The sequence below is a fragment of the Trachinotus anak genome, unplaced genomic scaffold, assembly GCF_046630095.1.
Source record: "Trachinotus anak isolate AG129_WGS33_773 ecotype Australia unplaced genomic scaffold, CSIRO_AGI_Tana_v1 ptg000018l, whole genome shotgun sequence".
Classification (NCBI taxonomy): domain Eukaryota; kingdom Metazoa; phylum Chordata; class Actinopteri; order Carangiformes; family Carangidae; genus Trachinotus; species Trachinotus anak.
Genome location: NW_027273869.1, coordinates 177,712 through 249,800, shown reverse-complemented (window position 1 = coordinate 249,800; position 72,089 = coordinate 177,712).

Genomic DNA, 72,089 nt, shown 5'->3' with positions numbered 1-72,089 from the left:
GCATACACTCTTACACAAAAAACACAGGGGAAAAACACTTACAAGTCAATAATAGGGCCAGGACCTCAGGAGCTCAACTTATACTTAAACGTATACTTTTGTCTGTGGAGGGAGGTTTCCTGCTGAAGTGTTGGCTCGTTAAACTGTCTGTTCCTGATGAGAGGAGCTGCTGTGATTGGCTTTATCGAAGCGTCCCGTAGATCCACTTTGCTGCAGAAACATATGCTTGAGCAAGAATCAGTGAAAGTGAAAATCATTTGATCATTATGTTGGGCGTCATTTTGGTATTGACATGATTCTAGAGGCGGAAGGAGCGTGCGTAAAAGCCACAATTACTGCCATGAGGCAGTTACAATGATCTATGATGTTCAATTGACTGGGGAAAAACAATGATTGCCACAGCCGAGAGAAACCAAAAGACTAATAATACAATCACAAATAAAAACAACTACATAAACCACAAGGAAACAAAACAGCAGTGGCAGTCAATGTCTCTCCTGCCTCATTATTGCGCAGTCACCACACGGCTGGCTCAACACATGGCAAAGGGAATCGCTGTAACACTGGACCTGAAACAGAATAAAGCACACAGCAGCAAAGCCTCGACTTCAAAGCAAAATGAGCGGGATCCTCCTTTGATACGTCCCTGGCTTGGTGACGTCACATTCGATATGACTACTTCAACCCTCGGAAGATTTTAAATAGGAGCCGTTTCTGCCATAGGTCTCATTCCACACTCCCAGAGAGGACACGCGTCTGTGACGTTTGTCGCTTTTCAGCGTTGCCGGTCTCAGACGTGGTCCGGACCAGAGCGTTCATGAGTCCTCTGTGGGAGCTTGTGGTGGGCAGCCCTTGAGGAGCACCGGGACACTTCCCAGTTGCCTCAGTGTTGCTTGTTTCATTCCTGCAAACTTCAGAAACTGAAAAGTGTCACAAACATCACACAAGCGTTGATTCTGACCACGATTCAATCACACTGAGTCATTTTCAGTTGTTTCATTCCTGCAGACCCCACAAACTGAAAAGCTTGACAAAAAACACAGAAGTGCTGATTCTGACCAGTATTCACTGACACCGAGTGGTTTTCAGTTAATTCAGTTAAAAGTGAAAATCATTTGATCATTATTTTGGGCGTCATTTTGGTATTGACATGATTCTAGAGGCGGAAGGAGCGTGCGTAAAATCCACAATTACTGCCATGAGGCAGTTACAATGATCTATGATGTTCAATTGACTGGGGAAAAACAATGATTGCCACAGCCGAGAGAAACCAAAAGACTAATAATACAATCACAAATAAAAACAACTACATAAACCACAAGGAAACAAAACAGCAGTGGCAGTCAATGTCTCTCCTGCCTCATTATTGCGCAGTCACCACACGGCTGGCTCAACACATGGCAAAGGGAATCGCTGTAACACTGGACCTGAAACAGAATAAAGCACACAGCAGCAAAGCCTCGACTTCAAAGCAAAATGAGCGGGATCCTCCTTTGATACGTCCCTGGCTTGGTGACGTCACATTCGATATGACTACTTCACCCTCGGAAGATTTTAAATAGGAGCCGTTTCTGCCATAGGTCTCATTCCACACTCCCAGAGAGGACACGCGTCTGTGACGTTTGTCGCTTTTCAGCGTTGCCGGTCTCAGACGTGGTCCGGACCAGAGCGTTCATGAGTCCTCTGTGGGAGCTTGTGGTGGGCAGCCCTTGAGGAGGACCGGGACACTTCCCAGTTGCCTCAGTGTTGAGTGTTGCCTTGGCCTGCGCCGCGACACGGGCCTGCTCCCTGTTGGTGTCCCATCCAACTCACACGACAGCCTGCGGGTCCTCGGAACGCAAAGCTCCTCGCAAAAACAGAGCATACACTCTTACACAAAAAACACAGGGGAAAAACACTTACAAGTCAATAATACGGCCAGGACCTCAGGAGCTCAACTTATACTTAAACGTATACTTTTGTCTGTGGAGGGAGGTTTCCTGCTGAAGTGTTGGCTCGTTAAACTGTCTGTTCCTGATGAAAGGAGCTGCTGTGATTGGCTTTATCGAAGCGTCCCGTAGATCCACTTTGCTGCTGAAACATATGCTTGAGCAAGAATCAGGGAAAGTGAAAATCATTTGATCATTACATGAAATCATTATGTTGGGCGTCATTTTGGTATTGACATGATTCTAGAGGCGGAAGGAGCGTGCGTAAAAGCCACAATTACTGCCATGTGGCAGTTACAATGATCTATGGTGTTCAATTGACTGGGGAAAAACAATGATTGCCACAGCCGAGAGAAACCAAAAGACTAATAATACAATCACAAATAAAAACAACTACATAAACCACAAGGAAACAAAACAGCAGTGGCAGTCAATGTCTCTCCTGCCTCATTATTGCGCAGTCACCACACGGCTGGCTCAACACATGGCAAAGGGAATCGCTGTAACACTGGACCTGAAACAGAATAAAGCACACAGCAGCAAAGCCTCGACTTCAAAGCAAAATGAGCGGGATCCTCCTTTGATACGTCCCTGGCTTGGTGACGTCACATTCGATATGACTACTTCACCCTCGGAAGATTTTAAATAGGAGCCGTTTCTGCCATAGGTCTCATTCCACACTCCCAGAGAGGACACGCGTCTGTGACGTTTGTCGCTTTTCAGCGTTGCCGGTCTCAGACGTGGTCCGGACCAGAGCGTTCATGAGTCCTCTGTGGGAGCTTGTGGTGGGCAGCCCTTGAGGAGCACCGGGACACTTCCCAGTTGCCTCAGTGTTGCTTGTTTCATTCCTGCAAACTTCAGAAACTGAAAAGTGTCACAAACATCACACAAGCGTTGATTCTGACCACGATTCAATCACACTGAGTCATTTTCAGTTGTTTCATTCCTGCAGACCCCACAAACTGAAAAGCTTGACAAAAAACACAGAAGTGCTGATTCTGACCAGTATTCACTGACACTGAGTGGTTTTCAGTTGACTCAGTTAAAAGTGAAAATCATTTGATCATTATGTTGGGCGTCATTTTGGTATTGACGTGATTCTAGAGGCGGAAGGAGCGTGCGTAAAAGCCACAATTACTGCCATGAGGCAGTTACAATGATCTATGATGTTCAATTGACTGGGGAAAAACAATGATTGCCACAGCCGAGAGAAACCAAAAGACTAATAATACAATCACAAATAAAAACAACTACATAAACCACAAGGAAACAAAACAGCAGTGGCAGTCAATGTCTCTCCTGCCTCATTATTGCGCAGTCACCACACGGCTGGCTCAACACATGGCAAAGGGAATCGCTGTAACACTGGACCTGAAACAGAATAAAGCACACAGCAGCAAAGCCTCGACTTCAAAGCAAAATGAGCGGGATCCTCCTTTGATACGTCCCTGGCTTGGTGACGTCACATTCGATATGACTACTTCACCCTCGGAAGATTTTAAATAGGAGCCGTTTCTGCCATAGGTCTCATTCCACACTCCCAGAGAGGACACGCGTCTGTGACGTTTGTCGCTTTTCAGCGTTGCCGGTCTCAGACGTGGTCCGGACCAGAGCGTTCATGAGTCCTCTGTGGGAGCTTGGGACACTTCCCAGTTGCCTCATTGTTGCTTGTTTCATTCCTGCAAACTTCAGAAACTGAAAAGTTTCACAAACATCACACAAGCGTTGATTCTGACCACGATTCAATCACACTGAGTCATTTTCAGTTGTTTCAGGCTTGCAGACCTCACAAACTGAAAAGCTTGACAAAAAACACATAAGTGCTGATTCTGACCAGTATTCACTGACACTGAGTGGTTTTCAGTTGACTTTTTTCTAAAATTTGTGTGTCATTCCTGCAAACCTCAGAAACTGAAAAGCTTCACGATAAACACAATAGTGTTGATTCTGACCACTTTTCACTCACACTGAGTCATTTTCAGTTGACTGTGCTTTAAAATTACTGTTTCATGTCTGCAAACCTCAGAAACTGAAAAGCTTCACAAAAAACACACTGTTATGTTAGAAACCAGAGAACACAAATGCACTCCAGGCCTGAATGGGGCAAAGTAACAAGTGATGATGTTAATGAGCTCTTCTCTGGTGAAAGAGCTCCGGAAACCATGGGTGTTATTTCTGCCATAGGTCTCATTCCACACTCCCAGAGAGGACACGCGTCTGTGACGTTTGTCGCTTTTCAGCGTTGCCGGTCTCAGACGTGGTCCGGACCAGAGCGTTCATGAGTCCTCTGTGGGAGCTTGTGGTGGGCAGCCCTTGAGGAGCACCGGGACACTTCCCAGTTGCCTCAGTGTTGAGTGTTGCCTTGGCCTGCGCCGCGACACGGGCCTGCTCCCTGTTGGTGTCCCATCCAACTCACACGATAGCCTGCGGGTCCTCGGAACGCAAAGCTCCTCGCAAAAACAGAGCATACACTCTTACACAAAAAACACAGGGGAAAAACACTTACAAGTCAATAATACGGCCAGGACCTCAGGAGCTCAACTTATACTTAAACGTATACTTTTGTCTGTGGAGGGAGGTTTCCTGCTGAAGTGTTGGCTCGTTAAACTGTCTGTTCCTGATGAAAGGAGCTGCTGTGATTGGCTTTATCGAAGCGTCCCGTAGATCCACTTTGCTGCTGAAACATATGCTTGAGCAAGAATCAGTGAAAGTGAAAATCATTTGATCATTACATGAAATCATTATGTTGGGCGTCATTTTAGTATTGACATGATTCTAGAGGCGGAAGGAGCGTGCGTAAAAGCCACAATTACTGCCATGAGGCAGTTACAATGATCTATAGTGTTCAATTGACTGGGGAAAAACAATGATTGCCACAGCCGAGAGAAACCAAAAGACTAATAATACAATCACAAATAAAAACAACTACATAAACCACAAGGAAACAAAACAGCAGTGGCAGTCAATGTCTCTCCTGCCTCATTATTGCGCAGTCACCACACGGCTGGCTCAACACATGGCAAAGGGAATCGCTGTAACACTGGACCTGAAACAGAATAAAGCACACAGCAGCAAAGCCTCGACTTCAAAGCAAAATGAGCGGGATCCTCCTTTGATACGTCCCTGGCTTGGTGACGTCACATTCGATATGACTACTTCACCCTCGGAAGATTTTAAATAGGAGCCGTTTCTGCCATAGGTCTCATTCCACACTCCCAGAGAGGACACGCGTCTGTGACGTTTGTCGCTTTTCAGCGTTGCCGGTCTCAGACGTGGTCCGGACCAGAGCGTTCATGAGTCCTCTGTGGGAGCTTGTGGTGGGCAGCCCTTGAGGAGCACCGGGACACTTCCCAGTTGCCTCAGTGTTGCTTGTTTCATTCCTGCAAACTTCAGAAACTGAAAAGTGTCACAAACATCACACAAGCGTTGATTCTGACCACGATTCAATCACACTGAGTCATTTTCAGTTGTTTCATTCCTGCAGACCCCACAAACTGAAAAGCTTGACAAAAAACACAGAAGTGCTGATTCTGACCAGTATTCACTGACACTGAGTGGTTTTCAGTTAATTCAGTTAAAAGTGAAAATCATTTGATCATTATGTTGGGCGTCATTTTGGTATTGACATGATTCTAGAGGCGGAAGGAGCGTGCGTAAAAGCCACAATTACTGCCATGAGGCAGTTACAATGATCTATGATGTTCAATTGACTGGGGAAAAACAATGATTGCCACAGCCGAGAGAAACCAAAAGACTAATAATACAATCACAAATAAAAACAACTACATAAACCACAAGGAAACAAAACAGCAGTGGCAGTCAATGTCTCTCCTGCCTCATTACTGCGCAGTCACCACACGGCTGGCTCAACACATGGCAAAGGGAATCGCTGTAATACTGGACCTGAAACAGAATAAAGCACACAGCAGCAAAGCCTCGACTTCAAAGCAAAATGAGCGGGATCCTCCTTTGATACGTCCCTGGCTTGGTGACGTCACATTCGATATGACTACTTCACCCTCGGAAGATTTTAAATAGGAGCCGTTTCTGCCATAGGTCTCATTCCACACTCCCAGAGAGGACACGCGTCTGTGACGTTTGTCGCTTTTCAGCGTTGCCGGTCTCAGACGTGGTCCGGACCAGAGCGTTCATGAGTCCTCTGTGGGAGCTTGTGGTGGGCAGCCCTTGAGGAGCACCGGGACACTTCCCAGTTGCCTCAGTGTTGAGTGTTGCCTTGGCCTGCGCCGCGACACGGGCCTGCTCCCTGTTGGTGTCCCATCCAACTCACACGACAGCCTGCGGGTCCTCGGAACGCAAAGCTCCTCGCAAAAACAGAGCATACACTCTTACACAAAAAACACAGGGGAAAAACACTTACAAGTCAATAATACGGCCAGGACCTCAGGAGCTCAACTTATACTTAAACGTATACTTTTGTCTGTGGAGGGAGGTTTCCTGCTGAAGTGTTGGCTCGTTAAACTGTCTGTTCCTGATGAAAGGAGCTGCTGTGATTGGCTTTATCGAAGCGTCCCGTAGATCCACTTTGCTGCTGAAACATATGCTTGAGCAAGAATCAGTGAAAGTGAAAATCATTTGATCATTACATGAAATCATTATGTTGGGCGTCATTTTAGTATTGACATGATTCTAGAGGCGGAAGGAGCGTGCGTAAAAGCCACAATTACTGCCATGAGGCAGTTACAATGATCTATAGTGTTCAATTGACTGGGGAAAAACAATGATTGCCACAGCCGAGAGAAACCAAAAGACTAATAATACAATCACAAATAAAAACAACTACATAAACCACAAGGAAACAAAACAGCAGTGGCAGTCAATGTCTCTCCTGCCTCATTATTGCGCAGTCACCACACGGCTGGCTCAACACATGGCAAAGGGAATCGCTGTAACACTGGACCTGAAACAGAATAAAGCACACAGCAGCAAAGCCTCGACTTCAAAGCAAAATGAGCGGGATCCTCCTTTGATACGTCCCTGGCTTGGTGACGTCACATTCGATATGACTACTTCACCCTCGGAAGATTTTAAATAGGAGCCGTTTCTGCCATAGGTCTCATTCCACACTCCCAGAGAGGACACGCGTCTGTGACGTTTGTCGCTTTTCAGCGTTGCCGGTCTCAGACGTGGTCCGGACCAGAGCGTTCATGAGTCCTCTGTGGGAGCTTGTGGTGGGCAGCCCTTGAGGAGCACCGGGACACTTCCCAGTTGCCTCAGTGTTGCTTGTTTCATTCCTGCAAACTTCAGAAACTGAAAAGTGTCACAAACATCACACAAGCGTTGATTCTGACCACGATTCAATCACACTGAGTCATTTTCAGTTGTTTCATTCCTGCAGACCCCACAAACTGAAAAGCTTGACAAAAAACACAGAAGTGCTGATTCTGACCAGTATTCACTGACACTGAGTGGTTTTCAGTTGACTTTTTTCTAAAATTTGTGTGTCATTCCTGCAAACCTCAGAAACTGAAAAGCTTCACGATAAACACAATAGTGTTGATTCTGACCACTTTTCACTCACACTGAGTCATTTTCAGTTGACTGTGCTTTAAAATTACTGTTTCATGTCTGCAAACCTCAGAAACTGAAAAGCTTCACATAAAACACACTGTTATGTTAGAAACCAGAGAACACAAATGCACTCCAGGCCTGAATGGGGCAAAGTAACAAGTGATGATGTTAATGAGCTCTTCTCTGGTGAAAGAGCTCCGGAAACCATGGGTGTTATTTCTGCCATAGGTCTCATTCCACACTCCCAGAGAGGACACGCGTCTGTGACGTTTGTCGCTTTTCAGCGTTGCCGGTCTCAGACGTGGTCCGGACCAGAGCGTTCATGAGTCCTCTGTGGGAGCTTGTGGTGGGCAGCCCTTGAGGAGCACCGGGACACTTCCCAGTTGCCTCAGTGTTGAGTGTTGCCTTGGCCTGCGCCGCGACACGGGCCTGCTCCCTGTTGGTGTCCCATCCAACTCACGCGACAGCCTGCGGGTCCTCGGAACGCAAAGCTCCTCGCAAAAACAGAGCATACACTCTTACACAAAAAACACAGGGGAAAAACACTTACAAGTCAATAATACGGCCAGGACCTCAGGAGCTCAACTTATACTTAAACGTATACTTTTGTCTGTGGAGGGAGGTTTCCTGCTGAAGTGTTGGCTCGTTAAACTGTCTGTTCCTGATGAGAGGAGCTGCTGTGATTGGCTTTATCGAAGCGTCCCGTAGATCCACTTTGCTGCTGAAACATATGCTTGAGCAAGAATCAGTTAAAAGTGAAAATCATTTGATCATTATGTTGGGCGTCATTTTGGTATTGACATGATTCTAGAGGCGGAAGGAGCGTGCGTAAAAGCCACAATTACTGCCATGAGGCAGTTACAATGATCTATGGTGTTCAATTGACTGGGGAAAAACAATGATTGCCACAGCCGAGAGAAACCAAAAGACTAATAATACAATCACAAATAAAAACAACTACATAAACCACAAGGAAACAAAACAGCAGTGGCAGTCAATGTCTCTCCTGCCTCATTATTGCGCAGTCACCACACGGCTGGCTCAACACATGGCAAAGGGAATCGCTGTAACACTGGACCTGAAACAGAATAAAGCACACAGCAGCAAAGCCTCGACTTCAAAGCAAAATGAGCGGGATCCTCCTTTGATACGTCCCTGGCTTGGTGACGTCACATTCGATATGACTACTTCACCCTCGGAAGATTTTAAATAGGAGCCGTTTCTGCCATAGGTCTCATTCCACACTCCCAGAGAGGACACGCGTCTGTGACGTTTGTCGCTTTTCAGCGTTGCCGGTCTCAGACGTGGTCCGGACCAGAGCGTTCATGAGTCCTCTGTGGGAGCTTGTGGTGGGTAGCCCTTGAGGAGCACCGGGACACTTCCCAGTTGCCTCAGTGTTGCTTGTTTCATTCCTGCAAACTTCAGAAACTGAAAAGTGTCACAAACATCACACAAGCGTTGATTCTGACCACGATTCAATCACACTGAGTCATTTTCAGTTGTTTCATTCCTGCAGACCCCACAAACTGAAAAGCTTGACAAAAAACACAGAAGTGCTGATTCTGACCAGTATTCACTGACACTGAGTGGTTTTCAGTTGACTTTTTTCTAAAATTTGTGTGTCATTCCTGCAAACCTCAGAAACTGAAAAGCTTCACGATAAACACAATAGTGTTGATTCTGACCACTTTTCACTCACACTGAGTCATTTTCAGTTGACTGTGCTTTAAAATTACTGTTTCATGCCTGCAAACCTCAGAAACTGAAAAGCTTCACATAAAACACACTGTTATGTTAGAAACCAGAGAACACAAATGCACTCCAGGCCTGAATGGGGCAAAGTAACAAGTGATGATGTTAATGAGCTCTTCTCTGGTGAAAGAGCTCCGGAAACCATGGGTGTTATTTCTGCCATAGGTCTCATTCCACACTCCCAGAGAGGACACGCGTCTGTGACGTTTGTCGCTTTTCAGCGTTGCCGGTCTCAGACGTGGTCCGGACCAGAGCGTTCATGAGTCCTCTGTGGGAGCTTGTGGTGGGCAGCCCTTGAGGAGCACCGGGACACTTCCCAGTTGCCTCAGTGTTGAGTGTTGCCTTGGCCTGCGCCGCGACACGGGCCTGCTCCCTGTTGGTGTCCCATCCAACTCACGCGACAGCCTGCGGGTCCTCGGAACGCAAAGCTCCTCGCAAAAACAGAGCATACACTCTTACACAAAAAACACAGGGGAAAAACACTTACAAGTCAATAATACGGCCAGGACCTCAGGAGCTCAACTTATACTTAAACGTATACTTTTGTCTGTGGAGGGAGGTTTCCTGCTGAAGTGTTGGCTCGTTAAACTGTCTGTTCCTGATGAGAGGAGCTGCTGTGATTGGCTTTATCGAAGCGTCCCGTAGATCCACTTTGCTGCTGAAACATATGCTTGAGCAAGAATCAGTGAAAGTGAAAATCATTTGATCATTATGTTGGGCGTCATTTTGGTATTGACATGATTCTAGAGGCGGAAGGAGCGTGCGTAAAAGCCACAATTACTGCCATGAGGCAGTTACAATGATCTATAGTGTTCAATTGACTGGGGAAAAACAATGATTGCCACAGCCGAGAGAAACCAAAAGACTAATAATACAATCACAAATAAAAACAACTACATAAACCACAAGGAAACAAAACAGCAGTGGCAGTCAATGTCTCTCCTGCCTCATTATTGCGCAGTCACCACACGGCTGGCTCAACACATGGCAAAGGGAATCGCTGTAACACTGGACCTGAAACAGAATAAAGCACACAGCAGCAAAGCCTCGACTTCAAAGCAAAATGAGCGGGATCCTCCTTTGATACGTCCCTGGCTTGGTGACGTCACATTCGATATGACTACTTCAACCCTCGGAAGATTTTAAATAGGAGCCGTTTCTGCCATAGGTCTCATTCCACACTCCCAGAGAGGACACGCGTCTGTGACGTTTGTCGCTTTTCAGCGTTGCCGGTCTCAGACGTGGTCCGGACCAGAGCGTTCATGAGTCCTCTGTGGGAGCTTGTGGTGGGCAGCCCTTGAGGAGCACCGGGACACTTCCCAGTTGCCTCAGTGTTGAGTGTTGCCTTGGCCTGCGCCGCGACACGGGCCTGCTCCCTGTTGGTGTCCCATCCAACTCACGACAGCCTGCGGGTCCTCGGAACGCAAAAGCTCCTCGCAAAAACAGAGCATACACTCTTACACAAAAAATACAGGGGAAAAACACTTACAAGTCAATAATACGGCCAGGACCTCAGGAGCTCAACTTATACTTAAACGTATACTTTTGTCTGTGGAGGGAGGTTTCCTGCTGAAGTGTTGGCTCGTTAAACTGTCTGTTCCTGATGAGAGGAGCTGCTGTGATTGGCTTTATCGAAGCGTCCCGTTGATCCACTTTGCTGCTGAAACATATGCTTGAGCAAGAATCAGTGAAAGTGAAAATCATTTGATCATTACATGAAATCATTATGTTGGGCGTCATTTTGGTATTGACATGATTCTAGAGGCGGAAGGAGCGTGCGTAAAAGCCACAATTACTGCCATGAGGCAGTTACAATGATCTATGATGTTCAATTGACTGGGGAAAAACAATGATTGCCACAGCCGAGAGAAACCAAAAGACTAATAATACAATCACAAATAAAAACAACTACATAAACCACAAGGAAACAAAACAGCAGTGGCAGTCAATGTCTCTCCTGCCTCATTATTGCGCAGTCACCACACGGCTGGCTCAACACATGGCAAAGGGAATCGCTGTAACACTGGACCTGAAACAGAATAAAGCACACAGCAGCAAAGCCTCGACTTCAAAGCAAAATGAGCGGGATCCTCCTTTGATACGTCCCTGGCTTGGTGACGTCACATTCGATATGACTACTTCACCCTCGGAAGATTTTAAATAGGAGCCGTTTCTGCCATAGGTCTCATTCCACACTCCCAGAGAGGACACGCGTCTGTGACGTTTGTCGCTTTTCAGCGTTGCCGGTCTCAGACGTGGTCCGGACCAGAGCGTTCATGAGTCCTCTGTCGGAGCTTGGGACACTTCCCAGTTGCCTCATTGTTGCTTGTTTCATTCCTGCAAACTTCAGAAACTGAAAAGTGTCACAAACATCACACAAGCGTTGATTCTAACCACGGTTCAATCACACTGAGTCATTTTCAGTTGTTTCAGGCCTGCAGACCTCACAAACTGAAAAGCTTGACAAAAAACACACAAGTGCTGATTCTGACCAGTATTCACTCACACTGAGTGGTTTTCAGTTGACTTTTTTCTAAAATTTGTGTGTCATTCCTGCAAACCTCAGAAACTGAAAAGCTTCACGATAAACACAATAGTGTTGATTCTGACCACTTTTCACTCACACTGAGTCATTTTCAGTTGACTGTGCTTTAAAATTACTGTTTCATGCCTGCAAACCTCAGAAACTGAAAAGCTTCACATAAAACACACTGTTATGTTAGAAACCAGAGAACACAAATGCACTTCAGGCCTGAATGGGGCAAAGTAACAAGTGATGATGTTAATGAGCTCTTCTCTGGTGAAAGAGCTCCGGAAACCATGGGTGTTATTTCTGCCATAGGTCTCATTCCACACTCCCAGAGAGGACACGCGTCTGTGACGTTTGTCGCTTTTCAGCGTTGCCGGTCTCAGACGTGGTCCGGACCAGAGCGTTCATGAGTCCTCTGTGGGAGCTTGTGGTGGGCAGCCCTTGAGGAGCACCGGGACACTTCCCAGTTGCCTCAGTGTTGAGTGTTGCCTTGGCCTGCGCCGCGACACGGGCCTGCTCCCTGTTGGTGTCCCATCCAACTCACACGACAGCCTGCGGGTCCTCGGAACGCAAAGCTCCTCGCAAAAACAGAGCATACACTCTTACACAAAAAACACAGGGGAAAAACACTTACAAGTCAATAATACGGCCAGGACCTCAGGAGCTCAACTTATACTTAAACGTATACTTTTGTCTGTGGAGGGAGGTTTCCTGCTGAAGTGTTGGCTCGTTAAACTGTCTGTTCCTGATGAGAGGAGCTGCTGTGATTGGCTTTATCGAAGCGTCCAGTTGATCCACTTTGCTGCTGAAACATATGCTTGAGCAAGAATCAGTGAAAGTGAAAATCATTTGATCATTATGTTGGGCGTCATTTTGGTATTGACATGATTCTAGAGGCGGAAGGAGCGTGCGTAAAAGCCACAATTACTGCCATGAGGCAGTTACAATGATCTATAGTGTTCAATTGACTGGGGAAAAACAATGATTGCCACAGCCGAGAGAAACCAAAAGACTAATAATACAATCACAAATAAAAACAACTACATAAACCACAAGGAAACAAAACAGCAGTGGCAGTCAATGTCTCTCCTGCCTCATTATTGCGCAGTCACCACACGGCTGGCTCAACACATGGCAAAGGGAATCGCTGTAACACTGGACCTGAAACAGAATAAAGCACACAGCAGCAAAGCCTCGACTTCAAAGCAAAATGAGCGGGATCCTCCTTTGATACGTCCCTGGCTTGGTGACGTCACATTCGATATGACTACTTCACCCTCGGAAGATTTTAAATAGGAGCCGTTTCTGCCATAGGTCTCATTCCACACTCCCAGAGAGGACACGCGTCTGTGACGTTTGTCGCTTTTCAGCGTTGCCGGTCTCAGACGTGGTCCGGACCAGAGCGTTCATGAGTCCTCTGTGGGAGCTTGTGGTGGGCAGCCCTTGAGGAGCACCGGGACACTTCCCAGTTGCCTCAGTGTTGAGTGTTTCATTCCTGCAAACTTCAGAAACTGAAAAGTGTCACAAACATCACACAAGCGTTGATTCTGACCACGATTCAATCACACTGAGTCATTTTCAGTTGTTTCATTCCTGCAGACCCCACAAACTGAAAAGCTTGACAAAAAACACAGAAGTGCTGATTCTGACCAGTATTCACTGACACTGAGTGGTTTTCAGTTGACTTTTTTCTAAAATTTGTGTGTCATTCCTGCAAACCTCAGAAACTGAAAAGCTTCACGATAAACACAATAGTGTTGATTCTGACCACTTTTCACTCACACTGAGTCATTTTCAGTTGACTGTGCTTTAAAATTACTGTTTCATGCCTGCAAACCTCAGAAACTGAAAAGCTTCACATAAAACACACTGTTATGTTAGAAACCAGAGAACACAAATGCACTCCAGGCCTGAATGGGGCAAAGTAACAAGTGATGATGTTAATGAGCTCTTCTCTGGTGAAAGAGCTCCGGAAACCATGGGTGTTATTTCTGCCATAGGTCTCATTCCACACTCCCAGAGAGGACACGCGTCTGTGACGTTTGTCGCTTTTCAGCGTTGCCGGTCTCAGACGTGGTCCGGACCAGAGCGTTCATGAGTCCTCTGTGGGAGCTTGTGGTGGGCAGCCCTTGAGGAGCACCGGGACACTTCCCAGTTGCCTCAGTGTTGAGTGTTGCCTTGGCCTGCGCCGCGACACGGGCCTGCTCCCTGTTGGTGTCCCATCCAACTCACGCGACAGCCTGCGGGTCCTCGGAACGCAAAGCTCCTCGCAAAAACAGAGCATACACTCTTACACAAAAAACACAGGGGAAAAACACTTACAAGTCAATAATACGGCCAGGACCTCAGGAGCTCAACTTATACTTAAACGTATACTTTTGTCTGTGGAGGGAGGTTTCCTGCTGAAGTGTTGGCTCGTTAAACTGTCTGTTCCTGATGAGAGGAGCTGCTGTGATTGGCTTTATCGAAGCGTCCCGTAGATCCACTTTGCTGCTGAAACATATGCTTGAGCAAGAATCAGTGAAAGTGAAAATCATTTGATCATTATGTTGGGCGTCATTTTGGTATTGACATGATTCTAGAGGCGGAAGGAGCGTGCGTAAAAGCCACAATTACTGCCATGAGGCAGTTACAATGATCTATAGTGTTCAATTGACTGGGGAAAAACAATGATTGCCACAGCCGAGAGAAACCAAAAGACTAATAATACAATCACAAATAAAAACAACTACATAAACCACAAGGAAACAAAACAGCAGTGGCAGTCAATGTCTCTCCTGCCTCATTATTGCGCAGTCACCACACGGCTGGCTCAACACATGGCAAAGGGAATCGCTGTAACACTGGACCTGAAACAGAATAAAGCACACAGCAGCAAAGCCTCGACTTCAAAGCAAAATGAGCGGGATCCTCCTTTGATACGTCCCTGGCTTGGTGACGTCACATTCGATATGACTACTTCAACCCTCGGAAGATTTTAAATAGGAGCCGTTTCTGCCATAGGTCTCATTCCACACTCCCAGAGAGGACACGCGTCTGTGACGTTTGTCGCTTTTCAGCGTTGCCGGTCTCAGACGTGGTCCGGACCAGAGCGTTCATGAGTCCTCTGTGGGAGCTTGGGACACTTCCCAGTTGCCTCATTGTTGCTTGTTTCATTCCTGCAAACTTCAGAAACTGAAAAGTTTCACAAACATCACACAAGCGTTGATTCGGACCACGATTCAATCACACTGAGTCATTTTCAGTTGTTTCAGGCTTGCAGACCTCACAAACTGAAAAGCTTGACAAAAAACACAGAAGTGCTGATTCTGACCAGTATTCTCTCACACATAGTGGTTTTCAGTTGACTTTTTTCTAAAATTTGTGTGTCATTCCTGCAAACCTCAGAAACTGAAAAGCTTCACGATAAACACAATAGTGTTGATTCTGACCACTTTTCACTCACACTGAGTCATTTTCAGTTGACTGTGCTTTAAAATTACTGTTTCATGCCTGCAAACCTCAGAAACTGAAAAGCTTCACATAAAACACACTGTTATGTTAGAAACCAGAGAACACAAATGCACTCCAGGCCTGAATGGGGCAAAGTAACAAGTGATGATGTTAATGAGCTCTTCTCTGGTGAAAGAGCTCCGGAAACCATGGGTGTTATTTCTGCCATAGGTCTCATTCCACACTCCCAGAGAGGACACGCGTCTGTGACGTTTGTCGCTTTTCAGCGTTGCCGGTCTCAGACGTGGTCCGGACCAGGGCGTTCATGAGTCCTCTGTGGGAGCTTGTGGTGGGCAGCCCTTGAGGAGCACCGGGACACTTCCCAGTTGCCTCAGTGTTGAGTGTTGCCTTGGCCTGCGCCGCGACACGGGCCTGCTCCCTGTTGGTGTCCCATCCAACTCACACGACAGCCTGCGGGTCCTCGGAACGCAAAGCTCCTCGCAAAAACAGAGCATACACTCTTACACAAAAAACACAGGGGAAAAACACTTACAAGTCAATAATACGGCCAGGACCTCAGGAGCTCAACTTATACTTAAACGTATACTTTTGTCTGTGGAGGGAGGTTTCCTGCTGAAGTGTTGGCTCGTTAAACTGTCTGTTCCTGATGAGAGGAGCTGCTGTGATTGGCTTTATCGAAGCGTCCCGTTGATCCACTTTGCTGCTGAAACATATGCTTGAGCAAGAATCAGTGAAAGTGAAAATCATTTGATCATTATGTTGGGCGTCATTTTGGTATTGACATGATTCTAGAGGCGGAAGGAGCGTGCGTAAAAGCCACAATTACTGCCATGAGGCAGTTACAATGATCTATGATGTTCAATTGACTGGGGAAAAACAATGATTGCCACAGCCGAGAGAAACCAAAAGACTAATAATACAATCACAAATAAAAACAACTACATAAACCACAAGGAAACAAAACAGCAGTGGCAGTCAATGTCTCTCCTGCCTCATTATTGCGCAGTCACCACACGGCTGGCTCAACACATGGCAAAGGGAATCGCTGTAACACTGGACCTGAAACAGAATAAAGCACACAGCAGCAAAGCCTCGACTTCAAAGCAAAATGAGCGGGATCCTCCTTTGATACGTCCCTGGCTTGGTGACGTCACATTCGATATGACTACTTCACCCTCGGAAGATTTTAAATAGGAGCCGTTTCTGCCATAGGTCTCATTCCACACTCCCAGAGAGGACACGCGTCTGTGACGTTTGTCGCTTTTCAGCGTTGCCGGTCTCAGACGTGGTCCGGACCAGAGCGTTCATGAGTCCTCTGTGGGAGCTTGGGACACTTCCCAGTTGCCTCATTGTTGCTTGTTTCATTCCTGCAAACTTCAGAAACTGAAAAGTGTCACAAACATCACACAAGCGTTGATTCTAACCACGGTTCAATCACACTGAGTCATTTTCAGTTGTTTCAGGCTTGCAGACCTCACAAACTGAAAAGCTTGACAAAAAACACATAAGTGCTGATTCTGACCAGTATTCACTGACACTGAGTGGTTTTCAGTTGACTTTTTTCTAAAATTTGTGTGTCATTCCTGCAAACCTCAGAAACTGAAAAGCTTCACGATAAACACAATAGTGTTGATTCTGACCACTTTTCACTCACACTGAGTCATTTTCAGTTGACTGTGCTTTAAAATTACTGTTTCATGCCTGCAAACCTCAGAAACTGAAAAGCTTCACATAAAACACACTGTTATGTTAGAAACCAGAGAACACAAATGCACTCCAGGCCTGAATGGGGCAAAGTAACAAGTGATGATGTTAATGAGCTCTTCTCTGGTGAAAGAGCTCCGGAAACCATGGGTGTTATTTCTGCCATAGGTCTCATTCCACACTCCCAGAGAGGACACGCGTCTGTGACGTTTGTCGCTTTTCAGCGTTGCCGGTCTCAGACGTGGTCCGGACCAGAGCGTTCATGAGTCCTCTGTGGGAGCTTGTGGTGGGCAGCCCTTGAGGAGCACCGGGACACTTCCCAGTTGCCTCAGTGTTGAGTGTTGCCTTGGCCTGCGCCGCGACACGGGCCTGCTCCCTGTTGGTGTCCCATCCAACTCACGCGACAGCCTGCGGGTCCTCGGAACGCAAAGCTCCTCGCAAAAACAGAGCATACACTCTTACACAAAAAACACAGGGGAAAAACACTTACAAGTCAATAATACGGCCAGGACCTCAGGAGCTCAACTTATACTTAAACGTATACTTTTGTCTGTGGAGGGAGGTTTCCTGCTGAAGTGTTGGCTCGTTAAACTGTCTGTTCCTGATGAGAGGAGCTGCTGTGATTGGCTTTATCGAAGCGTCCCGTTGATCCACTTTGCTGCTGAAACATATGCTTGAGCAAGAATCAGTGAAAGTGAAAATCATTTGATCATTATGTTGGGCGTCATTTTGGTATTGACATGATTCTAGAGGCGGAAGGAGCGTGCGTAAAAGCCACAATTACTGCCATGAGGCAGTTACAATGATCTATAGTGTTCAATTGACTGGGGAAAAACAATGATTGCCACAGCCGAGAGAAACCAAAAGACTAATAATACAATCACAAATAAAAACAACTACATAAACCACAAGGAAACAAAACAGCAGTGGCAGTCAATGTCTCTCCTGCCTCATTATTGCGCAGTCACCACACGGCTGGCTCAACACATGGCAAAGGGAATCGCTGTAACACTGGACCTGAAACAGAATAAAGCACACAGCAGCAAAGCCTCGACTTCAAAGCAAAATGAGCGGGATCCTCCTTTGATACGTCCCTGGCTTGGTGACGTCACATTCGATATGACTACTTCACCCTCGGAAGATTTTAAATAGGAGCCGTTTCTGCCATAGGTCTCATTCCACACTCCCAGAGAGGACACGCGTCTGTGACGTTTGTCGCTTTTCAGCGTTGCCGGTCTCAGACGTGGTCCGGACCAGAGCGTTCATGAGTCCTCTGTGGGAGCTTGTGGTGGGCAGCCCTTGAGGAGCACCGGGACACTTCCCAGTTGCCTCAGTGTTGAGTGTTGCCTTGGCCTGCGCCGCGACACGGGCCTGCTTCCTGTTGGTGTCCCATCCAACTCACGACAGCCTGCGGGTCCTCGGAACGCAAAAGCTCCTCGCAAAAACAGAGCATACACTCTTACACAAAAAATACAGGGGAAAAACATTTACAAGTCAATAATACGGCCAGGACCTCAGGAGCTCAACTTATACTTAAACGTATACTTTTGTCTGTGGAGGGAGGTTTCCTGCTGAAGTGTTGGCTCGTTAAACTGTCTGTTCCTGATGAGAGGAGCTGCTGTGATTGGCTTTATCGAAGCGTCCCGTTGATCCACTTTGCTGCTGAAACATATGCTTGAGCAAGAATCAGTGAAAGTGAAAATCATTTGATCATTACATGAAATCATTATGTTGGGCGTCATTTTGGTATTGACATGATTCTAGAGGCGGAAGGAGCGTGCGTAAAAGCCACAATTACTGCCATGAGGCAGTTACAATGATCTATGATGTTCAATTGACTGGGGAAAAACAATGATTGCCACAGCCGAGAGAAACCAAAAGACTAATAATACAATCACAAATAAAAACAACTACATAAACCACAAGGAAACAAAACAGCAGTGGCAGTCAATGTCTCTCCTGCCTCATTATTGCGCAGTCACCACACGGCTGGCTCAACACATGGCAAAGGGAATCGCTGTAACACTGGACCTGAAACAGAATAAAGCACACAGCAGCAAAGCCTCGACTTCAAAGCAAAATGAGCGGGATCCTCCTTTGATACGTCCCTGGCTTGGTGACGTCACATTCGATATGACTACTTCACCCTCGGAAGATTTTAAATAGGAGCCGTTTCTGCCATAGGTCTCATTCCACACTCCCAGAGAGGACACGCGTCTGTGACGTTTGTCGCTTTTCAGCGTTGCCGGTCTCAGACGTGGTCCGGACCAGAGCGTTCATGAGTCCTCTGTGGGAGCTTGTGGTGGGCAGCCCTTGAGGAGCACCGGGACACTTCCCAGTTGCCTCAGTGTTGAGTGTTGCCTTGGCCTGCGCCGCAACACGGGCCTGCTCCCTGTTGGTGTCCCATCCAACTCACGACAGCCTGCGGGTCCTCGGAACGCAAAAGCTCCTCGCAAAAACAGAGCATACACTCTTACACAAAAAACACAGGGGAAAAACACTTACAAGTCAATAATACGGCCAGGACCTCAGGAGCTCAACTTATACTTAAACGTATACTTTTGTCTGTGGAGGGAGGTTTCCTGCTGAAGTGTTGGCTCGTTAAACTGTCTGTTCCTGATGAGAGGAGCTGCTGTGATTGGCTTTATCGAAGCGTCCCGTTGATCCACTTTGCTGCTGAAACATATGCTTGAGCAAGAATCAGTGAAAGTGAAAATCATTTGATCATTATGTTGGGCGTCATTTTGGTATTGACATGATTCTAGAGGCGGAAGGAGCGTGCGTAAAAGCCACAATTACTGCCATGAGGCAGTTACAATGATCTATAGTGTTCAATTGACTGGGGAAAAACAATGATTGCCACAGCCGAGAGAAACCAAAAGACTAATAATACAATCACAAATAAAAACAACTACATAAACCACAAGGAAACAAAACAGCAGTGGCAGTCAATGTCTCTCCTGCCTCATTATTGCGCAGTCACCACACGGCTGGCTCAACACATGGCAAAGGGAATCGCTGTAACACTGGACCTGAAACAGAATAAAGCACACAGCAGCAAAGCCTCGACTTCAAAGCAAAATGAGCGGGATCCTCCTTTGATACGTCCCTGGCTTGGTGACGTCACATTCGATATGACTACTTCAACCCTCGGAAGATTTTAAATAGGAGCCGTTTCTGCCATAGGTCTCATTCCACACTCCCAGAGAGGACACGCGTCTGTGACGTTTGTCGCTTTTCAGCGTTGCCGGTCTCAGACGTGGTCCGGACCAGAGCGTTCATGAGTCCTCTGTGGGAGCTTGTGGTGGGCAGCCCTTGAGGAGCACCGGGACACTTCCCAGTTGCCTCAGTGTTGAGTGTTGCCTTGGCCTGCGCCGCGACACGGGCCTGCTCCCTGTTGGTGTCCCATCCAACTCACGCGACAGCCTGCGGGTCCTCGGAACGCAAAGCTCCTCGCAAAAACAGAGCATACACTCTTACACAAAAAACACAGGGGAAAAACACTTACAAGTCAATAATACGGCCAGGACCTCAGGAGCTCAACTTATACTTAAACGTATACTTTTGTCTGTGGAGGGAGGTTTCCTGCTGAAGTGTTGGCTCGTTAAACTGTCTGTTCCTGATGAGAGGAGCTGCTGTGATTGGCTTTATCGAAGCGTCCCGTAGATCCACTTTGCTGCTGAAACATATGCTTGAGCAAGAATCAGTTAAAAGTGAAAATCATTTGATCATTATGTTGGGCGTCATTTTGGTATTGACATGATTTTAGAGGCGGAAGGAGCGTGCGTAAAAGCCACAATTACTGCCATGAGGCAGTTACAATGATCTATAGTGTTCAATTGACTGGGGAAAAACAATGATTGCCACAGCCGAGAGAAACCAAAAGACTAATAATACAATCACAAATAAAAACAACTACATAAACCACAAGGAAACAAAACAGCAGTGGCAGTCAATGTCTCTCCTGCCTCATTATTGCGCAGTCACCACACGGCTGGCTCAACACATGGCAAAGGGAATCGCTGTAACACTGGACCTGAAACAGAATAAAGCACACAGCAGCAAAGCCTCGACTTCAAAGCAAAATGAGCGGGATCCTCCTTTGATACGTCCCTGGCTTGGTGACGTCACATTCGATATGACTACTTCACCCTCGGAAGATTTTAAATAGGAGCCGTTTCTGCCATAGGTCTCATTCCACAATCCCAGAGAGGACACGCGTCTGTGACGTTTGTCGCTTTTCAGCGTTGCCGGTCTCAGACGTGGTCCGGACCAGAGCGTTCATGAGTCCTCTGTGGGAGCTTGGGACACTTCCCAGTTGCCTCATTGTTGCTTGTTTCATTCCTGCAAACTTCAGAAACTGAAAAGTGTCACAAACATCACACAAGCGTTGATTCTAACCACGATTCAATCACACTGAGTCATTTTCAGTTGTTTCAGGCTTGCAGACCTCACAAACTGAAAAGCTTGACAAAAAACACATAAGTGCTGATTCTGACCAGTATTCTCTCACACTGAGTGGTTTTCAGTTGACTTTTTTCTAAAATTTGTGTGTCATTCCTGCAAACCTCAGAAACTGAAAAGCTTCACGATAAACACAATAGTGTTGATTCTGACCACTTTTCAGTCACACTGAGTCATTTTCAGTTGACTGTGCTTTAAAATTACTGTTTCATGCCTGCAAACCTCAGAAACTGAAAAGCTTCACATAAAACACACTGTTATGTTAGAAACCAGAGAACACAAATGCACTCCAGGCCTGAATGGGGCAAAGTAACAAGTGATGATGTTAATGAGCTCTTCTCTGGTGAAAGAGCTCCGGAAACCATGGGTGTTATTTCTGCCATAGGTCTCATTCCACACTCCCAGAGAGGACACGCGTCTGTGACGTTTGTCGCTTTTCAGCGTTGCCGGTCTCAGACGTGGTCCGGACCAGAGCGTTCATGAGTCCTCTGTGGGAGCTTGTGGTGGGCAGCCCTTGAGGAGCACCGGGACACTTCCCAGTTGCCTCAGTGTTGAGTGTTGCCTTGGCCTGCGCCGCGACACGGGCCTGCTCCCTGTTGGTGTCCCATCCAACTCACGCGACAGCCTGCGGGTCCTCGGAACGCAAAGCTCCTCGCAAAAACAGAGCATACACTCTTACACAAAAAACACAGGGGAAAAACACTTACAAGTCAATAATACGGCCAGGACCTCAGGAGCTCAACTTATACTTAAACGTATACTTTTGTCTGTGGAGGGAGGTTTCCTGCTGAAGTGTTGGCTCGTTAAACTGTCTGTTCCTGATGAGAGGAGCTGCTGTGATTGGCTTTATCGAAGCGTCCCGTAGATCCACTTTGCTGCTGAAACATATGCTTGAGCAAGAATCAGTGAAAGTGAAAATCATTTGATCATTATGTTGGGCGTCATTTTGGTATTGACATGATTCTAGAGGCGGAAGGGGCGTGCGTAAAAGCCACAATTACTGCCATGAGGCAGTTACAATGATCTATGATGTTCAATTGACTGGGGAAAAACAATGATTGCCACAGCCGAGAGAAACCAAAAGACTAATAATACAATCACAAATAAAAACAACTACATAAACCACAAGGAAACAAAACAGCAGTGGCAGTCAATGTCTCTCCTGCCTCATTATTGCGCAGTCACCACACGGCTGGCTCAACACATGGCAAAGGGAATCGCTGTAACACTGGACCTGAAACAGAATAAAGCACACAGCAGCAAAGCCTCGACTTCAAAGCAAAATGAGCGGGATCCTCCTTTGATACGTCCCTGGCTTGGTGACGTCACATTCGATATGACTACTTCACCCTCGGAAGATTTTAAATAGGAGCCGTTTCTGCCATAGGTCTCATTCCACAATCCCAGAGAGGACACGCGTCTGTGACGTTTGTCGCTTTTCAGCGTTGCCGGTCTCAGACGTGGTCCGGACCAGAGCGTTCATGAGTCCTCTGTGGGAGCTTGGGACACTTCCCAGTTGCCTCATTGTTGCTTGTTTCATTCCTGCAAACTTCAGAAACTGAAAAGTTTCACAAACATCACACAAGCGTTGATTCTGACCACGATTCAATCACACTGAGTCATTTTCAGTTGTTTCAGGCCTGCAGACCTCACAAACTGAAAAGCTTGACAAAAAACACAGAAGTGCTGATTCTGACCAGTATTCACTGACACTGAGTGGTTTTCAGTTGTCTTTTTTATAAAATTTGTGTGTCATTCCTGCAAACCTCAGAAACTGAAAAGCTTCACGATAAACACAATAGTGTTGATTCTGACCACTTTTCACTCACACTGAGTCATTTTCAGTTGACTGTGCTTTAAAATTACTGTTTCATGTCTGCAAACCTCAGAAACTGAAAAGCTTCACATAAAACACACTGTTATGTGAGAAACCAGAGAACACAAATGCACTCCAGGCCTGAATGGGGCAAAGTAACAAGTGATGATGTTAATGAGCTCTTCTCTGGTGAAAGAGCTCCGGAAACCATGGGTGTTATTTCTGCCATAGGTCTCATTCCACACTCCCAGAGAGTACACGCGTCTGTGACGTTTGTCGCTTTTCAGCGTTGCCGGTCTCAGACGTGGTCCGGACCAGAGCGTTCATGAGTCCTCTGTGGGAGCTTGTGGTGGGCAGCCCTTGAGGAGCACCGGGACACTTCCCAGTTGCCTCAGTGTTGAGTGTTGCCTTGGCCTGCGCCGCGACACGGGCCTGCTCCCTGTTGGTGTCCCATCCAACTCACGACAGCCTGCGGGTCCTCGGAACGCAAAAGCTCCTCGCAAAAACAGAGCATACACTCTTACACAAAAAATACAGGGGAAAAACACTTACAAGTCAATAATACGGCCAGGACCTCAGGAGCTCAACTTATACTTAAACGTATACTTTTGTCTGTGGAGGGAGGTTTCCTGCTGAAGTGTTGGCTCGTTAAACTGTCTGTTCCTGATGAGAGGAGCTGCTGTGATTGGCTTTATCGAAGCGTCTCGTAGATCCACTTTGCTGCTGAAACATATGCTTGAGCAAGAATCAGTGAAAGTGAAAATCATTTGATCATTATGTTGGGCGTCATTTTGGTATTGACATGATTCTAGAGGCGGAAGGAGCGTGCGTAAAAGCCACAATTACTGCCATGAGGCAGTTACAATGATCTATGATGTTCAATTGACTGGGGAAAAACAATGATTGCCACAGCCGAGAGAAACCAAAAGACTAATAATACAATCACAAATAAAAACAACTACATAAACCACAAGGAAACAAAACAGCAGTGGCAGTCAATGTCTCTCCTGCCTCATTATTGCGCAGTCACCACACGGCTGGCTCAACACATGGCAAAGGGAATCGCTGTAACACTGGACCTGAAACAGAATAAAGCACACAGCAGCAAAGCCTCGACTTCAAAGCCAAATGAGCGGGATCCTCCTTTGATACGTCCCTGGCTTGGTGACGTCACATTGGATATGACTACTTCACCCTCGGAAGATTTTAAATAGGAGCCGTTTCTGCCATAGGTCTCATTCCACACTCCCAGAGAGGACACGCGTCTGTGACGTTTGTCGCTTTTCAGCGTTGCCGGTCTCAGACGTGGTCCGGACCAGAGCGTTCATGAGTCCTCTGTGGGAGCTTGTGGTGGGCAGCCCTTGAGGAGCACCGGGACACTTCCCAGTTGCCTCAGTGTTGAGTGTTGCCTTGGCCTGCGCCGCGACACGGGCCTGCTCCCTGTTGGTGTCCCATCCAACTCACGCGACAGCCTGCGGGTCCTCGGAACGCAAAGCTCCTCGCAAAAACAGAGCATACACTCTTACACAAAAAACACAGGGGAAAAACACTTACAAGTCAATAATACGGCCAGGACCTCAGGAGCTCAACTTATACTTAAACGTATACTTTTGTCTGTGGAGGGAGGTTTCCTGCTGAAGTGTTGGCTCGTTAAACTGTCTGTTCCTGATGAGAGGAGCTGCTGTGATTGGCTTTATCGAAGCGTCCCGTAGATCCACTTTGCTGCAGAAACATATGCTTGAGCAAGAATCAGTGAAAGTGAAAATCATTTGATCATTACATGAAATCATTATGTTGGGCGTCATTTTGGTATTGACATGATTCTAGAGGCGGAAGGAGCGTGCGTAAAAGCCACAATTACTGCCATGAGGCAGTTACAATGATCTATAGTGTTCAATTGACTGGGGAAAAACAATGATTGCCACAGCCGAGAGAAACCAAAAGACTAATAATACAATCACAAATAAAAACAACTACATAAACCACAAGGAAACAAAACAGCAGTGGCAGTCAATGTCTCTCCTGCCTCATTATTGCGCAGTCACCACACGGCTGGCTCAACACATGGCAAAGGGAATCGCTGTAACACTGGACCTGAAACAGAATAAAGCACACAGCAGCAAAGCCTCGACTTCAAAGCAAAATGAGCGGGATCCTCCTTTGATACGTCCCTGGCTTGGTGACGTCATATTCGATATGACTACTTCAACCCTCGGAAGATTTTAAATAGGAGCCGTTTCTGCCATAGGTCTCATTCCACACTCCCAGAGAGGACACGCGTCTGTGACGTTTGTCGCTTTTCAGCGTTGCCGGTCTCAGACGTGGTCCGGACCAGAGCGTTCATGAGTCCTCTGTGGGAGCTTGGGACACTTCCCAGTTGCCTCATTGTTGCTTGTTTCATTCCTGCAAACTTCAGAAACTGAAAAGTTTCACAAACATCACACAAGCGTTGATTCTGACCACGATTCAATCACACTGAGTCATTTTCAGTTGTTTCAGGCCTGCAGACCTCACAAACTGAAAAGCTTGACAAAAAACACAGAAGTGCTGATTCTGACCAGTATTCACTGACACTGAGTGGTTTTCAGTTGTCTTTTTTTATAAAATTTGTGTGTCATTCCTGCAAACCTCAGAAACTGAAAAGCTTCACGATAAACACAATAGTGTTGATTCTGACCACTTTTCACTCACACTGAGTCATTTTCAGTTGACTGTGCTTTAAAATTACTGTTTCATGTCTGCAAACCTCAGAAACTGAAAAGCTTCACATAAAACACACTGTTATGTGAGAAACCAGAGAACACAAATGCACTCCAGGCCTGAATGGGGCAAAGTAACAAGTGATTATGTTAATGAGCTCTTCTCTGGTGAAAGAGCTCCGGAAACCATGGGTGTTATTTCTGCCATAGGTCTCATTCCACACTCCCAGAGAGGACACGCGTCTGTGACGTTTGTCGCTTTTCAGCGTTGCCGGTCTCAGACGTGGTCCGGACCAGAGCGTTCATGAGTCCTCTGTGGGAGCTTGTGGTGGGCAGCCCTTGAGGAGCACCGGGACACTTCCCAGTTGCCTCAGTGTTGAGTGTTGCCTTGGCCTGCGCCGCGACACGGGCCTGCTCCCTGTTGGTGTCCCATCCAACTCACGACAGCCTGCGGGTCCTCGGAACGCAAAAGCTCCTCGCAAAAACAGAGCATACACTCTTACACAAAAAATACAGGGGAAAAACACTTACAAGTCAATAATACGGCCAGGACCTCAGGAGCTCAACTTATACTTAAACGTATACTTTTGTCTGTGGAGGGAGGTTTCCTGCTGAAGTGTTGGCTCGTTAAACTGTCTGTTCCTGATGAGAGGAGCTGCTGTGATTGGCTTTATCGAAGCGTCCCGTTGATCCACTTTGCTGCTGAAACATATGCTTGAGCAAGAATCAGTGAAAGTGAAAATCATTTGATCATTATGTTGGGCGTCATTTTGGTATTGACATGATTCTAGAGGCGGAAGGAGCGTGCGTAAAAGCCACAATTACTGCCATGAGGCAGTTACAATGATCTATGATGTTCAATTGACTGGGGAAAAACAATGATTGCCACAGCCGAGAGAAACCAAAAGACTAATAATACAATCACAAATAAAAACAACTACATAAACCACAAGGAAACAAAACAGCAGTGGCAGTCAATGTCTCTCCTGCCTCATTATTGCGCAGTCACCACACGGCTGGCTCAACACATGGCAAAGGGAATCGCTGTAACACTGGACCTGAAACAGAATAAAGCACACAGCAGCAAAGCCTCGACTTCAAAGCCAAATGAGCGGGATCCTCCTTTGATACGTCCCTGGCTTGGTGACGTCACATTGGATATGACTACTTCACCCTCGGAAGATTTTAAATAGGAGCCGTTTCTGCCATAGGTCTCATTCCACACTCCCAGAGAGGACACGCGTCTGTGACGTTTGTCGCTTTTCAGCGTTGCCGGTCTCAGACGTGGTCCGGACCAGAGCGTTCATGAGTCCTCTGTGGGAGCTTGTGGTGGGCAGCCCTTGAGGAGCACCGGGACACTTCCCAGTTGCCTCAGTGTTGAGTGTTGCCTTGGCCTGCGCCGCGACACGGGCCTGCTCCCTGTTGGTGTCCCATCCAACTCACGCGACAGCCTGCGGGTCCTCGGAACGCAAAGCTCCTCGCAAAAACAGAGCATACACTCTTACACAAAAAACACAGGGGAAAAACACTTACAAGTCAATAATACGGCCAGGACCTCAGGAGCTCAACTTATACTTAAACGTATACTTTTGTCTGTGGAGGGAGGTTTCCTGCTGAAGTGTTGGCTCGTTAAACTGTCTGTTCCTGATGAGAGGAGCTGCTGTGATTGGCTTTATCGAAGCGTCCCGTAGATCCACTTTGCTGCAGAAACATATGCTTGAGCAAGAATCAGTGAAAGTGAAAATCATTTGATCATTACATGAAATCATTATGTTGGGCGTCATTTTGGTATTGACATGATTCTAGAGGCGGAAGGAGCGTGCGTAAAAGCCACAATTACTGCCATGAGGCAGTTACAATGATCTATAGTGTTCAATTGACTGGGGAAAAACAATGATTGCCACAGCCGAGAGAAACCAAAAGACTAATAATACAATCACAAATAAAAACAACTACATAAACCACAAGGAAACAAAACAGCAGTGGCAGTCAATGTCTCTCCTGCCTCATTATTGCGCAGTCACCACACGGCTGGCTCAACACATGGCAAAGGGAATCGCTGTAACACTGGACCTGAAACAGAATAAAGCACACAGCAGCAAAGCCTCGACTTCAAAGCAAAATGAGCGGGATCCTCCTTTGATACGTCCCTGGCTTGGTGACGTCACATTCGATATGACTACTTCACCCTCGGAAGATTTTAAATAGGAGCCGTTTCTGCCATAGGTCTCATTCCACACTCCCAGAGAGGACACGCGTCTGTGACGTTTGTCGCTTTTCAGCGTTGCCGGTCTCAGACGTGGTCCGGACCAGAGCGTTCATGAGTCCTCTGTGGGAGCTTGGGACACTTCCCAGTTGCCTCATTGTTGCTTGTTTCATTCCTGCAAACTTCAGAAACTGAAAAGTTTCACAAACATCACACAAGCGTTGATTCGGACCACGATTCAATCACACTGAGTCATTTTCAGTTGTTTCAGGCTTGCAGACCTCACAAACTGAAAAGCTTGACAAAAAACACATAAGTGCTGATTCTGACCAGTATTCTCTCACACTGAGTGGTTTTCAGTTGACTTTTTTCTAAAATTTGTGTGTCATTCCTGCAAACCTCAGAAACTGAAAAGCTTCACGATAAACACAATAGTGTTGATTCTGACCACTTTTCACTCACACTGAGTCATTTTCAGTTGACTGTGCTTTAAAATTACTGTTTCATGCCTGCAAACCTCAGAAACTGAAAAGCTTCACATAAAACACACTGTTATGTTAGAAACCAGATAACACAAATGCACTCCAGGCCTGAATGGGGCAAAGTAACAAGTGATGATGTTAATGAGCTCTTCTCTGGTGAAAGAGCTCCGGAAACCATGGGTGTTATTTCTGCCATAGGTCTCATTCCACACTCCCAGAGAGGACACGCGTCTGTGACGTTTGTCGCTTTTCAGCGTTGCCGGTCTCAGACGTGGTCCGGACCAGAGCGTTCATGAGTCCTCTGTGGGAGCTTGTGGTGGGCAGCCCTTGAGGAGCACCGGGACACTTCCCAGTTGCCTCAGTGTTGAGTGTTGCCTTGGCCTGCGCCGCGACACGGGCCTGCTCCCTGTTGGTGTCCCATCCAACTCACGCGACAGCCTGCGGGTCCTCGGAACGCAAAGCTCCTCGCAAAAACAGAGCATACACTCTTACACAAAAAACACAGGGGAAAAACACTTACAAGTCAATAATACGGCCAGGACCTCAGGAGCTCAACTTATACTTAAACGTATACTTTTGTCTGTGGAGGGAGGTTTCCTGCTGAAGTGTTGGCTCGTTAAACTGTCTGTTCCTGATGAGAGGAGCTGCTGTGATTGGCTTTATCGAAGCGTCCCGTAGATCCACTTTGCTGCAGAAACATATGCTTGAGCAAGAATCAGTGAAAGTGAAAATCATTTGATCATTACATGAAATCATTATGTTGGGCGTCATTTTGGTATTGACATGATTCTAGAGGCGGAAGGAGCGTGCGTAAAAGCCACAATTACTGCCATGAGGCAGTTACAATGATCTATAGTGTTCAATTGACTGGGGAAAAACAATGATTGCCACAGCCGAGAGAAACCAAAAGACTAATAATACAATCACAAATAAAAACAACTACATAAACCACAAGGAAACAAAACAGCAGTGGCAGTCAATGTCTCTCCTGCCTCATTATTGCGCAGTCACCACACGGCTGGCTCAACACATGGCAAAGGGAATCGCTGTAACACTGGACCTGAAACAGAATAAAGCACACAGCAGCAAAGCCTCGACTTCAAAGCAAAATGAGCGGGATCCTCCTTTGATACGTCCCTGGCTTGGTGACGTCACATTGGATATGACTACTTCACCCTCGGAAGATTTTAAATAGGAGCCGTTTCTGCCATAGGTCTCATTCCACACTCCCAGAGAGGACACGCGTCTGTGACGTTTGTCGCTTTTCAGCGTTGCCGGTCTCAGACGTGGTCCGGACCAGAGCGTTCATGAGTCCTCTGTGGGAGCTTGTGGTGGGCAGCCCTTGAGGAGCACCGGGACACTTCCCAGTTGCCTCAGTGTTGAGTGTTGCCTTGGCCTGCGCCGCGACACGGGCCTGCTCCCTGTTGGTGTCCCATCCAACTCACGCGACAGCCTGCGGGTCCTCGGAACGCAAAGCTCCTCGCAAAAACAGAGCATACACTCTTACACAAAAAACACAGGGGAAAAACACTTACAAGTCAATAATACGGCCAGGACCTCAGGAGCTCAACTTATACTTAAACGTATACTTTTGTCTGTGGAGGGAGGTTTCCTGCTGAAGTGTTGGCTCGTTAAACTGTCTGTTCCTGATGAGAGGAGCTGCTGTGATTGGCTTTATCGAAGCGTCCCGTAGATCCACTTTGCTGCTGAAACATATGCTTGAGCAAGAATCAGTTAAAAGTGAAAATCATTTGATCATTATGTTGGGCGTCATTTTGGTATTGACATGATTCTAGAGGCGGAAGGAGCGTGCGTAAAAGCCACAATTACTGCCATGAGGCAGTTACAATGATCTATGATGTTCAATTGACTGGGGAAAAACAATGATTGCCACAGCCGAGAGAAACCAAAAGACTAATAATACAATCACAAATAAAAACAACTACATAAACCACAAGGAAACAAAACAGCAGTGGCAGTCAATGTCTCTCCTGCCTCATTATTGCGCAGTCACCACACGGCTGGCTCAACACATGGCAAAGGGAATCGCTGTAACACTGGACCTGAAACAGAATAAAGCACACAGCAGCAAAGCCTCGACTTCAAAGCAAAATGAGCGGGATCCTCCTTTGATACGTCCCTGGCTTGGTGACGTCACATTCGATATGACTACTTCACCCTCGGAAGATTTTAAATAGGAGCCGTTTCTGCCATAGGTCTCATTCCACACTCCCAGAGAGGACACGCGTCTGTGACGTTTGTCGCTTTTCAGCGTTGCCGGTCTCAGACGTGGTCCGGACCAGAGCGTTCATGAGTCCTCTGTGGGAGCTTGGGACACTTCCCAGTTGCCTCATTGTTGCTTGTTTCATTCCTGCAAACTTCAGAAACTGAAAAGTTTCACAAACATCACACAAGCGTTGATTCTGACCACGATTCAATCACACTGAGTCATTTTCAGTTGTTTCAGGCTTGCAGACCTCACAAACTGAAAAGCTTGACAAAAAACACATAAGTGCTGATTCTGACCAGTATTCACTGACACTGAGTGGTTTTCAGTTGACTTTTTTCTAAAATTTGTGTGTCATTCCTGCAAACCTCAGAAACTGAAAAGCTTCACGATAAACACAATAGTGTTGATTCTGACCACTTTTCACTCACACTGAGTCATTTTCAGTTGACTGTGCTTTAAAATGACTGTTTCATGCCTGCAAACCTCAGAAACTGAAAAGCTTCACATAAAACACACTGTTATGTTAGAAACCAGAGAACACAAATGCACTCCAGGCCTGAATGGGGCAAAGTAACAAGTGATGATGTTAATGAGCTCTTCTCTGGTGAAAGAGCTCCGGAAACCATGGGTGTTATTTCTGCCATAGGTCTCATTCCACACTCCCAGAGAGGACACGCGTCTGTGACGTTTGTCGCTTTTCAGCGTTGCCGGTCTCAGACGTGGTCCGGACCAGAGCGTTCATGAGTCCTCTGTGGGAGCTTGTGGTGGGCAGCCCTTGAGGAGCACCGGGACACTTCCCAGTTGCCTCAGTGTTGAGTGTTGCCTTGGCCTGCGCCGCGACACGGGCCTGCTCCCTGTTGGTGTCCCATCCAACTCACACGACAGCCTGCGGGTCCTCGGAACGCAAAAGCTCCTCGCAAAAACAGAGCATACACTCTTACACAAAAAACACAGGGGAAAAACACTTACAAGTCAATAATACGGCCAGGACCTCAGGAGCTCAACTTATACTTAAACGTATACTTTTGTCTGTGGAGGGAGGTTTCCTGCTGAAGTGTTGGCTCGTTAAACTGTCTGTTCCTGATGAGAGGAGCTGCTGTGATTGGCTTTATCGAAGCGTCCAGTTGATCCACTTTGCTGCTGAAACATATGCTTGAGCAAGAATCAGTGAAAGTGAAAATCATTTGATCATTATGTTGGGCGTCATTTTGGTATTGACATGATTCTAGAGGCGGAAGGAGCGTGCGTAAAAGCCACAATTACTGCCATGAGGCAGTTACAATGATCTATAGTGTTCAATTGACTGGGGAAAAACAATGATTGCCACAGCCGAGAGAAACCAAAAGACTAATAATACAATCACAAATAAAAACAACTACATAAACCACAAGGAAACAAAACAGCAGTGGCAGTCAATGTCTCTCCTGCCTCATTATTGCGCAGTCACCACACGGCTGGCTCAACACATGGCAAAGGGAATCGCTGTAACACTGGACCTGAAACAGAATAAAGCACACAGCAGCAAAGCCTCGACTTCAAAGCCAAATGAGCGGGATCCTCCTTTGATACGTCCCTGGCTTGGTGACGTCACATTGGATATGACTACTTCACCCTCGGAAGATTTTAAATAGGAGCCGTTTCTGCCATAGGTCTCATTCCACACTCCCAGAGAGGACACGCGTCTGTGACGTTTGTCGCTTTTCAGCGTTGCCGGTCTCAGACGTGGTCCGGACCAGAGCGTTCATGAGTCCTCTGTGGGAGCTTGTGGTGGGCAGCCCTTGAGGAGCACCGGGACACTTCCCAGTTGCCTCAGTGTTGAGTGTTGCCTTGGCCTGCGCCGCGACACGGGCCTGCTCCCTGTTGGTGTCCCATCCAACTCACACGACAGCCTGCGGGTCCTCGGAACGCAAAGCTCCTCACAACAACAGAGCATACACTCTTACACAAAAAACACAGGGGAAAAACACTTACAAGTCAATAATACGGCCAGGACCTCAGGAGCTCAACTTATACTTAAACGTATACTTTTGTCTGTGGAGGGAGGTTTCCTGCTGAAGTGTTGGCTCGTTAAACTGTCTGTTCCTGATGAGAGGAGCTGCTGTGATTGGCTTTATCGAAGCGTCCCGTAGATCCACTTTGCTGCTGAAACATATGCTTGAGCAAGAATCAGTTAAAAGTGAAAATCATTTGATCATTATGTTGGGCGTCATTTTGGTATTGACATGATTTTAGAGGCGGAAGGAGCGTGCGTAAAAGCCACAATTACTGCCATGAGGCAGTTACAATGATCTATAGTGTTCAATTGACTGGGGAAAAACAATGATTGCCACAGCCGAGAGAAACCAAAAGACTAATAATACAATCACAAATAAAAACAACTACATAAACCACAAGGAAACAAAACAGCAGTGGCAGTCAATGTCTCTCCTGCCTCATTATTGCGCAGTCACCACACGGCTGGCTCAACACATGGCAAAGGGAATCGCTGTAACACTGGACCTGAAACAGAATAAAGCACACAGCAGCAAAGCCTCGACTTCAAAGCAAAATGAGCGGGATCCTCCTTTGATACGTCCCTGGCTTGGTGACGTCACATTCGATATGACTACTTCACCCTCGGAAGATTTTAAATAGGAGCCGTTTCTGCCATAGGTCTCATTCCACACTCCCAGAGAGGACACGCGTCTGTGACGTTTGTCGCTTTTCAGCGTTGCCGGTCTCAGACGTGGTCCGGACCAGAGCGTTCATGAGTCCTCTGTGGGAGCTTGGGACACTTCCCAGTTGCCTCATTGTTGCTTGTTTCATTCCTGCAAACTTCAGAAACTGAAAAGTTTCACAAACATCACAAAAGCGTTGATTCGGACCACGATTCAATCACACTGAGTCATTTTCAGTTGTTTCAGGCTTGCAGACCTCACAAACTGAAAAGCTTGACAAAAAACACATAAGTGCTGATTCTGACCAGTATTCTCTCACACTGAGTGGTTTTCAGTTGACTTTTTTCTAAAATTTGTGTGTCATTCCTGCAAACCTCAGAAACTGAAAAGCTTCACGATAAACACAATAGTGTTGATTCTGACCACTTTTCACTCACACTGAGTCATTTTCAGTTGACTGTGCTTTAAAATTACTGTTTCATGCCTGCAAACCTCAGAAACTGAAAAGCTTCACATAAAACACACTGTTATGTTAGAAACCAGAGAACACAAATGCACTCCAGGCCTGAATGGGGCAAAGTAACAAGTGATGATGTTAATGAGCTCTTCTCTGGTGAAAGAGCTCCGGAAACCATGGGTGTTATTTCTGCCATAGGTCTCATTCCACACTCCCAGAGAGGACACGCGTCTGTGACGTTTGTCGCTTTTCAGCGTTGCCGGTCTCAGACGTGGTCCGGACCAGAGCGTTCATGAGTCCTCTGTGGGAGCTTGTGGTGGGCAGCCCTTGAGGAGCACCGGGACACTTCCCAGTTGCCTCAGTGTTGAGTGTTGCCTTGGCCTGCGCCGCGACACGGGCCTGCTCCCTGTTGGTGTCCCATCCAACTCACGCGACAGCCTGCGGGTCCTCGGAACGCAAAGCTCCTCGCAAAAACAGAGCATACACTCTTACACAAAAAACACAGGGGAAAAACACTTACAAGTCAATAATACGGCCAGGACCTCAGGAGCTCAACTTATACTTAAACGTATACTTTTGTCTGTGGAGGGAGGTTTCCTGCTGAAGTGTTGGCTCGTTAAACTGTCTGTTCCTGATGAGAGGAGCTGCTGTGATTGGCTTTATCGAAGCGTCCCGTAGATCCACTTTGCTGCAGAAACATATGCTTGAGCAAGAATCAGTGAAAGTGAAAATCATTTGATCATTACATGAAATCATTATGTTGGGCGTCATTTTGGTATTGACATGATTCTAGAGGCGGAAGGAGCGTGCGTAAAAGCCACAATTACTGCCATGAGGCAGTTACAATGATCTATAGTGTTCAATTGACTGGGGAAAAACAATGATTGCCACAGCCGAGAGAAACCAAAAGACTAATAATACAATCACAAATAAAAACAACTACATAAACCACAAGGAAACAAAACAGCAGTGGCAGTCAATGTCTCTCCTGCCTCATTATTGCGCAGTCACCACACGGCTGGCTCAACACATGGCAAAGGGAATCGCTGTAACACTGGACCTGAAACAGAATAAAGCACACAGCAGCAAAGCCTCGACTTCAAAGCAAAATGAGCGGGATCCTCCTTTGATACGTCCCTGGCTTGGTGACGTCACATTCGATATGACTACTTCACCCTCGGAAGATTTTAAATAGGAGCCGTTTCTGCCATAGGTCTCATTCCACACTCCCAGAGAGGACACGCGTCTGTGACGTTTGTCGCTTTTCAGCGTTGCCGGTCTCAGACGTGGTCCGGACCAGAGCGTTCATGAGTCCTCTGTGGGAGCTTGTGGTGGTGTAGTGTCTGGGGCTCTATAGGATGTGTAACTTTATGGGTTTGATATGTTTAGATAGGGGCCCCAAGCTAGAGGATGCACTAGGAGATGGGTGCTTCTCTGTTTAGGAGAATGTGGCCTTTTTTGGTCCTAGGTCTAGGGGTTTTGGAAGATGACTGTCCTTCTGACTGAGGCCTTTTATGGTATGGATTACATACGTTGTCTTAGGTTTAGGAAGACAACCAACTCATATAGATGGGGAGTTAGAGCAGTTATTCAGAGGAGATACACATTGGCTTCGACTCCTCTCTCAGGCAACCCAGGGTGCTTGATTTGATGCTGGACTTCTTTGTAATAAACCTCTTTATATACAAGCAAGACGGTGTCAGCGGAGTTTTCTTCATCATCATCACATCATCGCTGTTTAAGAAACAACAAGAATTTGGCGTCACGAACAGGATTTCGAAGAAAGAGAGACAAGAATTTGGCGTCACGAAGTCCGGACGTGTTGTGACCTGCGGCGTCTCCAACAACTTCAGCGCACCTACTCCCGCTCCAAGCCGCGGATACGGTGAGCATTTCTCACATGATTGGGCGCTGGTCTGTTCGTTGAGGCTGTTGTGTGTTTGCTGTCAGATCACACCGTAAAGAATCATGTGTGTGTGTGCCATGATGTGTTGATGTGTGGAGTGATGCTCCGTTCTAAATTGGGTTTTATTGCGTTGTGAACAACGCAATAGGGGGGAGTATAATAGAGAAGATAGAGAATAAAAGTTTAAGAAAGGAAGAAGAATAAAAGTTGAAGTAAAGGAAGTAGAGAAAATAAGAAGTTGAAGTAAAAAGTGTAGAATAGCCTAATTAGTAACGATAAGGTGAGCTAAACAACATCGTGCAAGATTAATGAAGATTGGGCCCTCAGCTTCTTAACGGTAAGACATGTGTATATTAGTCACTGCGTGAAAGTTGGCTTTGAGGAATAGTCAGATTTGGCTGAAAGAAAAAGAGGAAAGTAACAACCCTGGGCCCAGGGGAAATTGGAAACATGAAAAAAGAGACAAGGTAAAAGAGAAGATAAAGGTAAAAGTAAAGAGACAATAGAGGAATAGAAAGAAATGAGAAAATAAGAGTTAAAGAAAGAAGCCGCAGATTTGGATAGAAGACCTCTGGGAGGCGGTTTTAGACGGGCCAAAAATCCTGGAACATCACTAGGTGAATTTCGGGTCAGTTCTAGGAACTGGAGGTGTAGAAAGGAAAATTCAATTGTAAGTTCCCACTCGAACACTAGTTGACGAACAGTGTCTGAAGCAGCCTCTCATTGAATATCTACACCTCATAAGGTAGCATAAATTTAGAAGGAAAAAAAGAGAGAAAAGAAGCGGTGAAAAGCATGCTATAGGAAAAGTATGAATGAGTTGGCTTTGAGAATTTGGGATTAAATGCTGCTTGTGTTTTTTGGGATGATGTTGAATTTGCTGTGTGCTTTTATTTTGTGAGTTTGCTCTGTGCCTTTGTTTGTTGGATGATTGGTCTCTGCCTGTGTGTCTGTGTGTGTGTGGAGCGCTGTCTCAGCTGTGTTTCAGCTGTGTGTGAAAGGTATGGGTTGGTTAATGTGGTTTGTGTTAATGTGATAGATTTCATATTGAATAGGCATATATAGGTTGTGGTTGAGAACAGGAGATTTAGTAATCTATAAGGGAAGATATTTTGTCATTTAGTGTTAAAAACTTATGAGCCTCAAAAATAAGAGGACATTATACACGTGAATAAAACAACATGAGCCTCAAAAATAAGAGGACTTTATATGTATGTGACTAAAAACTTATGAGCCTTTGAGGGGGACTTTGATAAGATCTATGAGCCTCTTTCGAGGGGACATTTTCAATTTGTAAGAACATATGAGCCCCAAAAAGGACGTATAAGATTTTGAAGAGAACTGTAAAAATTAGTGAGGATATTTTGTGTGCATAAGTATGGGTAAAAAGATTTAATAAGTATTAGAAAGGGAAATAAAGTTAAATTTTTTGATTAAGTTTATTGAATTTGGAATGTGAGTTAGCGATGAGTGCAATGTGTGGTCCTTCTCTGTCCATCTTTCTTGTTGTCTGTGAGTTTCTCAGTGAGTCTGTGTGTGTGATTGTATGTAGTGGATTTGTCTGTTTAAAGAACATACAGTCTTATTCAAAATAGGGGAGAAGATAGATTTGGCTGTTAATGGAGGTTTTGTATTTTTGGTGGTTGACTGAGATTCTGCTCTGGTTTGTGTGTGTGTTCTTTGTTTCTGACTCTATGCTTTGTCATGTGGAGTCTATCTGATCTTGGGGAGATATATGGAAATTGGGCTAGATGTTCACTCTTTGAGAGTTAGAATATACTGGAAGTTCTTGCTAATTTTAAGAGGTGGAGCAAAGGGGGATACCCCACATAGAATGCAAATAAGATGGCTCTTTCTAATAGGAGGAGTGGTGAGGGTGCTCCCTCCCTTCTCTCCTTGTAAGGTAGTGTAATGGAGAAAGATGTTAGGTCATTATGATTTGGCAGTTTGTAGGATATTGGAATCATTGTAGAGTAAAAAGAGTACTAGGAAATACAGCTTGTGGATAATAATATACTATTGGAAGATTTAAGATGCTATTAGAGTGAAACAAACTAAAACATCTAAATTGATAATGTATTGTATGAAATGATAACTTGGTGTTCATTAATGGTTGTAGTTTAAAAGAAGGAAAACATCTGATGTAGATAAAAATGACCTAAGTGTTGGTAGATAATATGCGTAAATCACACTGAGTAGTTTATTGTGTTGTTTATAAGGACCTAGTGAGTTCATAAGATACTGAATTTTTGTCTGTTTTCTCTTTTTCCTCCTTTATCCACCTATGGTGTGTGAGAGTGGGAGGAGGAGAGAAAGGAGACGAAGTGCGTCTGAATTGGGATCTTCCAAAGTGCAGACGAGAAGGCAGCTGGCCAGTGCGTCACATGGATTGAGGCTTGCTGACGACAGAGTGTGCAGCTCCTGAATCCAGGCTGATCAAGGCTAGTGTGGTTTTATCCACAAACTCATAATAAGAACTTTTTTTTAATTTGGGGTTAATAGAATACATCCATCTCTCTACATATGCAAAAGATAATACATGTTGTAGTCATTTAGAAGAAAAGCTTGGCAACGGACTGACCAGTTAATGCATTTAATCAATTAATGGAATATAATTATTGAGTTCAAATACTGTTGAGAGTTGCAAATGTGAATTTTATTGTCTGTGTATGGTTTATTCTGATCTGAGCTGCATTGAGGATTTAATATTGAAATTATTTGATGATTTTCAAGTGAATGAGTGTGAGCATTGGGTGATAATTAGGTGATTGACTTGTTACAAAGGGGGAACACGATTGGTGATAGTTTGTCCCTGTGGAAGTGTGTGACCTTTTGAGCTTTATATAGGATTAGACTTTCTTTTTATTTGCAGGATATTTGGGGAAGTTTTATTTAAAATTTGATAGATTGTGTGTTTAACCAATAGCATATGTGGACCCAGTGTTGTAATTTTAGTTCATATTAATAAGCCTTTTGATTTCTTTGAAGTTGGCAAATTTATTTCATTTTTCTTTTATTGACTGTGGGAAAATAGTGGCTTATAAATAATTTAAATAATTTTTAACTAGTTTTAATAAATAGTCTTAATTTACAATAAAGGGAATATAAGGGAACTATTACGATGTCGAAAATGGACACTAAAACTCCTGTTGATGTAGTACAGAAGAATAATTCTTTAATTAAAGGCATTGCAAAGATGTCAAAGAAATGGCATAAGCGCTGGCCTGAAATTGATCAACCATGGCCAGAGGAGGGGACTCTTAACCCAGATGTGATTAAAACAATGCAGGTGCTTGTGTCCACATATAAGGCAGATCAAAAGAAGGGTAAAAAGGGGGTAAAACGTAAAGAAAAGAGACAAATAGAACTTGGCATTCTCCAGTTGTTTGAAAATGAGGGACAGAAATTGATAAAAGCTGCAAAGGATAAGAGAGATAGGGGTGTAGAAGAAATAGGAAAATTAATGGCAGAAATTAATGCACCTTTCTCACATACGGATCCAGTAAAGAGACCCCCACCTTATGAGAAGGAGGTGAAGTTTAAGGAAATTTATCCCCAGCTCCCAGTGATCAGTCAGGAGGGTAGATATCAAATCAGAAATGAGGATGAGCAAATAATAGAAGTGGGACAAGCGGAAACAACTATAAAGATGTATCCAAGCTCCAAAAGACAGAAGAAAACGACATATTTGAAAACTAAGGGTGGACTGAGGATCAAGAGGATGGAATCTGGAGATGATGATGACCAAAGTGATCTGGAGGGAGCCATGGGTGGATATGAACCTGCAGTCAGACGGATACTGGCTAGAGCGGAGAAAAGAGGAGGCAAAACATGGAGGAAGAAGGACCCAGAAGATGATAGCTCTAATGAAAGTGAGAATGGAGACAGCGATGGAGACTCTGAGAGCGAGGGTCCTTCATCTTCGAGAGGGTTTTCTCCGACGACATCCAGTACCAGAGTAGAAGAAGACCGACAGAAGGCAATAAGAGAGGTCGAAAGAAGTATAGACGAATGCATTTCATTCTTGGCGAAAGCTACCAGATCAGAAAGCCGAAAAGCACTGGAGAGCCAATTAGAGGAGCTGCAGATCCAAAAGAAAGAATTGCGGAAGAAAGGTTCCCAAAAATCGGACACGAAGTATTCATTGCGCTCAAAGAAAGGGGAGACATCTGAGAAGATGTGTCCAGTGGTTATCCGAGGACAGAATTTGGAGTACAAGCCCTGGCAGAGTACAGATATGTCAGACATACTTGAGAAGTTACCTACTCTTCAAGATGGAGCACATCCTTGGATTTCGAAGTTGGAAGAGATTATGGTGGGAACGCAGTCTGCCATGGGAGATATTAAGAGACTTTTGGCTAACCTCCTTGGGGTTCCAGCTATGGAAGAGATTCTACAGAATGCTGGACTTAATCGGTGTGTGGGAACAGCTGTGAATGATCCGGAGCTGTTTGCTGCAAATAGAGGTAGAGTGTGGAGAGCGCTGAGAGATACATTTCCAACAAATGTACATCCTGATAATATTCTTATTGAACCATTGGGACAGGAAGAAAACCCGAGGGCCTACGTGTCAAGAGCCCATCAAGTGTGGAGAAATATTACAGGAAATGACCCGGATTTGAATCAAATGGAGCAGTCAATTTTGCGAGTCAAAATACAGAAGGGGCTGCCCCTACCAGTGAGGAGTAAACTGGCAGAGGTGGTTGGTCTTGGAAGTATGACAAAGGGTGTTTATATGGATCATATAGCCCATCAAGTGGAGCTATATAGGAAAAAGGAGCATGATCAGAAAGAGCAGGACCAAGAGACCCTCAGAAAACTCAATCAAATACAACTGGTGGATAACAAGTAGAAGGATAAGAAGCAGGCTTTGGTTATACAGAGTCAGTCTCCACTAAATCAGCCATTACAACAATCACAGCCGGATCAAATAGAGATTATCATAGGCTCTTAGAGCAGGAAGATGTCAACCTAGTGAGATGTGCCATGGTGAATCCAGCTGAGAATTTGCCAACTCCAGAGGATGGTGAGCCACATGATTGTGTTCAAGAAGCAGAGAAATATTCAAGGCTTAGATCAGATTTGCAAGCTCTTCCACTGCGGGAGGTGGACTTGGAGTATTGGACTGATGGGTCCTGTTATCGTGTAGGAGATAAATTGAGTGCTGGCTACGCAGTAGTAAAAGCCCAAGGAACTGAATTTGTTGTTGAGAAGGCTGAAGTAGTACCACAGCCTGCATCTGCACAGCTTGCTGAACTTGTAGGGCTAACTGAAGCGTGTTTGTTGGCGGAAGGTAAGCGAGTGACAATATATACAGACTCTGCATATGCACATAATGTGTGTCACTTGTTTGGATCAGTGTGGAAAAACCGAGGGTTTAAGAAAACAGATGGTTCTCCAATACAGCATCACGCTCAGATAATGAAACTGTTGCATGCTATGATGAAGCCTAAAGAAATAGCAATAGCTAAATGTGCAGCACATAAAGTGGATGTGTCAAAGGTCACACAAGGGAATAAAGCGGCTGATGAAGCTGCAAAAGCAGTAACAGGAGCAGACAAATTGGGTAAAGTTCTTCTGGTAACTCATGAAGTGAATTTGGAAGATAAAATTACACTTAGGGATGTGATTTCAATGCAGGAAGCTGCTCCTGCAATGGATAAACAGTTGTGGCTAGACCGAGGTGCCACCCAAGATTCTATTGGTCTTTGGAGAAATCATGAGGGGCTGATAGTAGCACCTCCAGACCTGTTAGGCCTGATGATTCAGGAAGCGCATGGGTTAGCTCATGTTGCAAGGGGGGAAGTTAGGAGAAAGATTACAAAGGAGTATGGGTTTTGGGCACCATATTTGCTTGAACAAATTGATTATGTCATAGGTAGATGTACTATCTGTCTGAAAAATAATGTTCGGAGGGGTGTGATGGTTCCCCCTGGTCACATTCCAACTCCGAGGGGTCCTATGCGTGAGTTAGTTGTGGACTTTGTGGACATGATAAAACCAGTTGAAGGTAAGAGATATATGCTAGTTGTCGTGGACAGATTTTCGCGATGGCCTGAGGCTTGTCCAACCAAGCGGAAGGATGCTCAGTCGGTTGCCAAGTTTTTGTGTAGAGAGGTCATAAGCAGGTGGGGACTTCCAGATAGGATATCCTCAGACAATGGGAAGGAGTTTGTGAATAAAACAGTGAAATTGATTTTGCAAAAACTGGGAATTAAACAGCATCTTGAAGCAGTCTATCATCCGCAAAGTCAAGGGATTTGTGAAAAAAATGAATGGTGTTTTGAGAAATCGCATTGTTAAAATCTGTCAACACACGGGCCTAAATTGGATAGCGGCACTTCCGCTGGCGCTAATGGTGTGTCGCTCAAGTGAGCTGCGTGATTTGCATATGACACCTCATGAGTTGGTCACGGGAAGACGGATGCCAACGTCTTGTTTGCGTACAAGTGGAAAGGGTCCAAGCCTGGCCCTTTTGAAAGATGAAATGCGAGCGTATGTTACATATATGGCTACTTTGCATAAAAGAATATCCACATATGTTTCTGACAGGCAAAGACAAGAGGAGGTGCAGGAGAGGCTCAATGAGCAAAAGAGGAGCACAGTGCAACCTGGAGACAAGGTGTTCGTGAAGGTGTTTAGAAGGAAGTGGTGATAGAAGGCAAACTAGTAGAGCAATATCCATTTTGAATATCTGAATCTTTAACATATATTTTCTGTTATTATTTTTTAGTAGTTTCTTATTATAGAGTGGTGTGATTAAAGGGGGGAAATGGAAAAGGTGATTTATAACTAGGAATAATGTAAAAGTACGATATTGTGAATTTCACATCTACTTATAAGGTGCTAATCTGCATTTGATGTTTCAATTTGCATCTGTTGTTTCTGCAAAGATACTGTTTGGTGTTTTCTTTTTTCCTCCTAGAACGATATTGAGGGAAGACCACTGCGAGGGTGGTTGGTTCTTCAGGAATTCTGACATTCTGAAGACATTCAGACATGGACAATAAAAAGGACTGGCCAGATTTAAAAACACCATCGACACTACACTGAGAGTCGACGCTGCTGAGGAGCTGCAGTGTGATGCATTTTTCTGTTTTCTCTTACATATATTTTCATAATATTGGATTTTGTTCTGTTTATTGTAATCTGTGATAGTAATAGAGGATGTTTATATAGTAGTGATAATTTAGCCAAACTATTATGTCTTGCTTAGTTTTGAGTTTCTTTATTATATGAGTAATATTTTTTATAGTGCTTTATAAAGTTTTTGTTTTAATTGATTGAAGAATGATGTTTTCTGTTATTGAGTAAATATACTGGAATCTCAGATGTTTTCTTTTTTTTTCGGGGATGCTTAGGGATATTGGTGTTAGGCAGGGAAAGGTCCATTGGAAGGTGCGATGGGTCGACCAGCCTGAATTTGGACATTGTTTTGATTTTATTTTCTGAGGTTTCCATATGTATTTGCTAAAGTCATATCCCTATACATATTGTTAAAATTCTTCCTTTTTAATTGGTCTGGAGTACTATATGTGGTCGCCTAAGGCAGAGGGGCCGTGAGAGAATTTTCCTGTCTAGATTGTTTGATGGACATTTCAGGACAGATAGCTGCCTGACAGGTTTTTCACTCTCACACTCCACAAAGTTGTTGAATTGCTAAGGTTATGCTGTAGGAGGAACTGTTATACTTCTTATAACTGCAAGCATGTATGTGTTATTCATTTATTTTTCGAGACTCTGCGTAGTCTCGAAGGGGGGAAATATGTAGTGTCTGGGGCTCTATAGGATGTGTAACTTTATGGGTTTGATATGTTTAGATAGGGGCCCCAAGCTAGAGGATGCACTAGGAGATGGGTGCTTCTCTGTTTAGGAGAATGTGGCCTTTTTTGGTCCTAGGTCTAGGGGTTTTGGAAGATGACTGTCCTTCTGACTGAGGCCTTTTATGGTATGGATTACATACGTTGTCTTAGGTTTAGGAAGACAACCAACTCATATAGATGGGGAGTTAGAGCAGTTATTCAGAGGAGATACACATTGGCTTCGACTCCTCTCTCAGGCAACCCAGGGTGCTTGATTTGATGCTGGACTTCTTTGTAATAAACCTCTTTATATACAAGCAAGACGGTGTCAGCGGAGTTTTCTTCATCATCATCACATCATCGCTGTTTAAGAAACAACAGTGGGCAGCCCTTGAGGAGCACCGGGACACTTCCCAGTTGCCTCAGTGTTGAGTGTTGCCTTGGCCTGCGCCGCGACACGGGCCTGCTCCCTGTTGGTGTCCCATCCAACTCACACGACAGCCTGCGGGTCCTCGGAACGCAAAGCTCCTCGCAACAACAGAGCATACACTCTTACACAAAAAACACAGGGGAAAAACACTTACAAGTCAATAATACGGCCAGGACCTCAGGAGCTCAACTTATACTTAAACGTATACTTTTGTCTGTGGAGGGAGGTTTCCTGCTGAAGTGTTGGCTCGTTAAACTGTCTGTTCCTGATGAGAGGAGCTGCTGTGATTGGCTTTATCGAAGCGTCCCGTAGATCCACTTTGCTGCTGAAACATATGCTTGAGCAAGAATCAGTTAAAAGTGAAAATCATTTGATCATTATGTTGGGCGTCATTTTGGTATTGACATGATTTTAGAGGCGGAAGGAGCGTGCGTAAAAGCCACAATTACTGCCATGAGGCAGTTACAATGATCTATAGTGTTCAATTGACTGGGGAAAAACAATGATTGCCACAGCCGAGAGAAACCAAAAGACTAATAATACAATCACAAATAAAAACAACTACATAAACCACAAGGAAACAAAACAGCAGTGGCAGTCAATGTCTCTCCTGCCTCATTATTGCGCAGTCACCACACGGCTGGCTCAACACATGGCAAAGGGAATCGCTGTAACACTGGACCTGAAACAGAATAAAGCACACAGCAGCAAAGCCTCGACTTCAAAGCAAAATGAGCGGGATCCTCCTTTGATACGTCCCTGGCTTGGTGACGTCACATTCGATATGACTACTTCACCCTCGGAAGATTTTAAATAGGAGCCGTTTCTGCCATAGGTCTCATTCCACACTCCCAGAGAGGACACGCGTCTGTGACGTTTGTCGCTTTTCAGCGTTGCCGGTCTCAGACGTGGTCCGGACCAGAGCGTTCATGAGTCCTCTGTGGGAGCTTGGGACACTTCCCAGTTGCCTCATTGTTGCTTGTTTCATTCCTGCAAACTTCAGAAACTGAAAAGTGTCACAAACATCACACAAGCGTTGATTCTGACCACGATTCAATCACACTGAGTCATTTTCAGTTGTTTCAGGCCTGCAGACCTCACAAACTGAAAAGCTTGACAAAAAACACATAAGTGCTGATTCTGACCAGTATTCACTCACACTGAGTGGTTTTCAGTTGACTTTTTCTAAAATTTGTGTGTCATTCCTGCAAACCTCAGAAACTGAAAAGCTTCACGATAAACACAATAGTGTTGATTCTGACCACTTTTCACTCACACTGAGTCATTTTCAGTTGACTGTGCTTTAAAATTACTGTTTCATGTCTGCAAACCTCAGAAACTGAAAAGCTTCACATAAAACACACTGTTATGTTAGAAACCAGAGAACACAAATGCACTCCAGGCCTGAATGGGGCAAAGTAACAAGTGATGATGTTAATGAGCTCTTCTCTGGTGAAAGAGCTCCGGAAACCATGGGTGTTATTTCTGCCATAGGTCTCATTCCACACTCCCAGAGAGGACACGCGTCTGTGACGTTTGTCGCTTTTCAGCGTTGCCGGTCTCAGACGTGGTCCGGACCAGAGCGTTCATGAGTCCTCTGTGGGAGCTTGTGGTGGGCAGCCCTTGAGGAGCACCGGGACACTTCCCAGTTGCCTCAGTGTTGAGTGTTGCCTTGGCCTGCGCCGCGACACGGGCCTGCTCCCTGTTGGTGTCTCATCCAACTCACGCGACAGCCTGCGGGTCCTCGGAACGCAAAGCTCCTCGCAAAAGCAGAGCATACACTCTTACACAAAAAACACAGGGGAAAAACACTTACAAGTCAATAATACGGCCAGGACCTCAGGAGCTCAACTTATACTTAAACGTATACTTTTGTCTGTGGAGGGAGGTTTCCTGCTGAAGTGTTGGCTCGTTAAACTGTCTGTTCCTGATGAGAGGAGCTGCTGTGATTGGCTTTATCGAAGCGTCCCGTAGATCCACTTTGCTGCTGAAACATATGCTTGAGCAAGAATCAGTGAAAGTGAAAATCATTTGATCATTATGTTGGGCGTCATTTTGGTATTGACATGATTCTAGAGGCGGAAGGAGCGTGCGTAAAAGCCACAATTACTGCCATGAGGCAGTTACAATGATCTATAATGTTCAATTGACTGGGGAAAAACAATGATTGCCACAGCCGAGAGAAACCAAAAGACTAATAATACAATCACAAATAAAAACAACTACATAAACAACAAGGAAACAAAACAGCAGTGGCAGTCAATGTCTCTCCTGCCTCATTATTGCGCAGTCACCACACGGCTGGCTCAACACATGGCAAAGGGAATCGCTGTAACACTGGACCTGAAACAGAATAAAGCACACAGCAGCAAAGCCTCGACTTCAAAGCAAAATGAGCGGGATCCTCCTTTGATACGTCCCTGGCTTGGTGACGTCACATTCGATATGACTACTTCACCCTCGGAAGATTTTAAATAGGAGCCGTTTCTGCCATAGGTCTCATTCCACACTCCCAGAGAGGACACGCGTCTGTGACGTTTGTCGCTTTTCAGCGTTGCCGGTCTCAGACGTGGTCCGGACCAGAGCGTTCATGAGTCCTCTGTGGGAGCTTGTGGTGGGCAGCCCTTGAGGAGCACCGGGACACTTCCCAGTTGCCTCATTGTTGCTTGTTTCATTCCTGCAAACTTCAGAAACTGAAAAGTGTCACAAACATCACACAAGCGTTGATTCTGACCACGATTCAATCACACTGAGTCATTTTCAGTTGTTTCAGGCCTGCAGAACTCAAAAACTGAAAAGCTTGACAAAAAACACATAAGTGCTGATTCTGACCAGTATTCACTCACACTGAGTGGTTTTCAGTTGACTTTTTCTAAAATTTGTGTGTCATTCCTGCAAACCTCAGAAACTGAAAAGCTTCACGATAAACACAATAGTGTTGATTCTGACCACTTTTCACTCACACTGAGTCATTTTCAGTTGACTGTGCTTTAAAATGACTGTTTCATGTCTGCAAACCTCAGAAACTGAAAAGCTTCACATAAAACACACTGTTATGTTAGAAACCAGAGAACACAAATGCACTCCAGGCCTGAATGGGGCAAAGTAACAAGTGATGATGTTAATGAGCTCTTCTCTGGTGAAAGAGCTCCGGAAACCATGGGTGTTATTTCTGCCATAGGTCTCATTCCACACTCCCAGAGAGGACACGCGTCTGTGACGTTTGTCGCTTTTCAGCGTTGCCGGTCTCAGACGTGGTCCGGACCAGAGCGTTCATGAGTCCTCTGTGGGAGCTTGTGGTGGGCAGCCCTTGAGGAGCACCGGGACACTTCCCAGTTGCCTCAGTGTTGAGTGTTGCCTTGGCCTGCGCCGCGACACGGGCCTGCTCCCTGTTGGTGTCTCATCCAACTCACGCGACAGCCTGCGGGTCCTCGGAACGCAAAGCTCCTCGCAAAAGCAGAGCATACACTCTTACACAAAAAACACAGGGGAAAAACACTTACAAGTCAATAATACGGCCAGGACCTCAGGAGCTCAACTTATACTTAAACGTATACTTTTGTCTGTGGAGGGAGGTTTCCTGCTGAAGTGTTGGCTCGTTAAACTGTCTGTTCCTGATGAGAGGAGCTGCTGTGATTGGCTTTATCGAAGCGTCCCGTAGATCCACTTTGCTGCTGAAACATATGCTTGAGCAAGAATCAGTGAAAGTGAAAATCATTTGATCATTATGTTGGGCGTCATTTTGGTATTGACATGATTCTAGAGGCGGAAGGAGCGTGCGTAAAAGCCACAATTACTGCCATGAGGCAGTTACAATGATCTATAGTGTTCAATTGACTGGGGAAAAACAATGATTGCCACAGCCGAGAGAAACCAAAAGACTAATAATACAATCACAAATAAAAACAACTACATAAACCACAAGGAAACAAAACAGCAGTGGCAGTCAATGTCTCTCCTGCCTCATTATTGCGCAGTCACCACACGGCTGGCTCAACACATGGCAAAGGGAATCGCTGTAACACTGGACCTGAAACAGAATAAAGCACACAGCAGCAAAGCCTCGACTTCAAAGCAAAATGAGCGGGATCCTCCTTTGATACGTCCCTGGCTTGGTGACGTCACATTCGATATGACTACTTCACCCTCGGAAGATTTTAAATAGGAGCCGTTTCTGCCATAGGTCTCATTCCACACTCCCAGAGAGGACACGCGTCTGTGACGTTTGTCGCTTTTCAGCGTTGCCGGTCTCAGACGTGGTCCGGACCAGAGCGTTCATGAGTCCTCTGTGGGAGCTTGTGGTGGGCAGCCCTTGAGGAGCACCGGGACACTTCCCAGTTGCCTCAGTGTTGAGTGTTGCCTTGGCCTGCGCCGCGACACGGGCCTGCTCCCTGTTGGTGTCCCATCCAACTCACGCGACAGCCTGCGGGTCCTCGGAACGTAAAGCTCCTCGCAAAAACAGAGCATACACTCTTACACAAAAAACACAGGGGAAAAACACTTACAAGTCAATAATACGGCCAGGACCTCAGGAGCTCAACTTATACTTAAACGTATACTTTTGTCTGTGGAGGGAGGTTTCCTGCTGAAGTGTTGGCTCGTTAAACTGTCTGTTCCTGATGAGAGGAGCTGCTGTGATTGGCTTTATCGAAGCGTCCCGTAGATCCACTTTGCTGCTGAAACATATGCTTGAGCAAGAATCAGTGAAAGTGAAAATCATTTGATCATTATGTTGGGCGTCATTTTGGTATTGACATGATTCTAGAGGCGGAAGGAGCGTGCGTAAAAGCCACAATTACTGCCATGAGGCAGTTACAATGATCTATAGTGTTCAATTGACTGGGGAAAAACAATGATTGCCACAGCCGAGAGAAACCAAAAGACTAATAATACAATCACAAATAAAAACAACTACATAAACCACAAGGAAACAAAACAGCAGTGGCAGTCAATGTCTCTCCTGCCTCATTATTGCGCAGTCACCACACGGCTGGCTCAACACATGGCAAAGGGAATCGCTGTAACACTGGACCTGAAACAGAATAAAGCACACAGCAGCAAAGCCTCGACTTCAAAGCAAAATGAGCGGGATCCTCCTTTGATAGGTCCCTGGCTTGGTGACGTCACATTCGATATGACTACTTCACCCTCGGAAGATTTTAAATAGGAGCCGTTTCTGCCATAGGTCTCATTCCACACTCCCAGAGAGGACACGCGTCTGTGACGTTTGTCGCTTTTCAGCGTTGCCGGTCTCAGACGTGGTCCGGACCAGAGCGTTCATGAGTCCTCTGTGGGAGCTTGTGGTGGGCAGCCCTTGAGGAGCACCGGGACACTTCCCAGTTGCCTCATTGTTGATTGTTTCATTCCTGCAAACTTCAGAAACTGAAAAGTGTCACAAACATCACACAAGCGTTGATTCTGACCACGATTCAATCACACTGAGTCATTTTCAGTTGTTTCAGGCCTGCAGACCTCACAAACTGAAAAGCGTGACAAAAAACACATAAGTGCTGATTCTGACCAGTATTCACTCACACTGAGTGGTTTTCAGTTGACTTTTTTCTAAAATTTGTGTGTCATTCCTGCAAACCTCAGAAACTGAAAAGCTTCACGATAAACACAATAGTGTTGATTCTGACCACTTTTCACTCACACTGAGTCATTTTCAGTTGACTGTGCTTTAAAATTGCTGTTTCATGCCTGCAAACCTCAGAAACTGAAAAGCTTCACATAAAACACACTGTTATGTTAGAAACCAGAGAACACAAATGCACTCCAGGCCTGAATGGGGCAAAGTAACAAGTGATGATGTTAATGAGCTCTTCTCTGGTGAAAGAGCTCCGGAAACCATGGGTGTTATTTCTGCCATAGGTCTCATTCCACACTCCCAGAGAGGACACGCGTCTGTGACGTTTGTCGCTTTTCAGCGTTGCCGGTCTCAGACGTGGTCCGGACCAGAGCGTTCATGAGTCCTCTGTGGGAGCTTGTGGTGGGCAGCCCTTGAGGAGCACCGGGACACTTCCCAGTTGCCTCAGTGTTGAGTGTTGCCTTGGCCTGCGCCGCGACACGGGCCTGCTCCCTGTTGGTGTCCCATCCAACTCACGCGACAGCCTGCGGGTCCTCGGAACGCAAAGCTCCTCGCAAAAACAGAGCATACACTCTTACACAAAAAACACAGGGGAAAAACACTTACAAGTCAATAATACGGCCAGGACCTCAGGAGCTCAACTTATACTTAAACGTATACTTTTGTCTGTGGAGGGAGGTTTCCTGCTGAAGTGTTGGCTCGTTAAACTGTCTGTTCCTGATGAAAGGAGCGGCTGTGATTGGCTTTATCGAAGCGTCCCGTAGATCCACTTTGCTGCTGAAACATATGCTTGAGCAAGATTCAGTTAAAAGTGAAAATCATTTGATCATTATGTTGGGCGTCATTTTGGTATTGACATGATTCTAGAGGCGGAAGGAGCGTGCGTAAAAGCCACAATTACTGCCATGAGGCAGTTACAATGATCTATAGTGTTCAATTGACTGGGGAAAAACAATGATTGCCACAGCCGAGAGAAACCAAAAGACTAATAATACAATCACAAATAAAAACAAGTACATAAACCACAAGGAAACAAAACAGCAGTGGCAGTCAATGTCTCTCCTGCCTCATTATTGCGCAGTCACCACACGGCTGGCTCAACACATGGCAAAGGGAATCGCTGTAACACTGGACCTGAAACAGAATAAAGCACACAGCAGCAAAGCCTCGACTTCAAAGCAAAATGAGCGGGATCCTCCTTTGATACGTCCCTGGCTTGGTGACGTCACATTCGATATGACTACTTCACCCTCGGAAGATTTTAAATAGGAGCCGTTTCTGCCATAGGTCTCATTCCACACTCCCAGAGAGGACACGCGTCTGTGACGTTTGTCGCTTTTCAGCGTTGCCGGTCTCAGACGTGGTCCGGACCAGAGCGTTCATGAGTCCTCTGTGGGAGCTTGGGACACTTCCCAGTTGCCTCATTGTTGCTTGTTTCATTCCTGCAAACTTCAGAAACTGAAAAGTTTCACAAACATCACACAAGCGTTGATTCTGACCACGATTCAATCACACTGAGTCATTTTCAGTTGTTTCATTCCTGCAGACCTCACAAACTGAAAAGCGTGACAAAAAACACATAAGTGCTGATTCTGACCAGTATTCACTCACACTGAGTGGTTTTCAGTTGACTTTTTTCTAAAATTTGTGTGTCATTCCTGCAAACCTCAGAAACTGAAAAGCTTCACGATAAACACAATAGTGTTGATTCTGACCACTTTTCACTCACACTGAGTCATTTTCAGTTGACTGTGCTTTAAAATTGCTGTTTCATGCCTGCAAACCTCAGAAACTGAAAAGCTTCACATAAAACACACTGTTATGTTAGAAACCAGAGAACACAAATGCACTCCAGGCCTGAATGGGGCAAAGTAACAAGTGATGATGTTAATGAGCTCTTCTCTGGTGAAAGAGCTCCGGAAACCATGGGTGTTATTTCTGCCATAGGTCTCATTCCACACTCCCAGAGAGGACACGCGTCTGTGACGTTTGTCGCTTTTCAGCGTTGCCGGTCTCAGACGTGGTCCGGACCAGAGCGTTCATGAGTCCTCTGTGGGAGCTTGTGGTGGGCAGCCCTTGAGGAGCACCGGGACACTTCCCAGTTGCCTCAGTGTTGAGTGTTGCCTTGGCCTGCGCCGCGACACGGGCCTGCTCCCTGTTGGTGTCCCATCCAACTCACACGACAGCCTGCGGGTCCTCGGAACGCAAAGCTCCTCGCAAAAACAGAGCATACACTCTTACACAAAAAACACAGGGGAAAAACACTTACAAGTCAATAATACGGCCAGGACCTCAGGAGCTCAACTTATACTTAAACGTATACTTTTGTCTGTGGAGGGAGGTTTCCTGCTGAAGTGTTGGCTCGTTAAACTGTCTGTTCCTGATGAAAGGAGCTGCTGTGATTGGCTTTATCGAAGCGTCCCGTAGATCCACTTTGCTGCTGAAACATATGCTTGAGCAAGAATCAGTGAAAGTGAAAATCATTTGATCATTATGTTGGGCGTCATTTTGGTATTGACATGATTTTAGAGGCGGAAGGAGCGTGCGTAAAAGCCACAATTACTGCCATGAGGCAGTTACAATGATCTATAGTGTTCAATTGACTGGGGAAAAACAATGATTGCCACAGCCGAGAGAAACCAAAAGACTAATAATACAATCACAAATAAAAACAACTACATAAACCACAAGGAAACAAAACAGCAGTGGCAGTCAATGTCTCTCCTGCCTCATTATTGCGCAGTCACCACACGGCTGGCTCAACACATGGCAAAGGGAATCGCTGTAACACTGGACCTGAAACAGAATAAAGCACACAGCAGCAAAGCCTCGACTTCAAAGCAAAATGAGCGGGATCCTCCTTTGATACGTCCCTGGCTTGGTGACGTCACATTCGATATGACTACTTCACCCTCGGAAGATTTTAAATAGGAGCCGTTTCTGCCATAGGTCTCATTCCACACTCCCAGAGAGGACACGCGTCTGTGACGTTTGTCGCTTTTCAGCGTTGCCGGTCTCAGACGTGGTCCGGACCAGAGCGTTCATGAGTCCTCTGTGGGAGCTTGTGGTGGGCAGCCCTTGAGGAGCACCGGGACACTTCCCAGTTGCCTCAGTGTTGAGTGTTGCCTTGGCCTGCGCCGCGACACGGGCCTGCTCCCTGTTGGTGTCCCATCCAACTCACGCGACAGCCTGCGGGTCCTCGGAACGCAAAGCTCCTCGCAAAAACAGAGCATACACTCTTACACAAAAAACACAGGGGAAAAACACTTACAAGTCAATAATACGGCCAGGACCTCAGGAGCTCAACTTATACTTAAACGTATACTTTTGTCTGTGGAGGGAGGTTTCCTGCTGAAGTGTTGGCTCGTTAAACTGTCTGTTCCTGATGAGAGGAGCTGCTGTGATTGGCTTTATCGAAGCGTCCCGTAGATCCACTTTGCTGCTGAAACATATGCTTGAGCAAGAATCAGTGAAAGTGAAAATCATTTGATCATTATGTTGGGCGTCATTTTGGTATTGACATGATTCTAGAGGCGGAAGGAGCGTGCGTAAAAGCCACAATTACTGCCATGAGGCAGTTACAATGATCTATGATGTTCAATTGACTGGGGAAAAACAATGATTGCCACAGCCGAGAGAAACCAAAAGACTAATAATACAATCACAAATAAAAACAACTACATAAACCACAAGGAAACAAAACAGCAGTGGCAGTCAATGTCTCTCCTGCCTCATTATTGCGCAGTCACCACACGGCTGGCTCAACACATGGCAAAGGGAATCGCTGTAACACTGGACCTGAAACAGAATAAAGCACACAGCAGCAAAGCCTCGACTTCAAAGCAAAATGAGCGGGATCCTCCTTTGATACGTCCCTGGCTTGGTGACGTCACATTCGATATGACTACTTCACCCTCGGAAGATTTTAAATAGGAGCCGTTTCTGCCATAGGTCTCATTCCACACTCCCAGAGAGGACACGCGTCTGTGACGTTTGTCGCTTTTCAGCGTTGCCGGTCTCAGACGTGGTCCGGACCAGAGCGTTCATGAGTCCTCTGTGGGAGCTTGTGGTGGGCAGCCCTTGAGGAGCACCGGGACACTTCCCAGTTGCCTCAGTGTTGAGTGTTGCCTTGGCCTGCGCCGCGACACGGGCCTGCTCCCTGTTGGTGTCCCATCCAACTCACGCGACAGCCTGCGGGTCCTCGGAACGCAAAGCTCCTCGCAAAAACAGAGCATACACTCTTACACAAAAAACACAGGGGAAAAACACTTACAAGTCAATAATACGGCCAGGACCTCAGGAGCTCAACTTATACTTAAACGTATACTTTTGTCTGTGGAGGGAGGTTTCCTGCTGAAGTGTTGGCTCGTTAAACTGTCTGTTCCTGATGAAAGGAGCTGCTGTGATTGGCTTTATCGAAGCGTCCCGTTGATCCACTTTGCTGCTGAAACATATGCTTGAGCAAGAATCAGTGAAAGTGAAAATCATTTGATCATTACATGAAATCATTATGTTGGGCGTCATTTTGGTATTGACATGATTCTAGAGGCGGAAGGAGCGTGCGTAAAAGCCACAATTACTGCCATGAGGCAGTTACAATGATCTATGATGTTCAATTGACTGGGGAAAAACAATGATTGCCACAGCCGAGAGAAACCAAAAGACTAATAATACAATCACAAATAAAAACAACTACATAAACCACAAGGAAACAAAACAGCAGTGGCAGTCAATGTCTCTCCTGCCTCATTATTGCGCAGTCACCACACGGCTGGCTCAACACATGGCAAAGGGAATCGCTGTAACACTGGACCTGAAACAGAATAAAGCACACAGCAGCAAAGCCTCGACTTCAAAGCAAAATGAGCGGGATCCTCCTTTGATACGTCCCTGGCTTGGTGACGTCACATTCGATATGACTACTTCACCCTCGGAAGATTTTAAATAGGAGCCGTTTCTGCCATAGGTCTCATTCCACACTCCCAGAGAGGACACGCGTCTGTGACGTTTGTCGCTTTTCAGCGTTGCCGGTCTCAGACGTGGTCCGGACCAGAGCGTTCATGAGTCCTCTGTGGGAGCTTGTGGTGGGCAGCCCTTGAGGAGCACCGGGACACTTCCCAGTTGCCTCAGTGTTGAGTGTTGCCTTGGCCTGCGCCGCGACACGGGCCTGCTCCCTGTTGGTGTCCCATCCAACTCACACGACAGCCTGCGGGTCCTCGGAACGCAAAAGCTCCTCGCAAAAACAGAGCATACACTCTTACACAAAAAACACAGGGGAAAAACACTTACAAGTCAATAATACGGCCAGGACCTCAGGAGCTCAACTTATACTTAAACGTATACTTTTGTCTGTGGAGGGAGGTTTCCTGCTGAAGTGTTGGCTCGTTAAACTGTCTGTTCCTGATGAGAGGAGCTGCTGTGATTGGCTTTATCGAAGCGTCCAGTTGATCCACTTTGCTGCTGAAACATATGCTTGAGCAAGAATCAGTGAAAGTGAAAATCATTTGATCATTATGTTGGGCGTCATTTTGGTATTGACATGATTCTAGAGGCGGAAGGAGCGTGCGTAAAAGCCACAATTACTGCCATGAGGCAGTTACAATGATCTATAGTGTTCAATTGACTGGGGAAAAACAATGATTGCCACAGCCGAGAGAAACCAAAAGACTAATAATACAATCACAAATAAAAACAACTACATAAACCACAAGGAAACAAAACAGCAGTGGCAGTCAATGTCTCTCCTGCCTCATTATTGCGCAGTCACCACACGGCTGGCTCAACACATGGCAAAGGGAATCGCTGTAACACTGGACCTGAAACAGAATAAAGCACACAGCAGCAAAGCCTCGACTTCAAAGCAAAATGAGCGGGATCCTCCTTTGATACGTCCCTGGCTTGGTGACGTCACATTCGATATGACTACTTCACCCTCGGAAGATTTTAAATAGGAGCCGTTTCTGCCATAGGTCTCATTCCACACTCCCATAGAGGACACGCGTCTGTGACGTTTGTCGCTTTTCAGCGTTGCCGGTCTCAGACGTGGTCCGGACCAGAGCGTTCATGAGTCCTCTGTGGGAGCTTGGGACACTTCCCAGTTGCCTCATTGTTGCTTGTTTCATTCCTGCAAACTTCAGAAACTGAAAAGTTTCACAAACATCACACAAGCGTTGATTCGGACCACGATTCAATCACACTGAGTCATTTTCAGTTGTTTCAGGCTTGCAGACCTCACAAACTGAAAAGCTTGACAAAAAACACATAAGTGCTGATTCTGACCAGTATTCTCTCACACTGAGTGGTTTTCAGTTGACTTTTTTCTAAAATTTGTGTGTCATTCCTGCAAACCTCAGAAACTGAAAAGCTTCACGATAAACACAATAGTGTTGATTCTGACCACTTTTCACTCACACTGAGTCATTTTCAGTTGACTGTGCTTTAAAATGACTGTTTCATGCCTGCAAACCTCAGAAACTGAAAAGCTTCACATAAAACACACTGTTATGTTAGAAACCAGAGAACACAAATGCACTCCAGGCCCGAATGGGGCAAAGTAACAAGTGATGATGTTAATGAGCTCTTCTCTGGTGAAAGAGCTCCGGAAACCATGGGTGTTATTTCTGCCATAGGTCTCATTCCACACTCCCAGAGAGGACACGCGTCTGTGACGTTTGTCGCTTTTCAGCGTTGCCGGTCTCAGACGTGATCCGGACCAGAGCGTTCATGAGTCCTCTGTGGGAGCTTGTGGTGGGCAGCCCTTGAGGAGCACCGGGACACTTCCCAGTTGCCTCAGTGTTGAGTGTTGCCTTGGCCTGCGCCGCGACACGGGCCTGCTCCCTGTTGGTGTCCCATCCAACTCACACGACAGCCTGCGGGTCCTCGGAACGCAAAGCTCCTCGCAAAAACAGAGCATACACTCTTACACAAAAAACACAGGGGAAAAACACTTACAAGTCAATAATACGGCCAGGACCTCAGGAGCTCAACTTATACTTAAACGTATACTTTTGTCTGTGGAGGGAGGTTTCCTGCTGAAGTGTTGGCTCGTTAAACTGTCTGTTCCTGATGAAAGGAGCTGCTGTGATTGGCTTTATCGAAGCGTCCCGTAGATCCACTTTGCTGCTGAAACATATGCTTGAGCAAGAATCAGTTAAAAGTGAAAATCATTTGATCATTATGTTGGGCGTCATTTTGGTATTGACATGATTCTAGAGGCGGAAGGAGCGTGCGTAAAAGCCACAATTACTGCCATGAGGCAGTTACAATGATCTATAGTGTTCAATTGACTGGGGAAAAACAATGATTGCCACAGCCGAGAGAAACCAAAAGACTAATAATACAATCACAAATAAAAACAACTACATAAACCACAAGGAAACAAAACAGCAGTGGCAGTCAATGTCTCTCCTGCCTCATTATTGCGCAGTCACCACACGGCTGGCTCAACACATGGCAAAGGGAATCGCTGTAACACTGGACCTGAAACAGAATAAAGCACACAGCAGCAAAGCCTCGACTTCAAAGCAAAATGAGCGGGATCCTCCTTTGATAGGTCCCTGGCTTGGTGACGTCACATTCGATATGACTACTTCACCCTCGGAAGATTTTAAATAGGAGCCGTTTCTGCCATAGGTCTCATTCCACACTCCCAGAGAGGACACGCGTCTGTGACGTTTGTCGCTTTTCAGCGTTGCCGGTCTCAGACGTGGTCCGGACCAGAGCGTTCATGAGTCCTCTGTGGGAGCTTGTGGTGGGCAGCCCTTGAGGAGCACCGGGACACTTCCCAGTTGCCTCAGTGTTGAGTGTTGCCTTGGCCTGCGCCGCGACACGGGCCTGCTCCCTGTTGGTGTCCCATCCAACTCACGCGACAGCCTGCGGGTCCTCGGAACGCAAAGCTCCTCGCAAAAACAGAGCATACACTCTTACACAAAAAACACAGGGGAAAAACACTTACAAGTTAATAATACGGCCAGGACCTCAGGAGCTCAACTTATACTTAAACGTATACTTTTGTCTGTGGAGGGAGGTTTCCTGCTGAAGTGTTGGCTCGTTAAACTGTCTGTTCCTGATGAAAGGAGCTGCTGTGATTGGCTTTATCGAAGCGTCCCGTAGATCCACTTTGCTGCTGAAACATATGCTTGAGCAAGAATCAGGGAAAGTGAAAATCATTTGATCATTACATGAAATCATTATGTTGGGCGTCATTTTGGTATTGACATGATTCTAGAGGCGGAAGGAGCGTGCGTAAAAGCCACAATTACTGCCATGAGGCAGTTACAATGATCTATGATGTTCAATTGACTGGGGAAAAACAATGATTGCCACAGCCGAGAGAAACCAAAAGACTAATAATACAATCACAAATAAAAACAACTACATAAACCACAAGGAAACAAAACAGCAGTGGCAGTCAATGTCTCTCCTGCCTCATTATTGCGCAGTCACCACACGGCTGGCTCAACACATGGCAAAGGGAATCGCTGTAACACTGGACCTGAAACAGAATAAAGCACACAGCAGCAAAGCCTCGACTTCAAAGCAAAATGAGCGGGATCCTCCTTTGATACGTCCCTGGCTTGGTGACGTCACATTCGATATGACTACTTCACCCTCGGAAGATTTTAAATAGGAGCCGTTTCTGCCATAGGTCTCATTCCACACTCCCAGAGAGGACACGCGTCTGTGACGTTTGTCGCTTTTCAGCGTTGCCGGTCTCAGACGTGGTCCGGACCAGAGCGTTCATGAGTCCTCTGTGGGAGATTGGGACACTTCCCAGTTGCCTCATTGTTGCTTGTTTCATTCCTGCAAACTTCAGAAACTGAAAAGTGTCACAAACATCACACAAGCGTTGATTCTGACCACGATTCAATCACACTGAGTCATTTTCAGTTGTTTCAGGCCTGCAGACCTCACAAACTGAAAAGCTTGACAAAAAACACATAAGTGCTGATTCTGACCAGTATTCACTCACACTGAGTGGTTTTCAGTTGACTTTTTCTAAAATTTGTGTGTCATTCCTGCAAACCTCAGAAACTGAAAAGCTTCACGATAAACACAATAGTGTTGATTCTGACCACTTTTCACTCACACTGAGTCATTTTCAGTTGACTGTGCTTTAAAATTACTGTTTCATGTCTGCAAACCTCAGAAACTGAAAAGCTTCACATAAAACACACTGTTATGTTAGAAACCAGAGAACACAAATGCACTCCAGGCCTGAATGGGGCAAAGTAACAAGTGATGATGTTAATGAGCTCTTCTCTGGTGAAAGAGCTCCGGAAACCATGGGTGTTATTTCTGCCATAGGTCTCATTCCACACTCCCAGAGAGGACACGCGTCTGTGACGTTTGTCGCTTTTCAGCGTTGCCGGTCTCAGACGTGGTCCGGACCAGAGCGTTCATGAGTCCTCTGTGGGAGCTTGTGGTGGGCAGCCCTTGAGGAGCACCGGGACACTTCCCAGTTGCCTCAGTGTTGAGTGTTGCCTTGGCCTGCGCCGCGACACGGGCCTGCTCCCTGTTGGTGTCTCATCCAACTCACGCGACAGCCTGCGGGTCCTCGGAACGCAAAGCTCCTCGCAAAAGCAGAGCATACACTCTTACACAAAAAACACAGGGGAAAAACACTTACAAGTCAATAATACGGCCAGGACCTCAGGAGCTCAACTTATACTTAAACGTATACTTTTGTCTGTGGAGGGAGGTTTCCTGCTGAAGTGTTGGCTCGTTAAACTGTCTGTTCCTGATGAGAGGAGCTGCTGTGATTGGCTTTATCGAAGCGTCCCGTAGATCCACTTTGCTGCTGAAACATATGCTTGAGCAAGAATCAGTGAAAGTGAAAATCATTTGATCATTATGTTGGGCGTCATTTTGGTATTGACATGATTCTAGAGGCGGAAGGAGCGTGCGTAAAAGCCACAATTACTGCCATGAGGCAGTTACAATGATCTATAGTGTTCAATTGACTGGGGAAAAACAATGATTGCCACAGCCGAGAGAAACCAAAAGACTAATAATACAATCACAAATAAAAACAACTACATAAACCACAAGGAAACAAAACAGCAGTGGCAGTCAATGTCTCTCCTGCCTCATTATTGCGCAGTCACCACACGGCTGGCTCAACACATGGCAAAGGGAATCGCTGTAACACTGGACCTGAAACAGAATAAAGCACACAGCAGCAAAGCCTCGACTTCAAAGCAAAATGAGCGGGATCCTCCTTTGATAGGTCCCTGGCTTGGTGACGTCACATTCGATATGACTACTTCACCCTCGGAAGATTTTAAATAGGAGCCGTTTCTGCCATAGGTCTCATTCCACACTCCCAGAGAGGACACGCGTCTGTGACGTTTGTCGCTTTTCAGCGTTGCCGGTCTCAGACGTGGTCCGGACCAGAGCGTTCATGAGTCCTCTGTGGGAGCTTGTGGTGGGCAGCCCTTGAGGAGCACCGGGACACTTCCCAGTTGCCTCATTGTTGATTGTTTCATTCCTGCAAACTTCAGAAACTGAAAAGTGTCACAAACATCACACAAGCGTTGATTCTGACCACGATTCAATCACACTGAGTCATTTTCAGTTGTTTCAGGCCTGCAGACCTCACAAACTGAAAAGCGTGACAAAAAACACATAAGTGCTGATTCTGACCAGTATTCACTCACACTGAGTGGTTTTCAGTTGACTTTTTTCTAAAATTTGTGTGTCATTCCTGCAAACCTCAGAAACTGAAAAGCTTCACGATAAACACAATAGTGTTGATTCTGACCACTTTTCACTCACACTGAGTCATTTTCAGTTGACTGTGCTTTAAAATTGCTGTTTCATGCCTGCAAACCTCAGAAACTGAAAAGCTTCACATAAAACACACTGTTATGTTAGAAACCAGAGAACACAAATGCACTCCAGGCCTGAATGGGGCAAAGTAACAAGTGATGATGTTAATGAGCTCTTCTCTGGTGAAAGAGCTCCGGAAACCATGGGTGTTATTTCTGCCATAGGTCTCATTCCACACTCCCAGAGAGGACACGCGTCTGTGACGTTTGTCGCTTTTCAGCGTTGCCGGTCTCAGACGTGGTCCGGACCAGAGCGTTCATGAGTCCTCTGTGGGAGCTTGTGGTGGGCAGCCCTTGAGGAGCACCGGGACACTTCCCAGTTGCCTCAGTGTTGAGTGTTGCCTTGGCCTGCGCCGCGACACGGGCCTGCTCCCTGTTGGTGTCCCATCCAACTCACGCGACAGCCTGCGGGTCCTCGGAACGCAAAGCTCCTCGCAAAAACAGAGCATACACTCTTACACAAAAAACACAGGGGAAAAACACTTACAAGTCAATAATACGGCCAGGACCTCAGGAGCTCAACTTATACTTAAACGTATACTTTTGTCTGTGGAGGGAGGTTTCCTGCTGAAGTGTTGGCTCGTTAAACTGTCTGTTCCTGATGAAAGGAGCTGCTGTGATTGGCTTTATCGAAGCGTCCCGTAGATCCACTTTGCTGCTGAAACATATGCTTGAGCAAGATTCAGTTAAAAGTGAAAATCATTTGATCATTATGTTGGGCGTCATTTTGGTATTGACATGATTCTAGAGGCGGAAGGAGCGTGCGTAAAAGCCACAATTACTGCCATGAGGCAGTTACAATGATCTATAGTGTTCAATTGACTGGGGAAAAACAATGATTGCCACAGCCGAGAGAAACCAAAAGACTAATAATACAATCACAAATAAAAACAAGTACATAAACCACAAGGAAACAAAACAGCAGTGGCAGTCAATGTCTCTCCTGCCTCATTATTGCGCAGTCACCACACGGCTGGCTCAACACATGGCAAAGGGAATCGCTGTAACACTGGACCTGAAACAGAATAAAGCACACAGCAGCAAAGCCTCGACTTCAAAGCAAAATGAGCGGGATCCTCCTTTGATACGTCCCTGGCTTGGTGACGTCACATTCGATATGACTACTTCACCCTCGGAAGATTTTAAATAGGAGCCGTTTCTGCCATAGGTCTCATTCCACACTCCCAGAGAGGACACGCGTCTGTGACGTTTGTCGCTTTTCAGCGTTGCCGGTCTCAGACGTGGTCCGGACCAGAGCGTTCATGAGTCCTCTGTGGGAGCTTGGGACACTTCCCAGTTGCCTCATTGTTGCTTGTTTCATTCCTGCAAACTTCAGAAACTGAAAAGTTTCACAAACATCACACAAGCGTTGATTCTGACCACGATTCAATCACACTGAGTCATTTTCAGTTGTTTCATTCCTGCAGACCTCACAAACTGAAAAGCGTGACAAAAAACACATAAGTGCTGATTCTGACCAGTATTCACTCACACTGAGTGGTTTTCAGTTGACTTTTTTCTAAAATTTGTGTGTCATTCCTGCAAACCTCAGAAACTGAAAAGCTTCACGATAAACACAATAGTGTTGATTCTGACCACTTTTCACTCACACTGAGTCATTTTCAGTTGACTGTGCTTTAAAATTGCTGTTTCATGCCTGCAAACCTCAGAAACTGAAAAGCTTCACATAAAACACACTGTTATGTTAGAAACCAGAGAACACAAATGCACTCCAGGCCTGAATGGGGCAAAGTAACAAGTGATGATGTTAATGAGCTCTTCTCTGGTGAAAGAGCTCCGGAAACCATGGGTGTTATTTCTGCCATAGGTCTCATTCCACACTCCCAGAGAGGACACGCGTCTGTGACGTTTGTCGCTTTTCAGCGTTGCCGGTCTCAGACGTGGTCCGGACCAGAGCGTTCATGAGTCCTCTGTGGGAGCTTGTGGTGGGCAGCCCTTGAGGAGCACCGGGACACTTCCCAGTTGCCTCAGTGTTGAGTGTTGCCTTGGCCTGCGCCGCGACACGGGCCTGCTCCCTGTTGGTGTCCCATCCAACTCACGCGACAGCCTGCGGGTCCTCGGAACGCAAAGCTCCTCGCAAAAACAGAGCATACACTCTTACACAAAAAACACAGGGGAAAAACACTTACAAGTCAATAATACGGCCAGGACCTCAGGAGCTCAACTTATACTTAAACGTATACTTTTGTCTGTGGAGGGAGGTTTCCTGCTGAAGTGTTGGCTCGTTAAACTGTCTGTTCCTGATGAGAGGAGCTGCTGTGATTGGCTTTATCGAAGCGTCCCGTAGATCCACTTTGCTGCTGAAACATATGCTTGAGCAAGAATCAGTTAAAAGTGAAAATCATTTGATCATTATGTTGGGCGTCATTTTGGTATTGACATGATTCTAGAGGCGGAAGGAGCGTGCGTAAAAGCCACAATTACTGCCATGAGGCAGTTACAATGATCTATAGTGTTCAATTGACTGGGGAAAAACAATGATTGCCACAGCCGAGAGAAACCAAAAGACTAATAATACAATCACAAATAAAAACAACTACATAAACCACAAGGAAACAAAACACCAGTGGCAGTCAATGTCTCTCCTGCCTCATTATTGCGCAGTCACCACACGGCTGGCTCAACACATGGCAAAGGGAATCGCTGTAACACTGGACCTGAAATAGAATAAAGCACACAGCAGCAAAGCCTCGACTTCAAAGCAAAATGAGCGGGATCCTCCTTTGATACGTCCCTGGCTTGGTGACGTCACATTCGATATGACTACTTCACCCTCGGAAGATTTTAAATAGGAGCCGTTTCTGCCATAGGTCTCATTCCACACTCCCAGAGAGGACACGCGTCTGTGACGTTTGTCGCTTTTCAGCGTTGCCGGTCTCAGACGTGGTCCGGACCAGAGCGTTCATGAGTCCTCTGTGGGAGCTTGGGACACTTCCCAGTTGCCTCATTGTTGCTTGTTTCATTCCTGCAAACTTCAGAAACTGAAAAGTTTCACAAACATCACACAAGCGTTGATTCTGACCACGATTCAATCACACTGAGTCATTTTCAGTTGTTTCATTCCTGCAGACCTCACAAACTGAAAAGCGTGACAAAAAACACATAAGTGCTGATTCTGACCAGTATTCACTCACACTGAGTGGTTTTCAGTTGACTTTTTTCTAAAATTTGTGTGTCATTCCTGCAAACCTCAGAAACTGAAAAGCTTCACGATAAACACAATAGTGTTGATTCTGACCACTTTTCACTCACACTGAGTCATTTTCAGTTGACTGTGCTTTAAAATTGCTGTTTCATGCCTGCAAACCTCAGAAACTGAAAAGCTTCACATAAAACACACTGTTATGTTAGAAACCAGAGAACACAAATGCACTCCAGGCCTGAATGGGGCAAAGTAACAAGTGATGATGTTAATGAGCTCTTCTCTGGTGAAAGAGCTCCGGAAACCATGGGTGTTATTTCTGCCATAGGTCTCATTCCACACTCCCAGAGAGGACACGCGTCTGTGACGTTTGTCGCTTTTCAGCGTTGCCGGTCTCAGACGTGGTCCGGACCAGAGCGTTCATGAGTCCTCTGTGGGAGCTTGTGGTGGGCAGCCCTTGAGGAGCACCGGGACACTTCCCAGTTGCCTCAGTGTTGAGTGTTGCCTTGGCCTGCGCCGCGACACGGGCCTGCTCCCTGTTGGTGTCCCATCCAACTCACGCGACAGCCTGCGGGTCCTCGGAACGCAAAGCTCCTCGCAAAAACAGAGCATACACTCTTACACAAAAAACACAGGGGAAAAACACTTACAAGTCAATAATACGGCCAGGACCTCAGGAGCTCAACTTATACTTAAACGTATACTTTTGTCTGTGGAGGGAGGTTTCCTGCTGAAGTGTTGGCTCGTTAAACTGTCTGTTCCTGATGAGAGGAGCTGCTGTGATTGGCTTTATCGAAGCGTCCCGTAGATCCACTTTGCTGCTGAAACATATGCTTGAGCAAGAATCAGTTAAAAGTGAAAATCATTTGATCATTATGTTGGGCGTCATTTTGGTATTGACATGATTCTAGAGGCGGAAGGAGCGTGCGTAAAAGCCACAATTACTGCCATGAGGCAGTTACAATGATCTATAGTGTTCAATTGACTGGGGAAAAACAATGATTGCCACAGCCGAGAGAAACCAAAAGACTAATAATACAATCACAAATAAAAACAACTACATAAACCACAAGGAAACAAAACAGCAGTGGCAGTCAATGTCTCTCCTGCCTCATTATTGCGCAGTCACCACACGGCTGGCTCAACACATGGCAAAGGGAATCGCTGTAACACTGGACCTGAAACAGAATAAAGCACACAGCAGCAAAGCCTCGACTTCAAAGCAAAATGAGCGGGATCCTCCTTTGATACGTCCCTGGCTTGGTGACGTCACATTCGATATGACTACTTCACCCTCGGAAGATTTTAAATAGGAGCCGTTTCTGCCATAGGTCTCATTCCACACTCCCAGAGAGGACACGCGTCTGTGACGTTTGTCGCTTTTCAGCGTTGCCGGTCTCAGACGTGGTCCGGACCAGAGCGTTCATGAGTCCTCTGTGGGAGCTTGGGACACTTCCCAGTTGCCTCATTGTTGCTTGTTTCATTCCTGCAAACTTCAGAAACTGAAAAGTTTCACAAACATCACACAAGCGTTGATTCTGACCACGATTCAATCACACTGAGTCATTTTCAGTTGTTTCATTCCTGCAGACCTCACAAACTGAAAAGCGTGACAAAAAACACATAAGTGCTGATTCTGACCAGTATTCACTCACACTGAGTGGTTTTCAGTTGACTTTTTTCTAAAATTTGTGTGTCATTCCTGCAAACCTCAGAAACTGAAAAGCTTCACGATAAACACAATAGTGTTGATTCTGACCACTTTTCACTCACACTGAGTCATTTTCAGTTGACTGTGCTTTAAAATTGCTGTTTCATGCCTGCAAACCTCAGAAACTGAAAAGCTTCACATAAAACACACTGTTATGTTAGAAACCAGAGAACACAAATGCACTCCAGGCCTGAATGGGGCAAAGTAACAAGTGATGATGTTAATGAGCTCTTCTCTGGTGAAAGAGCTCCGGAAACCATGGGTGTTATTTCTGCCATAGGTCTCATTCCACACTCCCAGAGAGGACACGCGTCTGTGACGTTTGTCGCTTTTCAGCGTTGCCGGTCTCAGACGTGGTCCGGACCAGAGCGTTCATGAGTCCTCTGTGGGAGCTTGTGGTGGGCAGCCCTTGAGGAGCACCGGGACACTTCCCAGTTGCCTCAGTGTTGAGTGTTGCCTTGGCCTGCGCCGCGACACGGGCCTGCTCCCTGTTGGTGTCCCATCCAACTCACGCGACAGCCTGCGGGTCCTCGGAACGCAAAGCTCCTCGCAAAAACAGAGCATACACTCTTACACAAAAAACACAGGGGAAAAACACTTACAAGTCAATAATACGGCCAGGACCTCAGGAGCTCAACTTATACTTAAACGTATACTTTTGTCTGTGGAGGGAGGTTTCCTGCTGAAGTGTTGGCTCGTTAAACTGTCTGTTCCTGATGAGAGGAGCTGCTGTGATTGGCTTTATCGAAGCGTCCCGTAGATCCACTTTGCTGCTGAAACATATGCTTGAGCAAGAATCAGTTAAAAGTGAAAATCATTTGATCATTATGTTGGGCGTCATTTTGGTATTGACATGATTCTAGAGGCGGAAGGAGCGTGCGTAAAAGCCACAATTACTGCCATGAGGCAGTTACAATGATCTATAGTGTTCAATTGACTGGGGAAAAACAATGATTGCCACAGCCGAGAGAAACCAAAAGACCAATAATACAATCACAAATAAAAACAACTACATAAACCACAAGGAAACAAAACAGCAGTGGCAGTCAATGTCTCTCCTGCCTCATTATTGCGCAGTCACCACACGGCTGGCTCAACACATGGCAAAGGGAATCGCTGTAACACTGGACCTGAAACAGAATAAAGCACACAGCAGCAAAGCCTCGACTTCAAAGCAAAATGAGCGGGATCCTCCTTTGATACGTCCCTGGCTTGGTGACGTCACATTCGATATGACTACTTCACCTTGGGAAGATTTTAAATAGGAGCCGTTTCTGCCATAGGTCTCATTCCACACTCCCAGAGAGGACACGCGTCTGTGACGTTTGTCGCTTTTCAGCGTTGCCGGTCTCAGACGTGGTCCGGACCAGAGCGTTCATGAGTCCTCTGTGGGAGCTTGGGACACTTCCCAGTTGCCTCATTGTTGAGTGTTGCCTTGGCCTGCGCCGCGACACGGGCCTGCTCCCTGTTGGTGTCCCATCCAACTCACGCGACAGCCTGCGGGTCCTCGGAACGCAAAGCTCCTCGCAAAAACAGAGCATACACTCTTACACAGAAATCACAGGGGAAAAACACTTACAAGTCAATAATACGGCCAGGACCTCAGGAGCTCAACTTATACTTAAACGTATACTTTTGTCTGTGGAGGGAGGTTTCCTGCTGAAGTGTTGGCTCGTTAAACTGTCTGTTCCTGATGAGAGGAGCTGCTGTGATTGGCTTTATCGAAGCGTCCCGTAGATCCACTTTGCTGCTGAAACATATGCTTGAGCAAGAATCAGTGAAAGTGAAAATCATTTGATCATTATGTTGGGCGTCATTTTGGTATTGACATGATTCTAGAGGCGGAAGGAGCGTGCGTAAAAGCCACAATTACTGCCATGAGGCAGTTACAATGATCTATGATGTTCAATTGACTGGGGAAAAACAATGATTGCCACAGCCGAGAGAAACCAAAAGACTAATAATACAATCACAAATAAAAACAACTACATAAACCACAAGGAAACAAAACAGCAGTGGCAGTCAATGTCTCTCCTGCCTCATTATTGCGCAGTCACCACACGGCTGGCTCAACACATGGCAAAGGGAATCGCTGTAACACTGGACCTGAAACAGAATAAAGCACACAGCAGCAAAGCCTCGACTTCAAAGCAAAATGAGCGGGATCCTCCTTTGATACGTCCCTGGCTTGGTGACGTCACATTCGATATGACTACTTCACCCTCGGAAGATTTTAAATAGGAGCCGTTTCTGCCATAGGTCTCATTCCACACTCCCAGAGAGGACACGCGTCTGTGACGTTTGTCGCTTTTCAGCGTTGCCGGTCTCAGACGTGGTCCGGACCAGAGCGTTCATGAGTCCTCTGTGGGAGCTTGTGGTGGGCAGCCCTTGAGGAGCACCGGGACACTTCCCAGTTGCCTCAGTGTTGAGTGTTGCCTTGGCCTGCGCCGCGACACGGGCCTGCTCCCTGTTGGTGTCCCATCCAACTCACGACAGCCTGCGGGTCCTCGGAACGCAAAAGCTCCTCGCAAAAACAGAGCATACACTCTTACACAAAAAATACAGGGGAAAAACACTTACAAGTCAATAATACGGCCAGGACCTCAGGAGCTCAACTTATACTTAAACGTATACTTTTGTCTGTGGAGGGAGGTTTCCTGCTGAAGTGTTGGCTCGTTAAACTGTCTGTTCCTGATGAGAGGAGCTGCTGTGATTGGCTTTATCGAAGCGTCCCGTTGATCCACTTTGCTGCTGAAACATATGCTTGAGCAAGAATCAGTGAAAGTGAAAATCATTTGATCATTATGTTGGGCGTCATTTTGGTATTGACATGATTCTAGAGGCGGAAGGAGCGTGCGTAAAAGCCACAATTACTGCCATGAGGCAGTTACAATGATCTATGATGTTCAATTGACTGGGGAAAAACAATGATTGCCACAGCCGAGAGAAACCAAAAGACTAATAATACAATCACAAATAAAAACAACTACATAAACCACAAGGAAACAAAACAGCAGTGGCAGTCAATGTCTCTCCTGCCTCATTATTGCGCAGTCACCACACGGCTGGCTCAACACATGGCAAAGGGAATCGCTGTAACACTGGACCTGAAACAGAATAAAGCACACAGCAGCAAAGCCTCGACTTCAAAGCAAAATGAGCGGGATCCTCCTTTGATACGTCCCTGGCTTGGTGACGTCACATTCGATATGACTACTTCAACCCTCGGAAGATTTTAAATAGGAGCCGTTTCTGCCATAGGTCTCATTCCACACTCCCAGAGAGGACACGCGTCTGTGACGTTTGTCGCTTTTCAGCGTTGCCGGTCTCAGACGTGGTCCGGACCAGAGCGTTCATGAGTCCTCTGTGGGAGCTTGTGGTGGGCAGCCCTTGAGGAGCACCGGGACACTTCCCAGTTGCCTCAGTGTTGCTTGTTTCATTCCTGCAAACTTCAGAAACTGAAAAGTGTCACAAACATCACACAAGCGTTGATTCTGACCACGATTCAATCACACTGAGTCATTTTCAGTTGTTTCATTCCTGCAGACCCCACAAACTGAAAAGCTTGACAAAAAACACAGAAGTGCTGATTCTGACCAGTATTCACTGACACCGAGTGGTTTTCAGTTAATTCAGTTAAAAGTGAAAATCATTTGATCATTATGTTGGGCGTCATTTTGGTATTGACGTGATTCTAGAGGCGGAAGGAGCGTGCGTAAAATCCACAATTACTGCCATGAGGCAGTTACAATGATCTATGATGTTCAATTGACTGGGGAAAAACAATGATTGCCACAGCCGAGAGAAACCAAAAGACTAATAATACAATCACAAATAAAAACAACTACATAAACCACAAGGAAACAAAACAGCAGTGGCAGTCAATGTCTCTCCTGCCTCATTATTGCGCAGTCACCACACGGCTGGCTCAACACATGGCAAAGGGAATCGCTGTAACACTGGACCTGAAACAGAATAAAGCACACAGCAGCAAAGCCTCGACTTCAAAGCAAAATGAGCGGGATCCTCCTTTGATACGTCCCTGGCTTGGTGACGTCACATTCGATATGACTACTTCACCCTCGGAAGATTTTAAATAGGAGCCGTTTCTGCCATAGGTCTCATTCCACACTCCCAGAGAGGACACGCGTCTGTGACGTTTGTCGCTTTTCAGCGTTGCCGGTCTCAGACGTGGTCCGGACCAGAGCGTTCATGAGTCCTCTGTGGGAGCTTGTGGTGGGCAGCCCTTGAGGAGCACCGGGACACTTCCCAGTTGCCTCAGTGTTGAGTGTTGCCTTGGCCTGCGCCGCGACACGGGCCTGCTCCCTGTTGGTGTCCCATCCAACTCACACGACAGCCTGCGGGTCCTCGGAACGCAAAGCTCCTCGCAAAAACAGAGCATACACTCTTACACAAAAAACACAGGGGAAAAACACTTACAAGTCAATAATACGGCCAGGACCTCAGGAGCTCAACTTATACTTAAACGTATACTTTTGTCTGTGGAGGGAGGTTTCCTGCTGAAGTGTTGGCTCGTTAAACTGTCTGTTCCTGATGAGAGGAGCTGCTGTGATTGGCTTTATCGAAGCGTCCCGTAGATCCACTTTGCTGCTGAAACATATGCTTGAGCAAGAATCAGTGAAAGTGAAAATCATTTGATCATTACATGAAATCATTATGTTGGGCGTCATTTTGGTATTGACATGATTCTAGAGGCGGAAGGAGCGTGCGTAAAAGCCACAATTACTGCCATGAGGCAGTTACAATGATCTATAGTGTTCAATTGACTGGGGAAAAACAATGATTGCCACAGCCGAGAGAAACCAAAAGACTAATAATACAATCACAAATAAAAACAACTACATAAACCACAAGGAAACCAAACAGCAGTGGCAGTCAATGTCTCTCCTGCCTCATTATTGCGCAGTCACCACACGGCTGGCTCAACACATGGCAAAGGGAATCGCTGTAACACTGGACCTGAAACAGAATAAAGCACACAGCAGCAAAGCCTCGACTTCAAAGCAAAATGAGCGGGATCCTCCTTTGATACGTCCCTGGCTTGGTGACGTCACATTCGATATGACTACTTCACCCTCGGAAGATTTTAAATAGGAGCCGTTTCTGCCATAGGTCTCATTCCACACTCCCAGAGAGGACACGCGTCTGTGACGTTTGTCGCTTTTCAGCGTTGCCGGTCTCAGACGTGGTCCGGACCAGAGCGTTCATGAGTCCTCTGTGGGAGCTTGGGACACTTCCCAGTTGCCTCATTGTTGCTTGTTTCATTCCTGCAAACTTCAGAAACTGAAAAGTTTCACAAACATCACACAAGCGTTGATTCTGACCACGATTCAATCACACTGAGTCATTTTCAGTTGTTTCAGGCTTGCAGACCTCACAAACTGAAAAGCTTGACAAAAAACACAGAAGTGCTGATTCTGACCAGTATTCACTGACACTGAGTGGTTTTCAGTTGACTTTTTTCTAAAATTTGTGTGTCATTCCTGCAAACCTCAGAAACTGAAAAGCTTCACGATAAACACAATAGTGTTGATTCTGACCACTTTTCACTCACACTGAGTCATTTTCAGTTGACTGTGCTTTAAAATTACTGTTTCATGTCTGCAAACCTCAGAAACTGAAAAGCTTCACATAAAACACACTGTTATGTTATAAACCAGAGAACACAAATGCACTCCAGGCCTGAATGGGGCAAAGTTACAAGTGATGATGTTAATGAGCTCTTCTCTGGTGAAAGAGCTCCGGAAACCATGGGTGTTATTTCTGCCATAGGTCTCATTCCACACTCCCAGAGAGGACACGCGTCTGTGACGTTTGTCGCTTTTCAGCGTTGCCGGTCTCAGACGTGGTCCGGACCAGAGCGTTCATGAGTCCTCTGTGGGAGCTTGTGGTGGGCAGCCCTTGAGGAGCACCGGGACACTTCCCAGTTGCCTCAGTGTTGAGTGTTGCCTTGGCCTGCGCCGCGACACGGGCCTGCTCCCTGTTGGTGTCCCATCCAACTCACGCGACAGCCTGCGGGTCCTCGGAACGCAAAGCTCCTCGCAAAAACAGAGCATACACTCTTACACAAAAAACACAGGGGAAAAACACTTACAAGTCAATAATACGGCCAGGACCTCAGGAGCTCAACTTATACTTAAACGTATACTTTTGTCTGTGGAGGGAGGTTTCCTGCTGAAGTGTTGGCTCGTTAAACTGTCTGTTCCTGATGAGAGGAGCTGCTGTGATTGGCTTTATCGAAGCGTCCCGTAGATCCACTTTGCTGCTGAAACATATGCTTGAGCAAGAATCAGTTAAAAGTGAAAATCATTTGATCATTATGTTGGGCGTCATTTTGGTATTGACATGATTCTAGAGGCGGAAGGAGCGTGCGTAAAAGCCACAATTACTGCCATGAGGCAGTTACAATGATCTATGATGTTCAATTGACTGGGGAAAAACAATGATTGCCACAGCCGAGAGAAACCAAAAGACTAATAATACAATCACAAATAAAAACAACTACATAAACCACAAGGAAACAAAACAGCAGTGGCAGTCAATGTCTCTCCTGCCTCATTATTGCGCAGTCACCACACGGCTGGCTCAACACATGGCAAAGGGAATCGCTGTAACACTGGACCTGAAACAGAATAAAGCACACAGCAGCAAAGCCTCGACTTCAAAGCAAAAGGAGCGGGATCCTCCTTTGATACGTCCCTGGCTTGGTGACGTCACATTCGATATGACTACT